At 53.7% G+C, this 69994-nt stretch overlaps 2 protein-coding genes across 3 annotated transcripts; one reads left to right on the top strand and one right to left on the bottom strand.

Moving 5' to 3' along the window:
• The first annotated feature begins 13489 nt into the window (after positions 1 to 13489).
• LOC142012283 (uncharacterized) lies at positions 13490 to 19106 on the top strand. Of its 2 annotated transcripts, none has more exons than XM_074992156.1 (4): positions 13490 to 14202; positions 16123 to 16277; positions 16547 to 16713; positions 17660 to 19106. In XM_074992156.1, exons 2-4 carry the CDS (start codon positions 16127 to 16129, stop codon positions 18983 to 18985), a joined length of 1644 nt encoding a protein of 547 aa, XP_074848257.1. In that variant the 5' UTR covers positions 13490 to 14202; positions 16123 to 16126; the 3' UTR covers positions 18986 to 19106. The 2 variants fall into 2 exon arrangements, with proteins under 2 accessions (XP_074848257.1, XP_074848256.1); XM_074992155.1 differs by having other exon boundaries at positions 16120 to 16277.
• A 140-nt stretch (positions 19107 to 19246) lies between these two features.
• Positions 19247 to 68856, bottom strand: LOC142012284 (retinol dehydrogenase 12-like). Its single transcript, XM_074992158.1, has 6 exons — positions 68497 to 68856; positions 51330 to 51569; positions 44315 to 44404; positions 42663 to 42851; positions 20172 to 20278; positions 19247 to 19670 (listed from the first exon to the last, which is right to left on the bottom strand). The coding sequence occupies exons 1-6, from the start codon at positions 68651 to 68653 to the stop codon at positions 19476 to 19478; spliced, it is 978 nt and encodes a 325-aa protein (XP_074848259.1). The 5' UTR covers positions 68654 to 68856; the 3' UTR covers positions 19247 to 19475.
• Positions 68857 to 69994: the final 1138 nt, after the last annotated feature.

Genomic DNA, 69994 nt, shown 5'->3' with positions numbered 1-69994 from the left:
ACGGTTTGCTAGGCCCCCAACACACTTTGGAAGACAGTGTCCCTGCTCCCAAGAACTTATAATCTAACTAGACAGGATAGAGACCAACCTACATGCAAAGTGACCGGGGGCTCTCTGGCATGTGGTATGTTCCCCCCAGCACTGGGTAAAATGCATTAACGTACTTTGATTTTCGGGGCGGGCTAGATGTGGGAGCACAGGAGCAGAGGGAAAGGAGGGGGAAGAAGGGAAATGGGGGAGGGAGGACTGAAAGGAGCAGGGAGTGCAAAGCTGGTAGAGGAGCCATGGAGATGAAGGGCATGGAGGGGGGTCAGAGTAAAATCTAGATGTCCAGTTGTATACAGCATCCACTAGTACCTGTGGACTATCCATGGCATCCAAAGCAGTAAGGGCCCTTGCTGTTCCCAAAGGCTGGCTGCCATTCCAGGGGTCCCTGTTCTACTTCCCCCAACCCTTTGGGGGACAGGCATTCACAGAGATCTGGCACACTCCTCCCATGCTCCAAACCTCAAACAAGCCTCTTCTTGCAGATGCTGACGCTGGTCTCTCCAAGGCGTTATGGCTATAGCATGCTTTGCACAGGGAGCAGTTGGAAATTAAAGTTCTTGCAGAGCAATGCTATCCACGTAAGCATACGTCACAGACAGCACCCATTACATGGATGCTGCTGTCATCTGCATTGGCTCCCAGTTAGCTTCTGGATGGAGCCCGGGGACACAGTATACTGCAGACATGGGGGAGGTGTAGACAAAGCTGAGTTAGCTCAGGAGCTGGAGCAGTGAGACCCCAGCAGCGTGCAGGAGAGTGCAGGTTTGCCCTGTTACCCTGGGTTCCAGTCAGGGTTGCACAGTCCACGATGAAGCTACACCAATACCTAAGCTAGCTAGAGCGGGATTCTCAAATTGCACTGCACCAGGACCCCCTTCTGACAACAAAAAACTACTACATGACCCCCGGAAGGGGGCCCTGTGTGTCTTCAGGAGCCCCACTGCCATATGGCAGGCGGGCAGGGGTTGGTACTGCAGTGCCTCACATCTCCAGGTGGTGGTAGGGGGAGGCAAAGCTGAAGCCCAAGAGCTTCAGACCCAAGTTGGTGGTGTGTAGCTAGTGTCCTGTCACCCCCAGGCTTCAGCCCGAGGTCCCAGCAAGTCTAAGTCAGCCCTGGCGACCCCATTAAAATGGGGTTACAACTCACTTTGGGGTCCCAACCCACAGTTTGAGAACCACTGAGCTAGAATAATACTAGCTCAGGTATCGCGCCACAACCATAAAATACCAGAACTGGAAGGGATGTTGAGAGGGCCTCAAGTCCAGCGCAGGCACACCCAGCAACTGCAGTCTAAGTACTCCAAAGGGCGTTTGCTTTGACCGACGGAGTCCCGAACAGCTGGATCACAAGCAGCATTCCACCTAGTTTTCTCCACCTGTGTGCAAAATAGACGGTTATGCGCACCAAGGGGAGTGTGAATGTGCACCGTCAGCAGAAATGCAGCTTCTAATCAGTCGTGAATGCTAATGTAAACCTACGGGATATCTGAATGTCTCCTAGCTGCTCAAGTGCTCAGCTTGCAGGGAACACTGATCACAACCACCTGAGTCCTCCTTGCTCCATGACTACCACAGCTGATTGAAACCAGGGCCTGCTAGCTCAAAGGCGAAGCATGCCCAAGGTGCTCTGCATGTGGCTCCAGAGCTTGCTGCACCAAGTGCTGCCCAGGGAGGGAGCTTTCCAACAGGTAGGTCTGAAAAGTCTGTTGGGCTCTACTGCCTATAGGTTCCATTCAGCAGAACTCCTAAGAGCACTTTGTTAGCCAGCGCAGATCACAAAGGTACTGACATCACGTGCTCCAGAAAAGTGCCCTGCTTAACCAGAAGCCTACTGTATACTGCACAAGCTTCAGCTCTCGGAGAGGAAGTGTCCATAAAATAATTTCTGTTTTAGGATGTGGACTACATGGTGAAAACTTTGGGAGAACCTGCTTTAAGCACTGTATATACACTATTTGCTTTGCAGATATTTATGGAAGACTTAGTATAAAATATACCAACATTTTGTACATTATGGTATATTTTTCCATGAACCTTAAGTCAAAATGTGTGTATCACATAGGTTTATATTAACATTCACAACTGAATTAGACAAACAGGACAGAACACGAGCAATGAAGTCATCTGTGCTTGACCCTGGGAGGGGTTTTCTACCATGACTTGACTTAAGCTGATCAGAAAAGAGCACTGCTACCTGACTGACAGCTTCTGCACCCTACTAGCAAAAGAGCAAGTGGCAAAAGCCACAGTTCCACCAGTGAAGGAGATATTTTCTGCCAGACCTGCTACGCATACTGAAGTCCAAACATCTTGACACAAGTCTTGAATTTTCACTCTGCATGCAAGGTTTCCCTTGAGTTAAGAAGTTAATTTATGAAGCAGGGTCTGGCCCAGTATCTTTTAATGGAGAACAAAATAGAGTAGACTAACACAGCAATAAGCATCTCTAACCAGAAAAATGCATTATAAGGAATCATCCTGCCCTGGCAAGGAAAGAGGTATGAGAGCTCCTCAGTTTGCTGGCAAGCCCTGCCAGAATTCTCCCCTTAGACGAGGAGCACACAATGGTATCACAACAGCCTTGCCTCATGGGGAGTGAGAGACAAACCAAGCCAAACACAGGCTCCAAACACAAGCAGCAAGTCACCAAGTTAGACCTATGTCAAATGGTGTTTGTACACTGTGCAATGGACGTGAGTCGTCATTACTGACCCATCACTAACCAGCTCGTGGGAGAGGAAGGCTGGTCAGGCAGTGGACATCCGAGGTCAGTCCTAGCTCTACCAACTCCCCTGGTGTTCTTGGGAAAGTTACCCATTCACCCAGTTGTTCCCCTCCAGCAGAGTGGGATGGAGGCGGATAGTCACCTGACCTCACAGAGAACTTCCAGGATAAACTCAGTAATACAGAGGTTCTGAAGCGTGTCTGTAACATGGACCACATTTTAAATGGAGAATGAGAGCCTCTCGGACACTTCCCCTGACTTTTCCAGTCATATAACATCCCCATGGCAGCAACAACAACAACTAGGTGAGGTGCCCACATGCTAGAAGACTGCTACAGCTGTCACCCTACATTTCAGCAAAGCAAAGCTTTTCCACTGAGAAAACTCTTAAAAATGTCACAGGACATGAGAAGTCCACTGGAGAGAGCAGCTGGGACATTTTAAGATCAATTTGATAATTGAGCAAAAAGTTTAACAACTTCCCAAGCATGGATATAATTTAACAAACAGCAAAATCCTGTCTGACTATGTTGCACTTAACATGATACTAGGATTCCTTGAAATAGCTTCAGCAGTTGTCTCAAACTTCCAGATGACCTCTCAGTGGCTTGGAATCTTGCAGTGAGATGCTGGTGTGAAAAAGGAGTGGGAAGGATAACTCGGTGGTTTGAGCATTGGCCAGCTAAATCCAGGGTTGTGAGCTCAATCCTTGAGGAGGCCATTTAGGGATTGGGGAAAACAGATGTCAGGGATGGTGCTTGGTCCTGCCACAAGGGCAGGGGACTGGACTAGATGACCTCTCAAGGTCCTTTCCAGTTCTAGGAGATGTGTATCTCCCATAATATTATAACCAGCCCTAAAAAGGGCGTTGAATTTCCATCTCGATTGCGTCCTTCTGACTTGAGAATAAGCAAGAAGATGGTTTTCCTAACTCCCCACCCTGCAAACTCTACTGGGAAACTGAAAGTCAAGTTGGTTTCTTGATTATTCATGCTTCAAAAAACAGCAGATTCTGCCACGCAGATTTTGCCTTCAGTTATATGTATGCAATAATTCTCTATTGTTTAAAGCCTGCCTTGAGTTATAACAAGAGAACAAGGAGGAGTCCAGTGGCACCTTAAAGATTAACAATTTTATTAGGGCATAAACTTTTGTGAGCCGCAACTCACTTTGTCAGATTCATGAAGCGAAAGAATCAGATGGCACGGAGACAGAAGTGTTACATGCTTGCTAATTCAGTCAGGGTGGATGTGGCCCACTTCCCAAAAGTGCTAAGGAGAGAACACCTAAAGGGGAAAACTGCGCTAATAAAATTGTTAATCTTGAAGGTGCCACTGTACTGCTTGGTGTTTTTGCTGAAACAGACTAACACAGCTAGCTCTCTGAAACCTGGGTTACGCCAGTGAAACCCCCTCTGAAAACTATGCATATATAACTGTGCTACCCAGCCCTGCAGTTGGGACTTAACCATACGGTTGAGGCATGAGCCACAATAAATCCTAGGTCCCATTGCTGTGTTGGCTCTTGGAAAGCTATTGGGCTTAAAATTTTGTGTCCCCCCCCCCCAGTGTGCAGGTGTGAACCGTTCCGTACAGGGAGTAGATCTGCTGAGTCAGGAAGTTTTGAGGCAGATTAAAACACCTAAAAACTTAAAACTCTTTTCCGTGATACCCTCAAAAAATAACTGACACCAGATACACATCTGCTGAGCTGAGACCCCTGCCTGTCACCATGCTGCCCAACATTTCCTTACTGGTTCTTCGTACTCTATCTGTAACCACATGCTGTCTCATGCCTTTATATTTAGCTTGTGCAAGTTCTCTGAAGCCGGGATATTCCTTTTTTCTGGGTTTCTACAGCAGCCAGCATAACTGGGTTGTGGTCTATGACGGAGGTGGTGTAGGTGCTTGCTACAATACAAATAAAGTATTTTACAGTCACTTTTCAGAATAAAATCACGAGTGAGTTATGGCTGTACAGCCTCTGGCAAAACAGGGCCCCCAGCCTGGTTAGCTTCTAAGCAATAGCACAGTCTAGGCATTGAAGAACAAATAAGTCTCACTCTACCAAGTAACAGCCCCCACAACTGACACACTCTGATGTCTTGGGATGGGGCCGGTGCCAGTGCCAGTGCCAGTGCCAGTGCCAGGGCAGGGCAGGCTCCCACGACTCTCACTCTCTGTAGTGATGGGAGGGGGTCAGGTGATGGCTGGTGCAACAAACAGCAGCTGTTAGGTAAAGGAACCTGCTGAAAGCTCAATAAACTGAGAGGCCACTGTCATCAAAACACCAGATGTCAAGTTCCTATGACCCTCTCTGCCAGTCAAGATCAGTGAAAAGGAAAGAAGTTTATTACAATATACTTAAGGCAATCACTTAACTCTGACCTGCAAATTGCCAGAACACAAGAGGTCAGGTCTCCAAGATAAACCATGTCAGGCGCTTTGCTCACTGCAGAAAACTCCAATTTCATCTTGAACTGAGATCTGAGCCACTTGGCATTAGGACCCTGCAGCTGGGGAGTGCTGCGACTGCGCTCTGAAAAACTGCACCATTTCCCAAGTTCAGCACTAGCGAGCGCAGCAGCTGTAACAAAGCCAGACGGCAAGCACTGTGGGACAATGAGAGGGGTATCGGTGTTTGGTTTCCATTCCTTACGCCATCCCATCAATACTTTTCTGTTTTGTTAAAATGGAAGCTATCAAGATCGTCATCAATCTATCAGAAGCACCTCACTGAAAAGGTAACCATAGCAACACAAAGAGGATGCTGCATCCAGCTACATCTGTTTGGTAACAGGAAGAGGTTAGTCAATTTCAGCTCAAGACCATCTCCATCAGAACATCAACTCATTTCACAGCTGACCACCTTTCCATAGTCATCAACAGCTCTGACCTTTAACCATCTATTCACCCTATGTATCATTTGACCTTCATTGTTTCTAACTGCAGCAAGGGTATGCCCATTCAAAAATATGCCTACTCTGCTCTTATCACTCACAGATTTAAAGCAGTATCAGAGAGGTAGCTGTGTTAGTCTGTATTCTAATAAAACAAACCAGCAGTCATCTAAGCACTTTGAAGACCAAAAAAAAATAATTTATTAGGTCATGAGCTTTCATGGGGCAGACCCACTTCCTCAGACCTTAATCTTAATCTTAACAGAGACAGCAATTACCTCACGCATTACAAAGACAAGTATCAGAGAGGTAGCTGAGTTAGTCTATATCTTCAAAAACAAGAAGTCCTGTGGCACCTTATAGACTAACAGATATTTTGGAGCATGAGCTTTTGCAGGCAAAGACCCACTTCTCCAGATGCTTCATCACCTAATAAATTATTTTGTTAGTCTTTTAAGTGCTATATGACTACTGGTTTGTTTTATTAGCTTTAAAGCAATCAAAGCAAGTGTTTTCATTGTTTCTTCCTGATTTGATTTAAACAATACTGCTTACAAAACAATTGCTTTTTACCTATAAGCTGCTTTTGTGTCATTTTCCCCTGCCCTCTGAATGATTAATGTGCTTTTTTTAATTCAATTCACTTCATTTGGTGCTTTGCTGGTTTCCTGACATACAACATTATTTTATCTCCCAAATGCTGCAAAACTGAAATTAAAACTCACTTATAAAGGTGCCTGGAAGAGAAGCAATACAGCTCTATAAGAAACCACCCACACTGCAGTATTAACATATACCTGCAAATCATTTAAAAACCAGAGAGATGGAGACAAGAACATTCACTGGGATGTGGGCTGGCAGATGTGGCTAATGACTAATTTTATTATTAAAATCTTCATGGATTTTCTAAATTACTCTATTCTTACTCATTTTGCCACAAGCACAAGTTAAAGAAGAATACCATTAAAAAGCTCCCAAGCCCTCAGAGGGTAAGTGCCGAAACCCCGTAATTCAGCACCCAGAGCTCCCAACGTGGATCTGAGTCTTCATGTTGCACCAAACGACATTCTCCCCTCACACATGGAGGCCCAAACCTCCATACAGCCAGCCCCAGAGACCTCCCTCTGAATAATCATTTATATTCTGTGCTGCTCAATTTTTCCTGCAGAGGCTCTTAAAGTACTTTGCATTTCATTTAGCAATTAAGCTCCTTCAAACCCGTACAAAGTGCATCAGTATTAAAGATGGCAGCTTACACAAAGCACAGAAGTAAATACAATGAAGCAGCATTAGGGTGACTGTTTGAACAAACCCCGATACGTTTACCCGATGCCCAAATATCAACACTAAATTACAGAGCTAATTAAAGATCAGACACCTACTAAGAGCGTAAGAATGTCACACTGGCTCAGACCAAGGGTCCAGCTAGCCTAGTGTCCTGTCCTCCCACAGAGGCCAAAGCAAAGTGCTTCAGATGGACTGAACAGAAGAGGAGAATTACAGAGAGCTCCAACTGCTGCCACCCGCCCTCCGTCCCCCAGCTTCTGGCAATCAGAGCACTGGGGCACTCAGAAGTCTGGGCTGCATCCCTGACCATTCGGCTAACAGCCACGGAGGGACCTGTCCTTCCACAAACTCGTCCCATTCTTTTTTGAGCACCGCTACAGTTTTGACCTTATACCATTGCCTGGCAATAATTCCACAGGTTGGTTGTGTCATATTTTGTTCCTGTGCCCATTAACAATAGCCTCTGGCACAGAGTGGATCTATTTAGAAAAATACATGGGACTCAGCAAGCAGTGCCAGTGGCTGACTAAAACACCAAACAAGAAAAGCAGTCCTGCAGCACTTTAAAGACTAACAATATAATTTATTAGGTGGTTGTTAGTCTTACAAGACTGCTTTTTTGTTTTATGACTATACAGACTAACACGGCTACCACTGTGCGACTAGTAACAGAGAGGTAGCAGCCGTGTTAGTCTTTAAAGTGCTCCATTTCTACTGGTTATTTTGTTGGAGCAGGGACTGACAAAATGATTTATTCGATAACGAGCTTTTGTGGGACAGACCCACTTCAAAGTGCTACATTTCTGCTGGTTTGTTTTCTCTGTGACTAGACCACCAAACTGTGCTTTGGGGAACATATGACTGACAGAATTCTCAGCCAGTCAGAGGAGTGAGCTGATATTACTGACTTGCACCCACAGAAGTATTTTTCAGGGACTCTGAATCAGTAGCTAATAAGCAAGCAGGGATTTACGTGAAGCGTGTCACTGAGCACGTATCCACTTGTACTGATGGTATGTTACTGGATGACTCAGATTTCTTACTGCCTCCAATATTTGACACTTTTCCCTGCAGCATACGATCAGCCCCTCATCTTCTGCCCCACAAATCACATGCTTCCCAGGAAGGCTTTCTCCATAAAAAGCATTTTTTAAAGCTTGCCCTCATCATCAATGTGCTTTCAGATGGAAATCTAGACTACACATAAAAGTTCACTTCCACTGGCAAAGATGTGGGCCAAGGGCTTGTGCTTTGCCCCATAGAAGACTTTCATACTAGGAGGAAGGCAAATCTGTAGTTTTAGAGTATTGTAATCATAAGAGAGTGCACCAAAATCACTGAAACAAAGCTTTCTAAATCAAAACCTATGTCAGGAAAAGTGTCTTATTGTGTTTCACAGATACATTTTAAACTTAAATCTGAGTGCTGCTTAAAGCATTCTGAATATAAAAGTTATTAGTATGAAAGGAGTTGAAATACATGAGAAGCTATAATCAGATTTGAGTTTCTATGGGCAAGCTACAACAATTTGCTTTTTTGTAACTTTATTATATTCTGCAGAGTTCCTCATCACCATATGCGAGATGCTTGAAAGAATACGTAACTACAGTCAGCAAAATGAAACCTGCTTCTATCCCTTAGATGCGTTGAAATTTGCGCACATCCCACTGCTCCCAAAAGGTGAATTGCGCTGAAAATTTAAAAATTTAGCAACAAACTGCCTCTGGATTAACCGGAAAAAAACATGCATTTTTAAAAGTGTCCTGTGCCAGTATCATTCTATTTAAGAACAATCCTTGTTCTGCAAGAGTCTCTGGGGTATTTTTGGCTTTTCTAGATATGCTCTCATTTGCTTTTAAGTTTGCTGATGGGAATAGCTGCACAAAAACAGAAACTTCATTTCCACAAATAAGTCATTTGCTTGTAGGGTTATCATATTTGACCTTTGAAAAAAGAGGACACCCCGAGAGGGAATGTATGTGTACCAGTATTTACCAACTCACATTGTGTTATTACAACTTAACCTTTGTACTCCACATGGGCCATAGGTCATCTATGAGTCTCCTTCACTTCGGCTTGGGACAAAACCTCTAACTGGCTCTGGGAGTATACCAGTAGTTGTCCTTCAATCTCAACAGACCTTCTCCACGTTGTCTGAGATCTTCCTCTTTTGTGTTTTCCTTGTGGGTTCCATGTGAGCGCTTGACAAACTATGCTGGATGATGGTTTTCTGGGAGTGGGGCCCAGCCACTCCCACTTTCTTCTCTTGATTTCAATGTCAATTGGTTCTTGTCCTGCTCTGTTCCAAAACTCCTCGTTTGTGACCAAGTCTTGCCATCTGATGCAAAGGATGTACATCAGGCATCTGTGTATGAATGTCTGTAGCTTGTGAGTTGAAGACTTTTTAGAACATCAGGTCTTGCATCCATACAAGAGCCCACTCTTCGCATTTGTATTGAAGATCCGCAGATTTATCTTTGCAGATATCATTTTTGAACTCCACATGGGATGGAAGGTCTTGAATGCAGCTGTTGCCATCCCTATCCTGGCACTGATATCCTTATCTGTTCCTCCATCTATGCTCATAACACTCCCCAAGTAGGTGAACTGCTCCACATCTTCCAGGTCATCCCCTCTCAGCATGACGGTGGCGGTGTTCAATTGGTTGATCCTCATTCTTGGCCTTTCCATTGTTAATGCTCAGTCCAGTCAGAGACATTTTCGTCCAGTGTTGTGACCTCTTCTTTCATGTTTTCATGTTGGTGTGAAAGGAGGGGGACATCATCAGCAAAATCAATGCCCTCTAGCTGTTTGAAAAGTGTCCACTCAATGCCCTGTTGATGGCCATCTGGTGTCCTGTTCATAATCCAGTCCACCGTGACCAAGAAAGGAAAGGTGACAACACACACGTATGCTGAAGGATTCTGTTAAGACACCATTGTGAACAACTTGGCAGGTCGAGGGTTAATATGTTGAACGAATCAAGTTAACAATTTTGCATGGGATGCCATAGTATTGCAGCAGTTTCCCACAAAGGCTGTGTCTACACTAGCCCAAAACTTCGCAATGGCCATTTCAAAGTTTACTAATGAAGCGCTGAAATACATATTCAGCACCTCATTAGAATGCCAGCAGCTGTGGCAGGTCGAAATTGACGCAGCTCGCTGCCGTGCGGCTCGTCCAGACAGGGCTCCTTTTCGAAAGGACCCCGGCCACTTCAAAATCCCCTTATTCCTATCTGCTGTTAGGAATAATGGGATTTCAAAGTTGCCAGGGTCCTTTTGAAAAGGAGCCCCATCTGGACAAGCCGGGTCAATTTCAAAGTGCTGCAGCTGCCGGTAATCTAATGAGGCACTGAACATGTATTTCAGCATTTCATTAGTAAACTTTGAAATGGCCATTTGCATGTCCATTTCAAAGTTTTGGGTGAGTGTAGACATGGCTAAAGTGTCTCTGTCAACACTGCCAAAAGCTTTTACAAAGTCTATGAAGGTTATGTAAAGGGGCAAGTTCCACCTAACCAACTGCTCTATGATCACTCTGAGAGTCGCTATTTGGTCAGTACAGGATCTGTCACTTCAGAAGCTGGCCTGCTCTTCCCTGAGCTGTCTATCGATTTCTGTCTTCATTCTCTTCAACAGAATCCTACTGAACACTTTCCCTGGAATGCACAGTAATATGATGCCCCTCCAGTTCTTGCACTTCTTCATGTTGCCTTTCTTTGGAAGCTTGCTAAGGTAGTTTTGTGTCCAGTTATGTGGGATTTCTTCAGTGTCCCATATCTTCCCAAATAGATTCATCATGTCAACTGATGTCTCACTACCTGCCCTGATTGCTTCTGTGGGGATCTTGTCTGGACCAGGTGCTTTTCCGCTTTTCTGATTTCTTCTTCTGTAGGTCTCTTGCAACTAACTACAACATGAGTTGGTAGAGAGTGGTACAGAGACACTCCCCTCAGGGGTGTCCTCTGTTTTTGACATGGTAACCTTACTGCTTGGTGAAAATTATTTCCAGAGTAACAGATTGTGGTCCTTGTTCATTCATTGACATTTGTACTCACACTTCCCTTCCTAAACCGTGAAAGAAAATACCTTTCCGCATCCTGCTCACAGTGCTGCTGTATGTATGTATGTGTATCAAAGCACCATATGGTCTGCTCTGATACCAGGGGCTTTGTAAATTAATAAATAACACAAGGGATGTTTGGGTCTCCAGAGGTGGCAGAAAGCAGACAAATTAATAAACAATGTATCTCTAGTAACATTACCCATGGGGACTCTAAAGATTAAATAAAGCAGCATTATTGTGGCCTCAGATAAGAGCTAGGAGCTTGGAATGCTAGAGCTCTAATTTCAACAATGTTGATAACCCATTGTGTGCAAATGGGAAAATTATGTTCCTTCTTTTTGCCTAAGGTTTGCAATCTATTAATGGGAACTCTGCCACCTACCTACCTCTCAGGGGGAACGCAAGGCTCTATTAACTTTTACACGGCACTCTAAAGAGCATTACCTAACTAGAGGCTAAGTACATCCCCATTAAGAAGAATGGACTTTTTTTTTTAAATTTACAGTAAAATATTTTTAAAAATTCTGGTTTCTGTGCTGCTGCCCAATCACAAGGGAATCTGCTTAACAATGAGAAAATGGACAATGTGGTGCCTTCTCCTGAAGCATTTTATGACCAGACACTTTTGCTTATTTTGAGAGAACTATTTTGGGCTCCACCACCACAGCGAGGCAAGGGGAATACCTGCCGGGTTACCGCGCCCCCTTCCTGCAGATGCGCCAGGCGAGCTGGGTACACTCGCAGGCTTTAGTTTTGTTCCTTTCCTTGGCACGTGACCGCTTTCCACTGCTCAAAACAAATCCTGAGCTCAGGAGCTCTTTGAGACAGGGGTGGGACCCCGCCACCTCCCTCGGGATGGGCAGCTGCCAGGGCCGGAGCGCAGCACTAACAGCCGCCCACCGCACCAAAGCCCAGGCCGGGCCGGGCCTCAACGGCCGCATCGGCAGCCGCCCAGGGGCGCCGGTCTGCAAAGAGACACTTCTGCACTGCCTCGCCCCGGCGCCCTCCAGCTCCAGCCCCACGTCCACCCCCCGGCGCCCTCCAGCCCCAGCGTCCTCCAGCCCCGGCCCCACCTCCACCCCCCGGCGCCCTCCAGCCCCAGCGTCCTCCAGCCCCGGCCCCACCTCCACCCCCCGGCGCCCTCCAGACCCGGCCCCACCTCCACCCCCCGGCGCCCTCCAGCCCCAGCATCCTCCACCCCTCGGCGCCCTCCAGACCCGGCCCCACCTCCACCCCCCGGCGTCCTCCAGCCCCAGCGTCCTCCAGCCCCGGCCCCACCTCCACCCCCCGGCGTCCTCCAGCCCCAGCATCCTCCAGCCCCGGCCCCACCTCCACCCCTCGGCGCCCTCCAGCCCCGGCCCCACCTCCACCCCCCGGCGCTCTCCAGCCCCGGCCCCAGCCCCGCCCCCCGGCACCCTCCAGCCCCCGCATCCTCCAGACCCGGCCCCACCTCCAGCCCCAGCGTCCTCCAGCCCCGGCCCCACCTCCACCCCTCGGCGCCCTCCAGCCCCGGCCCCAGCCCCGCCCCCGGCGCCCTCCAGCCGCAGCCGCAGCCCCGGCCCAGAGGAGCGCCCCGCCCGGGGGTCGGTACCTGCTGCCCGCCGCCCCGGCTCCGCGCGCCCCGCCCAGGCCCCGCCCGCAGCCGGCTCCTCAGTGCAGAACTTTCCGGTCAGGCAACGCCACGGGCAGCCCGCGGGGGCCTCCGGAGCCAGCCACGCAGGCGCAGTGGGGCGTGAGAGCCCCGCACGGTGGAGAGGAGGGGAAGTGCGGGGCGGGGCCTAGAGAAGGCGGGGCACGAGAGCGGCGCGAGCTGGTGACGTCTGAGAGCTGGGGAGCACGTGGGCTGCCGGCGGGACCGGCCCCGGGGCGGAGTTGGGGGCCTGATCCTTACGGCCCGGTACGGGGGGGCCTGAGCCTTGCGGGCGGGGTGCACGGCGCGGGGGGTTGGCAGCAGCAGCAGGTGTGGGGGAGGGCTGCTGCGCCGTGGGTCGGTCCGGCCCCCCTTTGGGGGCGGGGTGCACGGGGGTGATGGTTGCGGGCAGAGTGCACGGCGCGGGGGGGGGTTGGCAGCAGCAGCAGGTGTGGGGGAGGGCTGCTGCGCCGTGGGTCGGTCCGGCCCCCCTTTGGGGGCGGGGTGCACGGGGGTGATCGTTGCGGGCGGAGTGCACGGCGCGGGGGGGGTTGGCAGCAGCAGCAGGTGTGGGGCAGGGCTGCTGCGCCGTGGGTCGGTCCGGCCCCCCTTTGGGGGCGGGGTGCACGGGGGTGATCGTTGCGGGCGGGGTGCACGGCGCGGGGGGGGTTGGCAGCAGCAGCAGGTGTGGGGCAGGGCTGCTGCGCCGTGGGTCGGTCCGGCCCCCCTTTGGGGGCGGGGTGCACGGGGGTGATCGTTGCGGGCGGGGTGCACGGCGCGGGGGGTTGGCAGCAGCAGCAGGTGTGGGGCAGGGCTGCTGCGCCGTGGGTCGGTCCGGCCCCCCTTTGGGGGCGGGGTGCACGGGGGTGATCGTTGCGGGCGGAGTGCACGGCGCGGGGGGGCTTGGCAGCAGCAGCAGCAGCAGGTGTGGGGCAGGGCTGCTGCGCCGTGGGTCGGTCCGGCCCCCGTTTGGGGGCGGCCCAGTGCGCTCTCTGCTGTCTGCGCCCTGCGCGCCCGATGTCCCTGTGCTTTGCAGCGGGCTGCGCGCGTCTGGCGAGCGCTGCTCACAGGCGCCGCTCTGTCCGCCCCGTCAGGGCCGCGGGCTGCACACCTGGAGCGGCCGAGGCGGGAGCGTGCGCTCAGTCCGCGCCTGGGCACTGGCGTGCGCTTGTAGCGTGCAGGGCAACGCGTGAGGCCGCCTGTTAGTCCTGTGGGCTCCGCTCACTTGGATTAGGAGCTGGGCCGCCCATTTCCACTAAGCGATCTGCTGCGCCTCCTGGTTAACGCCCAGGGCTTTTCCCAGGGCAGGCGGAGCTCCGCGTGCCTTGGAGACTCGTCTCTCGGCCCTAGAAGTGGGTGCAATAGTCCCCCACCGTGTGCATCCGATGACACATGGTGTGACGCCTGTGCCTGGCGGCAGGAGAGGGGAGTTCCCTTCTCTCCCCTCCCTCCGGAAGGTGGGGCTAGGCAGCCACCGCCATCGAGACAGGAAGCGGGGCGCCCAGCTCTTGGCGCGGAGGAGAAAGAGTGGAGCTGCTGCTGCTGGTAAGGGGCTGTCACTTTGTCACTGGTGTCTCTGGAGGGAAGAAATCCAGCCCAGGGCTCCCCCTGTGTGGTGCTGTCCCGGGGATCCTGTGCCTGGCAGCCGCTGTTTGGCTGGGGCTGTTTCACGAGCTCTGCTGGGACGGTGGGGGCAGAGCCGTGGTGGAAAACGGTGGAGCGGGACGGGGCGGGGGCAGGAGAAGCCAGGGCACAGGGTGGGGAATGGGTTGGGATTGTTCAAACTGAGCGATGGCGAATGACACGCCAGAGAGGCACAGTAATAAAACACTGTGGGCGGCTTTGCCACCTCTCCCAGAGGTTGAGCCAGGCTCCAGTTCACCGCGGAGGCCCCTGTCCCCTCCATGGATGAAATCCAGCGCGGGGAGAGATGGTGGGGAGACGGCCCCCGAAAAATCCGGCAGGTGCGGTACTGTCTGGGCCCAGCTTCTTGCTGCTGGTGAAAGAGACGAGCTCCGGCTCCTGCCCCAGACAGCTCCAACAGCCCTGCAGACCATGTGAAAACCAGGGGCAGCGCCAGAGAAGGGCGGCCTGCTGCTGGAGCCAGGCTGGGACTGCAAGACAGCACTCCAGCAGCTCCTTACTCCGGGGCCTGCCTTCTCACCCGGCACCCTGGCTGCAGCAGGTGTCAGGCTGCTGTGGCACTGGACCAGCCAGTGGGGCTGCCCACCGTGCACGTGCTCCAGCCAGGGCAGCCTGGCCCTGTGCTTCTCTGGCCTTTCTGATGCAGCTCCTGTGGGAGGGTGGGTGCTCCCTGGGTTTCCAGACTCCTCATCGTGCCTTGCCCTGCACCCTCCTTGAGTCATCTGGACCACAGCCAGCCAGTCCCTCTCTCAGCCACAGCAGGAAACCTCTGCACAGGCGCTGCCACAGACCGTCCTCTCCCTGCGCGCCCCGCCCCGGCTGCCAAACGAGGGGCAGGGTGGTGGGCCTGTCTGTTCTGGAGCTGGGATCGTGGACACCCCGGGGTGATTCGTCACCCTGGTGCATGCCTGGGGGGGGCCGCAGACTGCAGCTTCTGATGGAGATTCCGGCTTCGCTCCTCTTCATTCACACGTGCACATCTCCCTCCAGGGCCCCACAAAGCTGTGGGCTTCCCGCTGGTGCCGGCCATTCACGACCCCGGAAACCAAGCACGGGCATGTGGGCGCTGACTTCCAACGCCTCTGAAGAGCAGTGGGCACAGACCAGTGTCCCCTCTGGGTCCCTGGGGTTTAACCTTCCACCCTCCTGCCCCGTCTGGCTTTTCATTGCTGTCCCGTGTTTCCTGGTGGCCTGGCTCCACTGAGTTCCCCCCTCCACACAGGGGCAGGCCCTTAGCTTTGGGCGGGCATAAGCTGCCATCTCCTGGGGCGTAGGCGAGAGGCCTGGCACAGTAGAGGCGCGGAGCCAGCTGTGTGCCAAGGGGGGGCCACAAAGGACAGAACAGCTGGGGGAGATGGGAGAGCACCTGGCAGAGGGAAGGCGGAAGCTGGGGGGCAGGAGGTGTGAAAACACGGGAAGCAAGTCCTGGGCAGCAGTGGAGACTCCCAGCAGACTGGCCCAGCTGCATCAGCTCTTTCCTGAGCATTAGTGCCATGCGGTGGGCTGCTCCCCGGGGTTCACTGCAGAGGGCTCAGGGCCGTGCCCGGGGGCTGCACATGCTGGCCCCCGGCAGGCTTGAACCAAGAGCCCTGAGAGCAGGCGGGATAGGCATATGGCTGGTCACAGGGGCTGGGAACTAGGACTCCTGGGTTCCACTTCTGGCTCTGCAGCTGCCTTGCTTTGTGCGCCTGTGTCCCCTCACCCCCTGAGCCTCCCGGGGAGACTGCAGTCCCCCCGTGTGCTGGTGCATTGAGCACCTGAGCTGGTGGGTGCGGCGGAGCAGGCAGAGCTGCAGGACTCTCCTTCTGCTTCTCCCAGCAGCCAGATGCCCAAGAGGAAAGCCGTAGCGTCGCTGAGCAGCTTGTGCTTGGGAAATGTGGCGCAGCACATGCAGAGCGTGTGGGTGAGGGACTACAGCGAGAACTACCTCGACGAGTACCACTTCCGCTACATCATGGGGCCCTTCAACGAGCTGGGTGAGAGGCCGACGTGGCCTCCTGTGCCACGCTGGGGGGTGGGGAGGAACCCCGCCAGCTCACCCATCCCGGGGCATCTCCTGGCCCTCGCTCTCACTAGCACCCAGGCATGCAGGGACCCCCTGGCCACAGCAGGGAGGAAACGCTCTGCAGTGCTGGCTTCCTGGCCGGCGCCCTCCTGCCCCTCCACCCTGCCTGCCCCGCACAGCCCCCCTGCCTGCACAGCCCCGCACTTAGTGAGGTTGGTTATCACTCTGTCACCCACGCAGCCAGCTGCTTAGTCCAGGACCTGCTCCGGTTACTGGGCGAGAGTCGGCGCCTGACGCGGGCCATGCTCCACCTGCTGCTCGTGCCCCACCTGACGGCGCTGAACCTGCGCACCTGCCCGGGCCTGGTCAGCAATGCCATCACCCAGCTGATCGCAGTGCGGTGCAAGGTAGGCAGGATGCCAGAGCCACCTCCTGGGGACGCAGGGCTGAGCAGGAACCACGGAGGGAAGGGCTCTGGCCCCAGGTCTAGTCAGAACGAGGCAGGGCTGGGATCTCCCACCAGCTCTGGGGGAGGAGTGGGGTCTAGTGGTCCGAGCTACGGCCTGGGCTTCCGGACTCCTGGGTTCTGCCCTTGGGTGGGAGAGGGGAATGATGTGTGGTGATTGGAGCGGGATGGGGGTGGTATGGTGGGGGGCTCAGGACTCCTGGGTTCTGCCCTTGGCTGGGAGAGGGGAATGATGTGTGGTGATTGGAGCGGGATGGGGGTGGTATGGTGGGGGGCTCAGGACTCCTGGGTTCTGCCCTTGGCTGGGAGAGGGGAATGATGTGTGGTGATTGGAGTGGGATGGGGGTGGTATGGTGGGGGGCTCAGGACTCCTGGGTTCTGCCCTTGGCTGGGAGAGGGGAATGATGAGTGGTGATTGGAGCGGGATGGGGGTGGTATGGTGGGGGGCTCAGGACTCCTGGGTTCTGCCCTTGGCTGGGAGAGGGGAATGATGAGTGGTGATTGGAGCAGGGATGGGGGTGGTATGGTGGGGGGCTCAGGACTCCTGGGTTCTGTGGTTTGGTCCCCAGCTCAGAGAGGACGGCGGGATCCAGGGGTCAGAGCTGGGCTCAGGACTCCTGGGTTCCATGGCTGCAGTAGCCATGCATGGGCTGTTGCACAGAAGGTCAGTGGCTCATGCAGCAGCCCAGGGGCCAGGAGGGGAGGGGGCGCGGACGGGCTCCCAGCAAAGAGCTGGCAGTGTAAACAGAGGTGGGGGTGGGGAAGGGAGGGGTGTGAGCACAGCCGGACAGTGGCTGCCTTGCTCCCCACCTGCCCACCCCTGCCCCAACCCCACTCAGTGTCATGCACCCCAAGGGACACCTCTGTCTGCCTGGTTCCTGCTGCAGAACCTCTCCTGCCTGGAGCTGAGTGGCTGCAGCCGGGTGCCAGCAGCCGCGCTGGTGGAGCTCGCGGAAGGCCTGCCCGGTCTGACCAAGCTGGGCCTGGCGGAGACACAAGCCAACACACAGGTGCTGGCGGCCGTGGGCGCCTGCTGCCGGCGGCTGCGGGAGCTGGACATCTCACACTGCCAGAAGGTGGCGCCGGGCTCCCTGCTGCACCTGGCCTATGATCCCACCGAGAGCGTCTGGTGCTGCCCTGCCCTGCGGGTGCTGCTGGCCCGTGGGATAGAGCCCCAGGGCCCGGGCCAGGACCTGCTCGGGGCCCTGGCCTTTCTGCTGCTGGCTCTGCCCAGCCTGGAGTTCCTGGCCAACAGCCACCTCCCGGAGGCCCTGTGTCTCATCCACACTCGGCAGATCCATGGCCCCCCGCCCGCTGTGGGCTTCCCCTCGCTGGAGGCTCTGGCCCAAAGCAGGCTGGGCCCCCATGCGGCCGGGGGCAACTCCTGGCTCACGCTGCCGCTGAGGCGGGCTGAGGAGGTGGAGGGACCCTTCCTCGCCACCTTCTGCTCCGTGTGTCCGGAGGTGGCCGAGGTGGCCGTGTTTCTCGGCGATGACCCTGCCCCTGGCTGGGGCAGCCTGGCCTGGAGCCGCCTCACCCAGCTCACCGTGAACTGCACAGGGCGCCGTGAGCGGGGGCTGGCCGAGATGCTTCCCGTGGTGCAGGGCCTGGGAGCCCGGCTGCAGTCCCTCTCCCTCCACGGCTTCTCCTTTGACAACGAGTTTTCCTTCTGCGCCCTGCTCAACTGCTGCCCCAACCTCTGTGCCTTCAGCAGCCACCTGAGCGTGCCCACCATGCCCCCGCAGCCAGCCCCTGCCGTGCCCAATGGGGAGCCAGCCGCGGAGCCGCAGGGCTGGGAGCTGGACATGCTCTGCCACCCCCTCCTCAAGCTCCGGCACTTCAGCTTGGGCCTGGCCAGCTCGCCCGCACCTCTCCCGCGCCAGCACACCGCTGTCCTGGGAGCGAGCCTGGCCTACCTGCTCAGCCGTGCCCACAGCCTGGAGACCGTGGCCCTGCTCAGCATCCCCTTCTCCCTGGACGGCGTGTTCCAGAGGGCGCTGGCCGCCCCCAGCACCACCCTCCCCAACCTGCGTGAACTGTCGCTGGCCGAGAGCCAGGTGTCCAGCCTCACAGTGCACAGCCTGCTGGCCTTGGACAATGGCCTCCGCTCCTTGAACCTGGCTGGCTGTCCGGCCATCCACCGCCGGGACTACGACCAGCTGCTGCGCGTGGTCAGGAAGGAGTGCCTGGAGCTGGACATCAGGTGGCAGTGAGGTGGGCTGCCTCGCCCATGCCGCTGTCCCTGGAGCCGGGGGCCCTGTGCCACAGGAAGGAAACCGCGCCGCAGGCAGGCGCCAGAGTTGCATTTAATAAAGCCGTGAATGCCGGGGATAAGTGCCTGCCACCGATGTCTGTCACCTCACAGCGGCTGCGCCTTCCCCTGTGCTGCCATAGGCAGGGAGGGGCGCTCGAGGGGTGGGGGGGGCAGCTGTCCTCAGCACCCCCAGGCCAGGGCTCTGCTCTGCGCCGCAGGCTGCTGGATGCTGCACCCCCCAGGTTCCTCCAAGCTGAGGCGACTGCCTCGGTTAGAGCCAGGGCTGCCCGAGGCGGCAGGCGGGTGGGGCTGGGGCTGGCAGCAGGAAGGCCAGTGGGCCTTCCCAATGGCTCATGGCGCTCCGAGGGGCAGAGCCCTGCCTCACCTCCCCTGGTGCAGGCTGCCCAGCCCTGCTCCCACGTGATGGACTGGGCGACGGGCTGCCTCGCTCACAGGCGCCTGCCTTCTGTGAGGCCCGTCAGCCGCTCGGACTCCTCCCACAGCTTGCGGGCCAGGCCTGGGTTGCGGGCAGCAGCCGCAGGCAGCACCAGGCGGCAGTCGCTGTCGAAGTACTTGCCGGTGATGCCCTCCACCTCCTCGGCGACAGCGCAGTAAATGGCGCTCATGGCTCCCTCCTCGGCAGACTGGAGAGAAGGGGGTAAGATGGGGCCTGAGCACGACCGCGTCCCCCCCACACAAACCCCGCTCAGACCCCCGTGGCACCACAGACCTGCACCGCAGCAGGGCCCTGGTGCAGAGTGGAGCCCCAGGGTGGGGAGGTGGGGCAGTTATAGGGGGTAGTGTGCGAAGCAGTGGAGGGGGGACAGGCAGTAGGGCCTGACCAGCTGGGAGGGGTGCTCTCTGGTCTGCACGCTGCCTGTCCCCTAGCAGGGGACCCCCAGGAACAGTGGGGCTCTCAAGGGCTGGGGCCAGCAGTCCTGTTAGCTGCCTGCTTGGTGCCCCGCAGAGGCTGGGTTGGGTCTAGGCATTAGGGGCCCAAAGCTGTTGGCGAGCTCAGTTTTTGTATCGCCTTCTCCTTGTCTAGCCAGAAGTGCCCCCAGCCGGCCCCTACACTCCTCTTCTGGTCCCAGGGCAGCCGGAGCCCACCCACCTCGCCCCCAGCCCTGTCCCAGCCATGCACGCACCATGAAGAAGAGGCTGGTGATGCTGAACAGCAGACGAACCAGCCAGCTGAAGTGGCGCATGATGTTGGTATAGACAAGGCCAGGGTTCAGGGAATTGGCCGTCACTCCTGCGGATGAGAAGCAGAGCAGCAAAGGCAGTCACTGACTGAGCTCTGGGGGCCTCTCTGGCTGGGCTTTAGAGTCAGAGCCCCTAGACTGGCATGAGGCTGCTTATTCCTCAAGCAGGGGCAGCCGAGACGCTCCAAGGTCGAGGAAGACACCTGCCACAGGGTGGCCTGGCCCTTTGGGGGAACTGGATAGAGCCCCACTTGTGCCAGGGGCAGGTGACCAAAACCCACAGGTAAATCATCAACATTCAATATCCTAATGAGGAATCAGCATTTGTCTGGGCCCTACCTAGGAATCTGACCCAGCCCATCGTAAAGGAAGGAGTCTCTCAGACGAGAGTGAAATGGAATGAAATGGATGTATAGATGCCCCGCCCTAGGGTGCTGTCATTCCCCCAAAGCTGGAGCATTGGAAAAAAACAGGAAAGTTTAAATGTAATTTAGGCACCGTTTGTGGTGTGCCAGCGTGTGTTTCCTGACAGCAGGGAGAGATCCCAGCCCGTGGTCATTCTTTAGCTCTGCTGCTTTTACACTGAAGCATTCCTAGGCAATAGAGCAAAGAGTAGCCAGGGAGGGGAGGAGAGAAAAGTGAAGCAGCTTTTCTCAGCGTGGCTGGGGGCAGGTGGATCTGCAGAGGGTGCTTCAGAGAAAGAGCAGAGCCAGAGATGCATAAATAAAGTATCTCGCACTCCTGCCTAGAGGGGAGGCAGGAGCTAATGTCCTACAGTAGCAGAGTTCTTGGGAGAGGGGTCTGCTGAACCCTGCCCACCCGCAAATGACACCCCAATAAATGGGGCCAAACCAAGGGTGGTGTCATGCTACTATAGACCACCTAACCAGGTGGAAAAGGTGAATGAGGCTGTCCTGGCTCCTTCCCCACTCTAGCAAGACAAATGCAGAACTGGGGCCAGCAAAAGTACATCCACAACCTCATCTACCAGGCTTTGGTATAAACTTCCCCCCCAAAATCCTAAAAAAAACCTTAGATTTTTTGGGGATAAAATTCACTGCCACCACCCAAGTAATAATAAGGAAACCAGGGAGAGACGACTTGGGAATCTCAGCCCCAAAAGTAAAAAACCAGGACACGAACATTAACCAATACCAGGTTAATAAAAAGAAAAAGAGAGAACTTTTATTATTACAACAATATTCGTGTTGCAAGGCTCATGACTAGATGGAAGAGTCAAAAAGTAAAACACATGGGGAGTCTCCACCATGGGCCTCGAACTTAGTTACCAGGAGAATAAAAGAACATTTCTAAAAAGTGCAGAGACATCAGATCTCACTTCCCAAACCATAAAACAACAAAGCCTAACGGGTTTATGTGAACTTTCCCCGACTTCCAGAAGATTGGAGGGCCTGTGGTTGGAGGGAGATATTAGCTGTGTCTACACGTGCACGCTACTTCGAAGTAGCGGCACTAACTTCGAAATAGCGCCCGTCGTGGCTACACGCGTCGGGCGCTATTTCGAAGTTAACTTCGACGTTAGGCAGCGAGACGTCGAAGTCGCTAACCTCATGAGGGGATCGGAATAGCGCCCTACTTCGACGTTCAACGTCGAAGTAGGGACCGTGTAGACGATCTGCGTTCCGCAACGTCGAAATTGCTGGGTCCTCCATGGCGGCCGTCAGCTGGGGGGTTGAGAGATGCTCTCTCTCCAGCCCCTGCAGGGCTCTATGGTCACCGTGGGCAGCAGCCCTTAGCCCAGGGCTTCTGGCTGCTGCTGCGGCAGCTGGGGATCCATGCTGCAGGCACAGGGTCTGCAACCAGTTGTCGGCTCTGTGTATCTTGTGTTGTTTAGTGCAACTGTGTCTGGGAGGGGCCCTTTAAGGGAGCGGCTGGCTGTTGAGTCCGCCCTGTGACCCTGTCTGCAGCTGTGCCTGCCACCCTTATTTCGATGTGTGCTACTTTGGCGTGTAGACGTACCCTCGCAGCGCCTATTTCGATGTGGTGCCGCGCAACGTCGAAGTTGAACATCGACGTTGCCAGCCCTGGAGGACGTGTGGACGTTCGATGTTGCTACATCGAAATAACTATTTCGATGTTGGCTTCACATGTAGACGTAGCCATACTGTGTCTGTCTCCCTCATGGTTAGAAAAAGAAGAAGGACCAGAGGACCGAAAAGGGAGGAGCCAAAAAATTCAATTCTTACCTACATTCCTATAGGCCAACCCCACCCGGCTAAGGAGGTTAACCCTTTTACTCCCAGGCTGCTGGCTAACCCTCATGATCATGACAGAGGCTCTTTTATAACAACTAACAAAATCATCTAAAGCACAGGACTTGGTGGGGATCATCATCATCATCAACAACAACCGTGGGCTCGGCGCCCGTTGGTGTCCGATGTCTCTCTCACTATTTCCTTCCATCTTTCCCTGTCCAGTGCGGAGCGGCTTCGTTTCTGTAGACTAGCTCTGCACTAATCCACTACATCATCTGTCCATTCTCTGTGGGGTCTGCCTCTCCTATTCCAACCGTCCATTACGCCGAATACCAAGGTCTTGATTTTTTGTTCGTTGTTCATTCTGCAAATATGTCCAAATAGTTGTAGCTTCTGTTTTATAACCTTCTGCAGCAGGTTCTCTTTTGGCTGTATCTTTCTATATAATTCCTCATTGGTGACCTTCTGCATCCATCCTATTCTCAGAATCTTTCTATAACAGCTCCTCTCAAACACCAATATTCTTCTATTCAAATCATTCATTATCACCCATGTCTCACATCCGTACAACATGCTGCTGAAATACACGTTTTCAAGATGCCCAGCTTCGTTCCTAAGCTAATTCCTTTGCTTTCCCAAATCTTATCCATCGCCTTCAAACTTGTGCTTGCTTTCACTGTTCTAGTCGCTATTTTCGTCCTACCATCTAGAATAGATCATACATCACATTGCTCCCCAGATACGTGAACGTCCTTACGTTCTCTGGTTCAGTCCTGTCTACATTGATGTTCCTTCCTATTTCCTTACCTCCAAATACCTTTGTCTTCCTTTTATCCATGTTCATAATCAGTCTGTACCGCTTCCCTTCCTCATTTAACACCTGCACCGGTTTGCTGGCTTCTCTTGATCTTCCTTGATGATAACTCTTATCATCTGCGAACCTCAAGTTGTTAATTCTTTTCCCGTGCACAGATATCCCTTCTACCTCTTCCTCGATCTTGTCCATCGCTCTCTCCAGATGTGTGATGAAGATACTTGGCGATATTGGATCTCCTTGTCTCGTACCGCTACTTCTTCTAAACCAACTTCCCAACTCTCTACCCGTTCTCACCACTGCCTCCGCATTGTCATTGATATCCTTCAGCAACCACATCAGTCTGCTATCCACGCTGTATGACTCCAACACCGCCCAAGTCACTTTCTGTTCTATACAGTAATGTAGGTAGTCCATCATGTCCAACAAGGACATCTTGAGCTTGCACAGGGTCATCGGTTATGGACGTGCATGTGGCTGAGGAGTCCAAGCTTTGAATGGCCTGGGCATTCACAGTGGGGGCCAAGGGAATTGTCCTGGCTCTGTTGGTGCGGCTGCTGCTGCTGTTGCTTTCTTCCTCTCACGAGCATCAATGAGGCGCACGTGCCGCTGCTCTTCAACGTTGTCATACGCATGTCATACGAGAGCACACCAGCCTGTTCGGTCTTTTGCCTGCTGCTCTAGCTGATCTGGTTTTAAACCAGCATGAGCAATGTTGGCCTTCACGCAGTCTTTATATCTCTTGCGAGGTCTACCTGGATTCCTTTTGCCCTGGGAGAGTTCACCGTAGAGGAGTTGCTTAGGGATTCTTGACTCCTCCATTCGTATGACGTGCCCTGTCCAGAGAAGCCGGGCTTTCAGAATCATGGCTTCGATACTCGTGGTTCCTGCTCTGTCCAGGACTTCCAGGTTCGTAACCCTGTCCTGCCATCGAATGTGCAGTATTGACCTCAGGCTGCATGTGTGGAAGTGCTCCAGCAGTTTTATATGTTTTCTGTACAAGGTCCAGGTTTCACAGCCATACAGGAGACTGGTCAGGACTACAGCCTTGTACACTTTCAGTTTAGTGGACTGTCAGATATTGTGCTGATTCAACGCTCGCGCTTTCAGACGTCCTAGTGCCCGGCTGGCCTGGCAGATTCTGGCCTTGATTTCTTTGTCAGGGGAGCCATTGTTGGCTGTCACACTGCCAAGGCACTTGAACTCCTCTACTGTTTTTAACTCTGTTCCTTCAATAAAGATCGAAGCAGGGAGAACGGCAGATCCTGGAGCAGGCTAAAACAGCACCTGGGTCTTTCCTAGGCTGATGGTCAAACCAAAGAGGCGAGCGGCATCAGCAAACTTGTTGACGGTGAGCTGGAGATCAGATTCCTTGTGTGCCACAAGTGCCGAGTCATCAGCAACAAGGGCTTCAGGGATGAACCTCTCAAGTGTCTTGGTTTTAGCATTCAGACAACGAAAGTCAAAAAGTGACCCCTCAAGTCTGTATTTTATGTAGACTCCCTGGTCCAGGTCCCTAACTGCGCGGCTGAGGACACACGCAGAAAAGAGGTTGAATAACACTGGGGCCAGCATGCACCCTTGCTTCACACCACTGGATATCTCAAAGGGATCTGAGGACTCACCATCTGAAAGAACAAAGCCAGTCATGTCATCCTGGAACAGGCGTATGAGGTTAACGAATCTTCTCAGGCAGCCAAGTTTTGACAGGATAATCCACAGGGATTATCTGTTGATGGTGTCAAACACCTTGGTCAGGTCTATAAAGACAGCGTACAGATCCAAGTTCTGCTCTATGCACTTTTCCTGGACCTGACGAACAGCAAACATCATGTCAGTGGTGCTGCGGCCTGGGCGAAAACCACACTGTGCCTCTGTAAGTTCTCCTCTGAGATGCTGGGGATCAGATGGTTGAGGATGACTTGAGCCAAGATCTCCCCAGCAGTACAGAGAAGGGAGATGCCCCAGTAATTTCCACAGTCAGCTTTGTTGCCCTTGTTCTTGAAGAGCGAAAGGACTGTGGCATCCTTAAAGTCTTTGGGCATGTTGTCTTCTTCTTCCCAGATGCTGATCAAGATGTTGTGAAAGGCTTCAAGTGACACTGGTCCTGCCACTTTGAAAATTTCAGCAGGGATACCGTCCATCCCAGGGGCTTTGCCAGAGCTGGTCTGGCTGATTGCCTTTTTGACCTCATCCATTGTAGCGGGCAGGTCAAGACTGTCCATTGTGGGTTTCTGAGGGATCTGGTCTAGGGCCACAGGGTTGACAATGGAGGGTCTGTTGAGAAGGTTGCTGAAGTGCTTTCCCCACCTATTGTTGATGCTGTTCTTCTCCCTCAGAAGGGTCATGCCATCTGCAGACAGGAGAGGTGCAGTACTTGACTTGGAAGGTCCATATATAGCTTTGATAGCACTGAAGAACATCTTGGAGTTCTTGGTGTCATCGTAGTGTTGGACTTCATCAGATTTACTCTCCCACCGCTCATCTTGCATTTTGCGAAGTGCTGTTTGCGCCTGGCTCTGAAGGTGTTTGAGACGATCACGTTTGGAGATTGAGGACTGATCGTTTTGCCATTGAGGACTGATCGTTTTGGCATAGCGGAAATGTGTTCTGTTTTTTCTCTAAGATCTCCTTGATGGCTTCGTCATTTTCATCAAACCAGTCTTGGTGAACTCTCTTTTTCAGTCCTAGTGTTGACTTGGCTGACTCCATCACCAGGGTTTTGAACTGGTCCCGCTTTTGTGTTGGGTCTCCAGTCAGAGGTCCATGAGACATCAGCACTTCGTCAAGGCAGGCTGCAAATTTCTCATGATGACCAGTAAGTTGCAGCTTCACAATGTTGAAGGAGGGTCTCACAACCTTGAGCCTCTTGCGGTGCAGTGGTGTGATGTGCAGCATAAGGACTGATCTGATGAGTCTATGATCAGTCCAGCACTCAGCGCCCTGCATGGCCCTGGTGATCTTAACATCTCGAATGTCCCACCTGCGACTGATGACATAGTCAATCAGGTGTCACTGTTTTGATCTCGGGTGCATCCATGTGGTCTTGTATTTATCGGCTTGCCTGAAGAGAGTGTTGGTAATCGTCAGGTCATTTTCTGCACACAAACTCAGCAGAAGGCGGCCATTGGCATTCACGGTACCAACACCGTGATGCCCCAGGACCCTACCAGCTCCTACAATCCTTGCTGACCCTGGCGTTGAAGTCACCCAACAGGAGAAGCTTGTCACTAGGAGGAGTTGCTTTCACAAGATGGTCAAGGTCCTCGTAGAAACTTTCTTTTGCTTTGTCGCTGCTAGTCAGTGTGGGGGCGTAAGCGCTGATGACTGTAACATAGCAAGAGGTGTTGAGGGGGAAGTGGAGCTTGATCAGACACTCGCTGATGCAAGGTGGTAGGTCAGGAAGCTGGTGCAGAAGTGATGTCTTAATGGCAAGTCCTACTCCGGGGATTCTGTCTTCATTTTCTGACCTGCCTTTCCAGAAGAAGGTGCAACCTCCTTTGGTTCACAGATGGATCCTTCCTCTGCCAGTCTGCTCTCGCTCAGGGTGGCTATGTCAATGTTATAACGTGCCAGTTCTCTTGCCATGAGAGCCGTTCTTCTCTCAGGCCTCACAGCATTCTCCCTGTCCACGAGGATGCAAACGTTCCATGCTGCAAATATCGTCTTTCTTTTCACTGTTTTTCGACCCCTGTGAGGGTAAAACTGCCAGCTGCGGCACACTGGCCATTTTCGTTGGGACAAGCAACTTTGGGGACACCTTTTCTATTCCCCTCCCTCATTTTGAAGGTGAGCAGCGCTGTTCCTAAAAAGGCCTGCTCAGTCGCTTGGATGCTGCCGAACTCCTCTGTCATGCTGATCAGAGTCGAGCGACCAAAGTCCACAGGCCGCCTACCTGCAAGTTTGGAGCTATGACTCCCAGTGGTCACCTCCACCTGTCGCTTTGCCCCTCTGCCATCACCGCAGGACTTTGAGGTAGACAGAAGTGATGAGAATGTGCAAAGAACCCATGCGGGAGAATGTTTCAAGTGGAAAAGCCATTGCACAGGGGCAGTTCCACTCTCTTGACCTCAGAAGCCTGGTTCCAGTGGTATGAAAAGTCGCCACGGCTGGGACTTCCTAGGCTGCAGTGGATGGCCAGGCTGTCTTTGGTGCCTTGTCATGCCCTTTGCTCTCCACAGAGTGTTGCAGAACCGCCCTCCTGGTCGTTGGATCTTGCTGTTGATCTCATCTGCCCAGTCCACCGGGGCCAACTTTTCATGCTGGGATAGGCAATTCCCTATCTCACTGCAGGTTTCAGACCTGCCGGCTACGCTCACCTGGTTTCGCCCACCTGTCGAAGCAGTTTATCGGGGTGTGGCCGCTGCAGGCTACAGCTTCTTGGAGCCACAGGTGAGAGCTGGGTGCCAGGTGGGGACCAAAGGTGCACAAACTGGCCCCGCAGAGAGACGACAAGTCCCCACACCAGAGCTGCTGCCCCTCCCTGGACACCCCATACACCTCTCTATACAGTAAAGCTTCACTTTAATGGACTGATGGGGGAAGGGCTGTCCATTAATGCCGAAAGTCTGCTAAATCCGAATGGTTGTACTGTATGACGATGTCCTGACCTTCCCAGCCCACCACTCACTCCTGTCCTCTTCTCTTCCCTTCCCGCCTCCTGCCCAATCGCCGGGAGAGCAGCTGCATGCCAGGTTGGCTGCTCCCACAGCTGCTCAAGCCCTGGCAACCCCACACACACTAGCAGCTCTGGTGAGTCACCAGCGTTTATTTGTGGGGAAGGGAGGCTGGGGACAGCATCCATTATTTCTGAGGTCTGTTAAATCGGGGTCTGTTAAATCAAGGGTTCTTCTTCGAGTGTCCCCGTGGGTGCTCCACATTAGGTGTCGGGCTCGCCCGGCGCTGCAGATCGGATCTTCCAAGCAGTTTCTGCCGGACCGCGCATGCGCCGGTGCGCGCCACTCCCCCGCGCGCTCCCAGCAACGTGCGCGATCCGGTCCCCGCCAGTTCCTCTTAACCGCCGTCGGCTGCAGACGGAATCCGAACTAGGCTAAGGCCAAGTAGCGTATTCAATGACTTTAACTGTTTTTTCTTTAAAGTTTTTCAAGTACTTAGGCTACTGCAAGTTAGCCGGTTGTTATTTTTCAAAAAACAAAAAAAAAAAACAACAAACAAACTACAAGCGGGACAGCTTCAATCCAGTCCCAGTAACAAGCACTGGAGGCCAGGAGCATAGGGCCATCAGCCCTCCTGCTGCAGCAGGCCATCAGAAGGGGAAAATAGCACAGAGAAGGTGCTAAGTACCCGTTTAACAACTGAAAGACTCACCAACAATGTCCTCTTCAGGATTTAAAAAATGTGAGTCCTGCCGAGAGGTGATGCCAGCGTCTGATGGGCACAGTCTATGCATAAGATGCCTTGGGGAGTCCCATGTTGCACAGAAATGCTCCTTCTGTGCTAAATTAACAGCCAGAGCAAGGAGAGACAGGGAGATGCAGCTTAAAATGCTGCTTTTCGACAAGGCCCTCCAGCCAGACGTGCCGGAGCGGCCGCAGCAGGAGGGACCCTCCGGGGCCCATAAAAGGAAAGCCGCCTCCCTCACCCCATCAGCACAAAAACGGAGGAAAGTCTCCCCAGCCTGATCCCTGCCGGCAGCAATAGCGAGCGGGACGGGAGGAGCGAGCAGCCCCCAGCCGCAGCAACAGCTGATCGGCGGCGGCACGGAGAGCCACGTGGAAGCGGCTCAGCCTCCAATAATCAGCCAGCCGCCCCGCACCGCAGGCAGGGCGGTGGCTAAACAAGCGCCGGTACCGGCGGCACCGCAGGCAGCGGCACCGACCCCCGGGGAACTGGCGGTGCAGAGCGCGCAGGCACGCAGCCTGCAGGCACCGGAGGACACCGCACGTGCGGCACCGCCTTTGAGCGTGCCGAGCTCGGTGCAGACGGGGCCGGGATCCCCTGTACGTCCGGGGGCGGAGTTACCTCCTCAAGGGAGGGGGAAGGCTGCACACAAGAGGAGGCATTGCAGCCCCTCTCCGCACAGGGCTGTGGAGTTGCTTTCTCACAGCCCTCCGCTTATGTTGCAGACTCCAACCAGAAGGCAGGGGTCCCCCCTAGCCTACCCGGAGCCCCCTTCTCCATTTTTTGCAACCAGCCTCACCCTGGCTGGGACCACCTTCACCCTTCCTGGGGTTTGAACCACTGGACTATTATGCAAAATCGCTCTCTCCAGTGTCTCGACGATCTCCCTCCCCCAGACGCAGAGGGTATGCACCAAGGGAGTGGTCTAGGTCACCTTCCCAAGAACAGTGCCTATACTGCCATGGTCGCCCCTACCACGCGGGGCATAGACACCATCGGCAATCTACTAGGGAAAGATCCCCACAGACGATCTCGTACCCCCGAGGGCAATTGCGACCGGGGACAGAGACTCAAGCATCTCAGGGGGGACTGGTTATGGAACCCCGAGATTTTCCCTCGCAAACCTCTAGTGAGAGGGTGTACCATCACCAGCAGGAACCAGAAGGGTCCAGAGAGACGTACCCCAGCGGTTCCTCGCTCTCCTCCCCGGATGAGGCTACAGCCCCGGGGGACGTCCATCCTCCGGACGATCTCAAACAGTTCCAAGAGCTGTTTTACGAGGGTGGCCTTCACGCAAGGCACCCAGACAGCAAAGGTGCAAGAGAAACACCATAAGCTCCTCAAAAATCTGAGACCTCCGGCCTCCTCCAAAATAGCAATACCGCTTGATGACGCAATCTTGGAGTCTGCCACTATGATATGGCAGACCCCTGCGACTATTCCGCCTGTCCACAAGAGAGCGGGGAAAAAAAAAAAAAAAATACTTCGTGCCGACAAAGGGCACGGAGTTCCTGTTCAGCCACCCACAACCAAATTCCTTGGTGGTGGAGTCGTCGCAACGTGGGGGAACAGACAAACATGCCAAAAAGCTAGAGCTGTTGGGCAGAAAGGTCTACTCCTCCTCCACTCTACTGTTGCGAATGGCAAATTACACAGCGCATCTAGCGAACCATAATTTAGACAACCACATTAGGTTAACTTCCCTCATGGACTCGCTTCCAGAGGGCAAGAAACCAGTGCTCAAGGCCATCATGCAAGAAGGCTACGCGGCCTCGAGGACGGGAGTTCAGATCGCCCTGGATGTTGCGGACACAGCAGCACGCTCCACAGCTATGGCAGTGGTGAGGCGAAGGGAGTCCTGGCTCCAGACTCTGGGTATACCGAGGGCCTGCAGACAAAGATTTAAGAGCCACACTTAGGACCCTGGGGATTTACACCCCTCCATACAGAAAGAAAAAGTACTACCCTCAACAAAGACGGTACCAGTACCAGCAACAGCGTCCCCAGTACCACAGGGGTTACGAGCAAGGGCGACATCAACAGCACCAGCAGTACAGAACTCCCAGGCGTCGTTCCCAACAGAGCCGTGCGTCCTCGGGGCGGGGCCAAAGGCCACAAGTTTGAGACACAGATCCAGGGCTGCGCCATCACTACCATTGCACAAGGTCATCCGAGGCGGTTATTCCACCATCGCCTCCAACCATTCTATAACCAGTGGCAAAGGATCACCACAGACAAATGGGTGCTGGAGATCATAGCCACGGGGTACGCCATCCCCTTCCAGTCGCTCCCACCGCCATGACCTCCACCCAGGCCCCACCTCCAGGAGGCCTCCCACGTAGCGAGGCTCAAGCAGTAGGTAGACCATCTCATGCTCATAGGGGCAGTGGAAAGAGTGCCGGAGCAACTGCAAGGGAGAGGGTTCTACTCGAGGTACTTCCTCACGGGGAAAAAGACAGGAGGCGGAAGGTCCATCTTAGATTTTCGAGGCCTCAACCGGTACCTGCGCAAGCAACGCTTTCGGATGATCACAATCGCCTCCATCCTTACGGCACTAGACGATGAAGATTGGTCCGCAGCCCTCGACTTATAAGACGCGTTTTTTCACATAACTATTCATCCGGCTCACCTACGATTCCTCTGGTTTTCATGGTAGGCAAAGAACATTTTCGATACAAGGTCCTACCGTTTGGCCTCTCCTCGGCCCCCAGAGTCTTCACCCAGACCTTGGCAGTGGTGTCAGCCTACCTGCACAGACAGGGGGTATTTATATTCCAGTATCTGGATGACTGCCTCCTCAAAGGGGCCTCGAAGGTGGAGGTACTACGCATGATATGCGTCACAGCAGGCACGTTCTCTTCGCTCGGCCTGGTTATCAATCTGACAAAATCACAGATAGACCCCACACAGGACATAGAGTTCATAGGGGCACGCATAAATTCTATTACAGCGAGGGCGTATCTACCAGAGACTCGCTTTCGGGCCATCGGCTCCCTCGTGCAAGTCTTCACCTGCAGCCCTACGGTGCCGGTTCTGACGTGCTTACAGCTGCTGGGCCACATGGCAGCAGCGACGTTCGTAGAACAGACCGCCAGGTTACACATGCGCAGCATGCAGCACTGGCTGGCGAGCGTATACAAACCGGCAGCACACACTGTTCACAGGGTGGCGTCGCCCACAACAGAGGTGCGCAAATCCCTGCAATGGTGGGTAAACCCCGAGAACCTGCTAACGGGGGTACCCTTCCACCAACCACACATATTGGTTTTTCTTACTACAGATGCCTCCCTCATAGGGTGGGGAGCACACATGGGCGAAGAGGTGACGCAAGGGCTGTGGTCCTCCACAGAGCAGTCACTGCACACAAATATACTGGAGCTCAGAGCAGTGTTCAACGGCTGCAGACACTTTCGAGACCATATAAAAGGCAAAGTAGTCGGGATCAGTATAGACAATACCTCCACCATGTTTTATATAAATCGGCAAGGAGGAGCTCGGTCCCGTGCCTTATGTGCAGAAGCAGTCCGGTTGTGGAACTGCTGCATCGCCAACAATATAACCTTAAAAGCCTCGTACTTACCAGGCGCTCACAATGTGAAGGCAGACCAGCTGAGCAGGCGTTTCGCACTCACGCACGAGTGGCAGATCCGTGCCGATCTGCTGCAACCGATTTTTCACGCATGGGGTTTTTCCCCAGATAGACCTGTTTGCTACTCAGCACAACAAGAAGTGCCCACGATTCTGCTCCAGGGCAGGACTGGGATGGGGGTCCCTGAGGGATGCCTTCGCGATCTCATGGAGGGGCCCCCTGCTTTACGTTTTCCCTCTCACAGTGCTCATCCACAAAGTGTTGCAGAAAGCCAGGAGGGAAGGAGCCTGAATGATCCCGATAGTCCCAACGTGGGATCGACAGCAATGGTTCCCCCTACTCCTGCGCATGTCAGACCGGCCACCGATGTCCCCTCCGGTGGCGCCGGATCTGCTCACGCAAGCCCAGGGGTCCATAGTGCATCCGCACCCCCAAGGCCTGCGACTACAAACGTGGTTAATCCATGGCTCAGCTCCCTAGAGAGCACATGTACGGAGGAAGTGCAGCAAGTCCTAGAAAGTAGCAGGAGGACTTCCACCAGAAAGACCTTCAAGCAGAAATGGACTCGCTTTACGGCATGGTGTTCTACCAAACAGCTAGCCCCCCGTTCGGTGCCTATGGCTGTGATATTAGAGTATTTACTGGACCTCAAGAGAGGAGGACTCTCACTATCCTCGTTTAAGGTCCACCTTGCCGCCATTTTGGCGTTCAGACACGAAGAGGAAGGGCACACGGTGTTCGCCCATCCCATGGTTACCAGGTTCCTCAAAGGGCTGGTAAACCTATACCCCCCCTCGGAAACCGCTTCCACCTTCGTGGAACTTGGACCTGGTGCTTAATGCGAAAAGGGGACCACCGTTCGAGCCTTTGGCCACGGTTTCCCTCCGCCTCCTTATGATAAAGACGACCTTTCTTCTCGCAATCACGTCAGCTCGCAGGGTGAGTGAGCTTGCGGCAGTTATGGCAACGCCACCCTGCACTGTTTTTCCAAGGAGGCGGTAACCATACGGCTGCATCCAGCCTTTGTTCCTAAAGTTTCTTTCTGAGTTTCATACTAACGAACCTATTGTTTACCCTCGTTTTATCCAAAGCCTCATAACTCTAACAAAGAGGCACGCCTACACCTCCTGGACGTGAGGAGGCGCTAGCTTTCTATATAGACAGGACCAAGTCCTTCCGGAGGACGGATAGACTCCTAGTCTCTATCGCTCCCAAATCAAAAGGAGAATGTCTCTCTTCGCAGAGAATCTCGAAGCACATCGTATCTTGCATAAAAATGTGCTACAAACTCAAAAACACTCCTTTACTGGCCATGCCCAGGGCTCATTCCACTAGGGCGGTGGCAGCATCAACAGCCTTTTTTTCAAGGGCGTTGCGCTAAAAGACATTTGCAGAGTGGCGACCTGGTCATCCTGTGACACCTTCACCAAACATTACGCCCTTCACAGGGTATTCCAAGAGGATACCCGTCTCTCGGCAGCGGTCCTCTCGGGGACAAGCTGCACATAATCCGATTACCCACCTCCTATCTTGGGTTACTGCTGGGTAGTCACCTAATGTGGAGCACCCACGGGGACACTCGAAGAAGAAAGAAAGGTTACTCACCGTAGTAACGGTGGTTCTTCGAGATGTGTCCCCGTGGGTGCTCCACTACCCGCCCATCCTCCCCGCTCCGGATCTCTGTTTAGTGTTTTGCAGGAGCATCCGCGGCGGTTGGTCAAGGAACTGGCGGGGACCGGATCGCGCACATTGCCGGGAGCGCGCGGGGGAGTGGCGCGCACCGGCGCATGCGCGGTCCGGCAGAAACTGCTTGGAAGATCCGATCTGCGGCACCGGGCGAGCCCGACACCTAATGTGGAGCACCCACGGGGACACATCTCGAAGAACCACTGTTACTACGGTGAGTAACCTTTCTTTTCCCGTACTGCCAAATGCCTTCTGAAAATTGATGAAGCAATTGCAGATGTTCTTTCTTCGAGCTGTCAATCCTAGTGCAATGTCTACTGTGTGGTACTTCTTTCTTTCCTGAATCCTGCTTGCTCACCTGCTAGATGTTCTTCTATCTGTGATCTCAGTCCTCTGTCAGCATCAGCAGCAGCACCTTGCCTGGATGACTCGTTAGGGCAATCGTTCTGTAGTTCTTGCACTCCAATGTGCTTCCTTTCTTGTGTATTCTCACTAGCACAGATCGTGTCCATTCCTTAGGTGCCTTCCCTTCTTTCAGTGCTGTATTACATAGTCGGTGTATTTCCTGAATCCTGCTTTCTCCTCCCTATTTGAACATCTCTCCCTTGACCTTATCATTTCCAGGACTCATGTTGTTCTTTTCAGTCATTTCACTCTTCTTTCTACTTCCTTCTTCAAAGCATGGGTGTTGCTCTCCAAGCTTGGGCGTGATGTCTCTTTCAGTTCTTTGATCGAGACGCTGGGGTCCAGTTGTGCTTTGTACAGATTAGTGCAATATCGCAACCATCATGGCACAACCTTCTTGTTCACGAATACCTCGTCGTTCTCGCCTTTGATTGCCATCTGCTTCAGCTGCCACTTCCTATTCATATTCCTAATCATTTTATACACCTCCCTGGCCTTACACTTGCCATAATACCTCTCTATCTTCACACTGCTCCTCTAACCATTTTGCCTTATCCATTCTGGCTGCTTTCCTTACCATGTTGCATTTCACTCTATCTTGCTGTTTTGCATCTCAGAAACATCCCTTCTGATCTTCAACACTCTCTTCTCTTGCATCATCTTCAGTGTCTCCTGTGTGATCCACTTCTTATTGATCTTCTCTTCTGCCAGAACTGTCAGCTCTATTGCCGCTTCTCTCACCGCGGCTGTCCCTGTGGCTCTCTTATCTAGGTCTTTCTCTGGGCCAACATTCCTGATCTTCTCTTTGGCCATTTCTACACATCCCACAATGAAGTACCTGCTCAGCCTGTTGTTAATAGGCTCCCTACTGCTGTCCAGGGGTCCCATCTATGGTTGCAGGAACCCAGGCTAATTGCGCATTACACAACCCCGACTGTAGTCTTGAGGTCTGGAAAGAAAGTCCCTGCCTGCAGCTTTCTGAACAGAGCAGTGTTCCTGACGATGGGTACATCACGCGCCTTTCCAGACCACCCTGTGCAGACGTCTGCGAAACCAGCACCCGCAGCACCAGCGAGTAGTGTCCCTTCCTGGTGATGTGCTCTGTGGCAAGGTGGGCAGGCGCTACACTCACACTTTGTGTGCCAGCTATGGGCTGCCCACACACACATTTGGGAAGTCCCATGGCAGCAAAGCCAGCGACTATGACATGCACATTTACTAGCCGCTGTAGCAGAATGTGATTGATTGCCTTGCAGCAGTACAGCTCCAATGGTAGATTTCCCCACTCCGACCTGACTGGCAACAGACCGGGAGCAATCCAGCGTTTCCACTTTCCGCACGCGTCTCAGCCGAGAAGGCGGTTTGCATTCTCGTGTCCTTGCGCCGCAGTGCAGGGGCCAGCTCAGCACACAGCCCCAGGAAGGTGGTGTTACACATCCTAGAGCTTTACAGCCACCATTCTTCATCCCACATCCACATGCCAGTGCGATCCCACCTCTCAGTGTTGTTTTCCCTGATCCCAGAGCACTGTTCTTTCCGATCTATGCCGGGACCCTGCTTCGGGTTTTGGGGGCGGGGGCGGGGGGGGGCACCTTTAACCATGTTTCCAGGTGCTAGTTAGACATTTGAAAACTTGGGTTTTCTGGCAGATAAATTGGCAGACAGCTAGCGGGAGCCCTGTATCCAATTCCAGTATGAAAAAAAGACAGAGCAGATCCACTCAGCTCTGACAATAAGGTGTTCTGACATCTTGTGGCAAGTCATTTAGGGGACACTGTTGGGTTTAAAACTTTAATATATATTTATTCTTACTTTGTTTCTAACTCTGCAGAGAGAGAGAGAGACTCTGTCAGAAGCCCTGGGTTCCACCTCAGCTCTGGGATAAGTGTGAGGTCTAGTGGGTTAAGCAGGGACAGATTCATCTGGGTGCTATGTCAGAACATCAGCTTGGGCACACGGGCCAGACTGGCCGAGGTATCCTATCTTTTGGCCATAGCAAATGCCAGGTACTTCCAAGGGATGAACACCACAGGCACTCACTGAGTGATTTATCCCATCACCAGTTCCCACCTTCTGGCAAACAGAGGCCAGGGACCTGCAGAATATGGGGCTGGATCTGTGTTAACAGCCACCGAGGGACTGACCCTTCATGAACTTCTCTCGTTCTCTTTTGAACCCTGGTATAGTCCGGGTCCTCACAACCTCCTCCAGCAAAGAGTTCCGCAGGTTGACTTGAGAAAAGGCTTTCTTCTGTTTGTGTTAAACCTGCTGCCTGTTAATTTCAGCGAGTGACCCCCAGAAGTGCTACTGGGAGGCATCGGGAACACCGTCTCATTCCGTTTTTTCACATCATTCATGATTTTCTCGACGTCTGCCATACCTTCCCCTTTATTGCCTCTGTCAGGAATTTCGATGATTGCCGCCGCGGCGCATGATGTCCTCACGCCAGTTCATAAGCACGTGAGAGAAGCGTGGGATCCCTTCTTTCTCGCTGCAGGTGCCAGGTTGCCCAGCAGGGAACAGCAGTTGGCCGAAAGGTCAGGAAGGTCCCAGAAGGCCACGAACAAAGCGTGCCTGACAGGAGGTTCTCCACAGTCCTGCGAAGCCCCATGCTCTGCTCCGCAGGCCCACAACACCTCGCGCCTGCTGGTGTCGCCAGGCATTGCTCCCTGCATCCCACTGTGCATTGCTGCTGCTGTGGCCAGGGGCAGCTAAAGACGTAGACGCAATCTGCCATCCGCAGGGGCCAGCAGAAACGCGCTCTGCCGGTTTTCGGGCAGCTGCTGTGCGTTCACATGAGTTTCCTCGATAGCCCCGGCCAGTGCAGCCACCTCTGTGGGATGGCAGCCGCTGGAGTACCATGGGGTGGGGAGCCAGGCTCATGGCACCTCAGGGTAGAAGGGGCCAGAGGTCTCCGCTAGTCGAGCTCCTTGCCAAGACGCCGGATTTGTTGTGTCCGACGCCGGGGTGAAAGGAACTTACATTTCCTACAGGTTCTGTCCTAGAGCAGCCCCCACCCTGGGGAGGGTTCCAGCCGGGGGCTGCCGTTCAACGGGACTGTCATGATCATGAGGGTTAGCCAGCAGCCTGGGAGTAAAAGGGTTAACCTCCTTAGCCAGGTGGGGTTGGCCTGCAGGAATGTAGGTAAGAATTTCAAACTGGGACAAAGGAATTTTTTGGCTCCTCCCTTTTCGGTCCTCTGGTCCTTCTTCTTTCCAGCCATGAGGGAGACAGACACAGAATATCTCCCTCCAACCACAGGCCCTCCAATCTTCTGGAAGTCGGGGAAAGTTCACATAAACCCGTTAGGCTTTGTTGTTTTATGGTTTGGGAAGTGAGATCTGATGTCTCTGCACTTTTTAGAAATGTTCTTTTACTCTCCTGGTAACTAAGTTCTAGGCCCATGGTGGGGACTCTCCACGTGTTTTACTTTGTGACTCTTCCATCTCGTCAGGAGCCTTGCAGCACAAATAGTGTTGTAATAATAAAAGTTCTTTCTCTTTTTCTTTTCGTTAACCTGGTATCGGTTAATGTTCGTGTCCTGGTTTTCTACTTTTGGGGCTGAGATTACCCAAGTCGTCTCTCCCTGGTTTCCTTGTTATTACTTGGGTGGTGGCAGCGAATTTTATCCCCAAAGTCTAAGGCTTTTTTAGGATTCTGAGGGGGAAGTTTATACCAAAGCCTGGTAGATGAGGTTGTGGATGTACTTTTGCTGGCCCCAGTTCTGCATTTGTCTTGCTAGAGTCGGGAAGGAGCCAGGACAGGGACCTGTAAGAAATGCAAGGGGGGGTGGAATGCAGGGGGAGCTCAGAGCAGGGGGGTGGGGTGGGGAGTGCAAGAGCCCAAGACAAGTGACTGGGACCCTGAGGGTCTTAGGGAAGGGGACGGGGGGGGCGGGAGTCAGGGCAGGGAGTTGGGGGGTATAGGGTGGAGTCAGGGGAGTGGCTCAGGGCTGGGGCAGTCTCAGTGGGTGATGCTGCCCCATGCCACTCCTGTTCCCAGACAAATGCTAGCAGTGGGGGCAGCACCCACAGGCACAGGAAAGGAACTCGGAGTGGGGAAGGGGCTGCCAGTCCCGCAAGCCCAAGGCTTTGCCCCATCCTCAACTCTGTTGGGGGAGGGGAGGGTAGAGGTAAGGGGGCTGGACCAGAACCCGGCCCCCAGCCAGCCACTTTCTTACCAGCGTGTGCCACCAGGGCACACCATCTTACTTCCCCTTTGGTCTGACCCCTCCTAGGCACAGGCTGGCCAGCCCCATTTGGGGGACCCCTGGAGAATAACTGGCCTAGGGTGGAGCCACAGCTTTCCAGTCATTGAACCTCAGTCAGGCATGCTGCAGTTTGACCTTTTGGCCTCGTGTCCTGCCTGCCTCATGCCTTTGTCACAGCCACCGTTCAAGGGCTTGCAGGACCCTGTCGAATCCCCCTTCAGTCGCCTCTTTTCCAAACTAAACACACCGAGTTCCTTCAGCCTTCACTTCTGTGGTGATCCCTACTTCTAGTCATCTCTGCCACTCGCCCTTGGAGCCTTTCCAGTTTCTCTGCAATGCCAGGGGGACCTTTTCTGGGCTGGAGGACACCGACCCACAGAAGAATTAGTCAGAGTCTGCACACGTGAGAAACCCTCATTGTCCTCTAAACAAACTCATTGGTGAAAGAGAACAGGTAAGAGCTATTTAGAAAAGCCGGACATACACAAATCCATGGATCCAGATTTAATGCTTTCCAGGGTGCTGAAGGAGTTGGCAGATGTCTTTGCAGAGCCTTTGGCTGTCATCTTTGAAAAGGTGGTGATCAGGAGACGTCCTGGATGACTGGAAAAAGGCACATGTAGTGCCCATCTTTAAAAAAGGAAAAAAGGGCAATCCAGGGAACTACAGACTGGTGAATCTTACCTCAGTCCCCAAAAAGATCATGGAGGGAATCCTCAAAGAATCCATTCTGAACCACTTGAAAGTGATCAAGAGCAGTCAACATGGATTCACCAAGGGCAAGTCCTGCCTGACCAATCTGATTAGCTTCTATTAGTTCTGTTGACATGGGGAAGTCAATGGATGTGATATACCTTGACTTTAGTGAAGCTTTGGACATGGTCTTCCACATAATTTCTGCCAGCAAGTGAAGGAAGTATGGATTGGATACAAGGACTGTAAGGGGGATAGAAAGCTGGCTAGATGGTCAGGCCCAACAGGTAGTGATCAAAGGCTCGATGTCTGGTTGGCAGTCAGTTTCAAGTGGGGTGCCCCAAGGATCAGTTCTAGGGCTGGTTTTGTTCAACATCTTCATTAATGAGTGGATTGTACCATCAGCAAGTTTACAGATGACACTAAGCTGGGGGAGAGGTAGATATGCTGGAGGCTAGGGAAAGGGTCTAGAGTGGTACTAATCTTGAGCAGTTTAGTATCATCTGCAAACTTTGCCACCTCACAGTTTACCCCTTTCTCCAGATCATTTATGAATAAGTTGAATAGGATCGGTCCTAGGAATGACCCTTTGGGAATGCTGCTAGTTACTCCTTTCAGTTCTGAAAATTTACCATTTATTCCTACCCTCTGTTTCCTGCCTTTTAACCAGTTCTCAATCCATGAAAGGACCTTCCCTCATATCCCATGGCAACTTAATTTACGTAAGCGCCTTTGGTGAAGAACCTAGTCAAAGGCTTTCGGGTAATCGAAGTACACCATATCTACTGGATCCCCTTGGCCACATGTTTGTTGACGCCTTCAAAGAACTCTACTAGATTAGTAAAAGCGTGATTTCCCTTTACAGAAACCACACTGATTTTCACCCCAGAATATGTTCTTTTACGTATCTGACAATTTTATTCTTTACTATGGTTTCAACTAGTTTGCCCAGAACCAGTGTTAGACATGCTGGTCTGTGATTGCCAGGATCACCTCTAGAGCCCTTTTTAAATATTGGCTTTATGTTGGCTATCTTCCAGTCATTTGGTGATGGACCTTGTCAGAGACTTTCTGCAAATCTAGCTGCACTACATCTATTAGATCGCCCTTGTCCACCTGCTTGATTATACCCTCAAAGAATTTGAGTAGGGTATTGAGATATGATTTCCCTCATAGAGACCATGTTGACTTTTCCCCAACAAATCATGTTCATGTATATGTCTGACAATTCTGTTCTTTACTGTCGTTTCAACCATTTTGTTTGATATGGAAGTGAGACTTACCAGTCTGTAATTGCCAGGATCACCTTTAGAACCCTTTCTAAAAACTAGCATCACATTATCTATCCTCCAGTCATTGGTACAGAAAAAGATTTAAAGGACTGTTTGCAAACCACAAGTAGAAGTACCACAACTTCATATTTGAATCCTTTCAGAACTCTTGGGTGAATGCCATCTGGTCCCAGTATCAGAGGGGTAGCTATGTTAATCTGTATCAGCAAAAACAATGAGAAATCCTGTGGCACCTTTATAGAGTAACAGGTTTTTTGGAGTATAAGCTTTTGTGGGCAAAGACCCACTTCATCAGATGCATGAGTGGCGGTTCCAGAGGCAGCTCTAATTATACAGGCTCGTGAACAGAAGGGTACACTTCAGAGACTCCTCCCTCTCCCCATCCCATGGCAGGATAGGGGTGGAGTGCGAATCAAGTGAGCGCAGCAAGAGCATGAGCATGAGCATGAGCCAGGGCAGAGCACACACAGCTGCAGTAATCGGGCCAGTGGGTGTTGTGATGGAGTGGGGGGAGTGCATGTGTGAGACAAGCAGAGCAGCTCCTAGCGGGTAAGGATGACCCTGAGGCTATAACCTAGGCTGGCAGGTAACACCTCAGCCCTGAACAAAGAGGAGGGAGGAGCCGAGCTGGGTTTTTGAATTGGGGGCGGCAGTTAGAGGCTAGGGGAAGAGGAGCTGGAAGGCAGCCAGCCTGGGGAGGGGGGAAGCTGCACCCCAGAGGGGCACCCCTCGAGCTCCTCTCCCCAGGACGGGTTGGAAGGACTGTCTCTGACTGCTGTACTGACGCTTCTGTGAGAAACTGGGCATCTGTTGCCTGATTAAGAACATAAGAATGGCCATACTGGGTCAGACCAAAGGTCCATCAAGCCCAGCATCCCATCTGCCGACGGTGGCCAATGCCAGGTGCCCCAGAGAAGGAGAACAGAAGACAAGTGATTTATCTCCTGCCATCCATCTCCTGCCCTTGTTATGAAGGCTAGGGCACCATACTTTATCCCTGGCTAATAGCCATTTATGGACCTGACCTGCAAAAATTTATCAAGCTCTTTTTTAAACCCTAATAGAGTCCTGGCCTTCACAGCCTCCTCGGGCAAGGAGTTCCACAGGTTGACTGTGCGCTGTGTGAAGAAAAATTTCCTTTTATTAGTTTTGAACCTACTACCCATCAATTTCATTTGGTGTCCCCTAGTTCTTGTATTATGGGAAAAGGTAAATAATTTTTCTATATTCACTTTCTCCACACCATTCATGATTTTATATACCTCTATCATATCGCCCCTCAATCGCCTTTTTTCCAAACTGAAAAGTCCCAGTCTCTCTAGCCTCTCCCCATATGGGACCCGTTCCAAGCCCCTAATCATCTTAGTCGCCCTTTTCTGCACCTTTTCTAATGCCAATATATCTTTTTTGAGGTGAGGAGACCACATCTGCACGCAGTACTCGAGATGTGGGCGTACCATAGTTTTATATAGGGGAAGTATGATATCTTTTGTCTTATTATCGATCCCTTTTTTAATAATTCCTAACATCCTATTTGCCTTACTAACTGCCGCTGCACACTGCGTGGATGTCTTCAGAGAACTATCCACTATAACTCCAAGATCCCTTTCCTGATCTGTCGTAGCTAAATTTGACCCCATCATGTAGTACGTGTAATTTGGGTTATTTTTTCCAACATGCATTACCTTACACTTACCCACATTAAATAAACCTCCTGTTGTACCTGCTGAGTGAGAGTCACTCCTGCCAGCGGACGGGGTGCAGTGCAGGGGGACCCCTGAACCCTATCACATGTGTTTGCAGGGCAGAGCAGCTAGGCCTGCCCATCTTTAGCTGGTGCCAGGGTGGTGCATCTCAGGTCCTGAGCACAGTGCAGGAAGTTCAGGTTTGGGCAGTGTTGGGTGGTAGTCGCTCCCCCCACCTGAAAGTTGGGCCCCCTGAGTTTCATGCGTGAGGTCTGCAGCCAGCTGGGCCCTGGGACAGCACCTCCAGACCATGGTGCCCCCTGGCCATCGCGTCCCTGTCTGCCAAGATGCGGTGCAAATCCAGGTGACGGTGAGGAACGAAGGCACCTGGGGGGCTCGGAAGGGGAGGGGTTGTGGCTGCTTGAGCAGCTGGACTGTGAGCTGGGCTGGGCTGGTGGAGGTGGAGTGGGGTCCCGCACTGACCTGTGCCCTGCAGCCTGCGGGCCAGCTCGTTGGCGAACAGGATGTTCATGAGCTTGGTGCTGTTGTAGGAGTGGTTGTAGTTGTTCGTCCGCTCCTCCCCGGTCAGGTACTTCACGTTGGCTGTGGCGCCGGCGTGTACGAAGGACGACACGTTCACAATGCGAGCGGGAGCCGACTCCTTTAAGGTGTCTGGGGGCGCAGAGCAAGCACAGCTCAGCGCTGATGGGGGGGTGGGGACTCCCACACAGGAAGGTGGGGGGCAGGGAGCTGCCCCAGCTCAGACAGGTAGGAGACGAGGGATCAGTTAAAGCCCCAGCGAGCTGCCCTGGCACAGCCCTCACCCCCGGGCAGCTCTGGGGGGCACTTAGGGGCTAGGGTGCTGCAGCCGCCTGGTTTGAAGCCCTGAATTTCATACGTGAGATCTGTTCAAAGCATGTGCCCTACCTCCAGCGCCGCCCTTAGGCACCCAGAGCGTGCCCTGCTCCCAGCTTCGCCCGCGGGACGGGCGCTTCCTTCACAAGCAGCCGGCGGGAGGGGGACGAAGACAATGTCACTCAAGGAGGCATTTGGGAGGCGGGACTGGGGGTGCCTGGCTCTGGGGAGGGGTAAGAGGAGGGGATGGGTTAGGGCTGGGGCGGGCTGGCTCCAGGGAGGGGGAGGGGAAGGGTTAGAGCTGGGAGGGCTGGGGGTACCTGGCTCCAGGGTGGGGGGGGTGGTTAGAGCTGGGGGGGTGCTGGCTCCAGTCCCTGCTGTGCTCCCAGAGCTGAGCTGCAGCCGGCAGTGCAACAGCGTCTGTCCGTCCGTCTCTCTGTCCGTCTGTCCATCCATCTCTCTGTCCGTCTGTCTGTCTGTCTGTCCGTCTCTCTGTCCGTCTGTCCATCCATCTGTCTCTCTGTCTGTCCATCTGTCCCCCACCCCCACAGCCGCAGAGCTAGCAATGAGGTGAGAGAAGTGGGGCCCGTCCTGGTGCCCCCCATGATGGCCACGAGGGAGTGCTGGCACTGCGCGGTGGGGGCAGGGTCGGGCCTTACCCCCAGGGCTCCTGCCCCCACACTGCCACATTCCCGCATGGGAGCAAGTGCATTCGGGGGCCCGAGCAGCCCAGGGCTTGGGGGCAGACAGGGTCACCCCTACACTTGCTGCTTGCCTGGTATCGACTGGGCTCAGCAACGCTGATGGAGCACCCAGAGCAGCCCCCCACAACCCAGCCAGAGCCCAGCCCCAGGGGCAGCCCCCCCCCAGCCCAGCCAGAGCCCAGCCCCCGGGGCAGGCCCCCCAACCCATCCAGCACCCAGCCCCTGGGACAGCCCCCCCCCCAGCACAGCCAGCCCCCAGCTCCTGGGGCAGCCCCCCACTCCCCCAGCCCAGCCAGCACCCAGCCCCTGGGGCAGCTCCCCCTCCCCCAGCCCAGCCCCGCCCAGCACAGCCAGCCCCCAGTCCCCGGGGCAGACACTCCCCCAGCCCCCAGGGCAGCCCCCCCCCTCCAGCACAGCCAGCCCCAGCCCCCAGGGCAGACACTCCCCGAGCCCCTGGGGCAGCCCCCCCCACTCCCCCAGCACAGCCAGCCCCCAGTCCCCGGGGCAGACACTCCCCCAGGGCAGCCCCCCCCCCCTCCAGCACAGCCAGCACCCAGCCCCCGGGGCAGCCCTTACCCAGGAGTAAATTGGTAAGAAGAAAATGGCCCAGGTAGTTGGTGGCAAATATCTGCTCCAGCCCCTCCGAGGTGATGGAGAATGGCAAACCTGAAAGAGGAGAGAGGACTGGCACAGCAGGCCCTGGCTGGGCAGCAGGGCATGGGGGCTGTGTGTGCCACTTGATCCAGGCCCTCAGGCCATACAGCCCCAGGCTGAGCTGAGACACTTGCTCTCCTGTTAAGCTCTGTCTGTTGAGTGGCGCCATCCCCTGCGTGTCTGTCCCAGCCCCAGCCCAGAGGAGTCCTCAGGCTCCCAGGCTGAGCACGCTGGTGCAGCAGCTAGCTGGGGTCCCAATCCCTGATGGAGGTTCTTCAGTGCTACTTGGAGACAGGCACTAACCACAGGGGGACTCTGCCCAGGCTGGGTATTGAACGAAACCCTCCCAGCTGCTTGGGGCCACCTGGCAGCTCCAGAGAGATGACATGGAGATCACCGTGCAAGGCCCACCATGCAGTGTGCCCAGCTAGTAATGGGGTATTGGACTGGTGCTGGGTACCTCACAGCAAAACCACGGGGCAAGGTAGGAGCGACTGTGTTTGGGGTGCTGTTGCTAGGCAGATCTACCACTCTGCATCCAGAAGCCTCTGGGTTATGGGTATGGTAGTTTGGGGGCTGCTTCAAGAGGTTCCCTGTTACTGGGAGTAAGCAGGCGAGTTACCAGGGTGCATTGCTCAGAGACAGGGCTACCTACAGCCCAAGACTGGGGATCCTCCACTCTATGGCCCCAAACCCATCACGCACAGCCCTTCTGTGCACTGGTCTGGCTGACAAGAAGCCCTGCAACCAGATGCCTCAGATGCTCCAGTTCTCTTGTGGCACCACCAGAACACCGCCTTGTACAGGTGAGAGGTTACAAAAACCAATCGCACCAAATTCAAACAGGTGCTCCCGGTCCCAAAGGACCAGCCACACTCCCCGGTCAATGTGTAACTCAGATCTTACCCCAAAATCACCCTGGTGCCAATACTCAAGCATCTAAAACAGGACGGACAGACGGAAGGGAGGAAGGAACTTGTTGAAGGAATCAAATACACACACTAATTGCCTTAATTCCGAATATTCTTCGCAAGCCATGCCTGGTGGTCTGCACACGCACCAGAGGTTTCCTCCTGCTCTGAACGGAGAGTGTAAGTTTACACTGCCTGACCCGCTCTCCAGTTTCTTCTTTTACAGCACATCCAGGTCATCGGCGGTGGAGGGGATGGAGGGCGGGTGCGGCAAACACACAAGGCCACACATCTCACAGAGCCTCCAGTTCCTCTTTGGGTGTCAGTTCCTGTGTGTAGCCCACAGGCAGTAGCTTAGTAAGCAGTGGTCACACAGGAGGTGCTGCTGTCCCCCACAGTCAGATCTGCAGGAGACGGCTGAAGCAAAGCACACCGTCTTACGAAGATGTTTGGGCTCTCCAGGTACCTGCCCTGCGTCTCTCTAGTAGGGGTAGGGGTAGGTCTCTCAGGGATGCAGTAGAGGTTGTGGCCTTCAGCCGTGCCGGGTGAGGGATGTGGGCTACTTGCTCATGCAAGGAATGTACCAGCAGGAGCTCAATACTGCTGAAGCCCTTGGGGAATGTGTCCTGCAGGGATTAGCTGCATAAAAAGGCAAAGATGGGCTTATGTAATGCCTTGCAAACAAAGCCTGAGGGAGCAGGCGAAGCAAGGGCGTTTCATCTGTTGTAAACATGTTGGTGTAAAGTCACAATTTATGCTATCACCCAGGTTAAGAATTGTGGAGTCTCACCAGTGCCTGACATTGTTGTGGGGGGTATGGGGCAGTCATCATTGCTATGTAAGCTATGAATCCCAGAATCACAGGGCTGGAAGGGACCTCAGGAGGTCATCTAGTCCAGCCCCCTGCTTCAAGCAGGATCAACCCCCCACTCAGTCATCCCAGCCAGGACCTTGCCAGCCAGGACTTAAAAACATCTAGGGATGGAGAATCCACCACCTCTCTCGGCAACGCATTCCAGTGCTTCACCACCCGCCTGGTGAAGTAGTTTTTCCCAATATCCAACCTACACCTCCCGCTCTGTAACTTGAGAGCATTGCTCCTTGTTCTGCCATCTGTCACCACTGAGAACAGTTTCTCACCCTCCTCTTTAGAGCTCCCTTCAGGAAGTTGAAGGCTGCTATTAAAATGGGCTGCTCCATCTAAGCATTGTGAGGTGAAAGGGGAGGGATAGTAGTTGAACTGGTGGGCTGGGAGCCTTTTGGTTATACAGCAGTAAGACTGGCTTGACTAGTTTTCCTGTCCACTATTCAAAGGTAGCTCTGAAGCTAGGTCTGTAGCTATTCTGTGACAACCCAACTGGGTGGGTACGGAGCTGATGTGGCGAGGCCCAGAGCTGAATGCCGCTATGAGCTGAAATCGCAGGGTGTTGCCTACAGCAAAGCCCACAAGACAGCAGATGGCCAGCAGGCACAACTGGCAGGTGGCTGGTAGGAGAGGCCGCAGGCAGCTGGCAGGTGCGACTGATGGGCAGCCGATAGGAGAAGCAGGGGGTGGCCAGCAGGAGGGACCGGCAGGTGGCTGGTAGGAGAGGCCGCAGGCAGCTGGCAGGTGCGACTGATGGGCAGCCGATAGGAGAAGCAGGGGGTGGCCAGCAGGAGGGACCGGCAGGTGGCTGGTAGGAGAGGCCGCAGGCAGCTGGCAGGTGCGACTGATGGGCAGCCGATAGGAGAAGCAGGGGGTGGCCAGCAGGAGGGACCGGCAGGGGGCTGGTAGGAGAAGCAGCAGGCAGCTGGCAGCTGGCTGGTAGGAGAGGCCGCAGGCAGCTGGCAGGTGCGACTGATGGGCAGCCGATAGGAGAAGCAGGGGGTGGCCAGCAGGAGGGACCGGCAGGGGGCTGGTAGGAGAAGCAGCAGGCAGCTGGCAGGTGCGACTGATGGGCAGCCGATAGGAGAAGCAGGGGGTGGCCAGCAGGAGGGACCGGCAGGGGGCTGGTAGGAGAAGCAGCAGGCAGCTGGCAGGTGCGACTGATGGGCAGCCGATAGGAGAAGCAGGGGCTGGCCAGCAGGAGGGACCGGCAGGGAGCTGGTAGGAGAGGCCGCAGGCAGCCAGCGGGAGCAACGAGTGGGTGGCCAGTGGGGCACGTGGCAGGGACACGTGGAACGCCGGACCAGCGCAGGGGGCATTGCCTCAGGTGCAGTGAGGGAAGGCGTCAGGTTCTGTGTCAGGGCCTGCACAGACCGGACAGAGTTGTAAGTGGAGCATTTGAAGGGGGTACAGAGAAAGTTGGGGGTGTGGGTTGACTGGTTACAGCATTGGACTGGTGAGCTTGAGAGGCCAAGGACACTGCTCAAGCCATTGGAGCCGGGACGGTTACCTGAGGGTTGGTTAGGAACTCTGGGTGTGGGATTTTCCCAAGCTTATGCCAGCTGAACCTCATGAAAAGTTTCTTTTCTACACGCAGACTGTGTGCTGGCGAGTGGGGCAGCATTGCCTCTCCGAGGCGCCCAGGGGTGTGAATTCCCCAGGCTGCTGCATGGGGGCTTGAGCTGGTTCTACGTGAGATGGATGAAAAGGAATCCCTAGATGTTGAACCTGGCCCTGGTTGCTGCTGACTCCTTCCAGCAGAAGGGTTACACTAGCAAAGAACGAGGCAGTCAGGGATGTATTTTGAGAGCCTCTGCCCAGGGAGATCTCGACCACTTGACCACTGCCATGGAAACCAATCGTTTGGGTGTCTGCCCTTTGTAGATTAAAATCAGCGCCCTTCAGATCTCCAAAGAATGCAGCCTCCTCTCTGAAACCTGGGGTAGTTTAGGGAGGAAAAAGCGGTAACTGAATCAGGCCACTGGTGCCTGCAGGGGGTGTGCATGTGAGGGGAGGGTCACCCAGAGAGTCCTGGGGGCACTCCATTTAGGAATTAAAATGTTGGCGGGAGTAGGGTGTTGCACATCCCAAATGCGCCCATGAGTCCCCGATGACTGAATGGTTTGACTCGTATGGCAGCACTTGAGGGATGAAGGTGGGCTGGGAGTGCAGTGAGAACTTTTCTCTAGACCACTGAAGCTGCTGTGAGCGCTTCCAGCTCCCTGACCTTTCTGCGGTGTTGTGACTAGAAAGGCCACGTACACAGCGAGACGGGCGCTGGAACACGCGCCTGGCGGTTCAAAGGGAGGTCTAGTGAGAGCGGAAAGAATGAAGCTGGAGGCCCCACTGAGGCACAAATGTCACCAAAGGCAGGGAGGGTCCAAGAAGCCCCTGTGACATTCTAGTTGTGTCAGGATGAAAGAAGACCCACAGGAGGGTGAAAAGTGCTGATTGCTGCTAAATGCACCACCCTGAACCAAGCAACACAGGTTTGCACTTCCAGGTTCCATTTACTGTTCACTCTCCCAGCCTGGCTCTGTAGGCTGAGTCACGCTGCCTGCAGGGTGAGTAGGAGTTTCTGGCTGTGCCACACTTTGGATAAGATTTTATTATAATTGGAGCTACACATCTCCTAGAACTGGAAGGGACCTTGGGAGGCCACCTAGTCCAGGCCCCTGCCCTTCTGGCAGGGCCAAGCACCATCCCTGGCATCTATTTGCCCCAGTCCCAGTCCCTAAATGACCTCCTCAAGGATTGAGCTCACACCCCTGGGTTTAAGCAGGCCAGGGCTCAAACCCCTGAGCTCTCCTTGCAGCTACCTGCCAGTGGGAGCAACCCCAGGGTTCCTGGCTATATTCTGACCAGATAACATTACAGCAGGGTGAGGGGATTCCCTAGTGTGATGTTACCAGATTTTTACAAACGTGAAGCCTTTTCTGTAACCACTACCCCAGGTTTGCACCAAACTTTGTGCCAGGTGAGCCGAGAAGGGTGTCTGTTGCAAGCAGGTGATTCTCTGGATCTGTTTACATTGCTTGTAGGTCTGTGCTTTGTTTGCATGTAAAGTTACAGCTGCTGACTCTATAGCAGCATTAGAAGCATTTTAAAGCCAAGGATTACAGTGGGAGGCGCGGTCTCCTCCCAACCAGGAAGATCGGCTAATCAGAGAGACAGCCCTCAAACCCTCACCTCAGGACTTCAGCTGGGACACTGCCGATGGCAGAATGCCCCAAAGACGCATGCGCAGGGTAACCTGAGCAGGTGATTCGCCAGCGCCTACGGGCCCAGGAGCCGAGAGCTGCCCTCCATGGGGCACATCTACAAAGAGGATCTAGGAAGTGGCCACCTTGTCCTTCAGTCCCCAGACCTCCACTCTGAGCCTCCATCTGAGGAGCAGTTTGCAACAACCTCTATGCTACGAACTAAGCCTGTGTGGGGTCGGGATCCGTCCCACAAGGGACGTGTTTTCAGAGACTTTCAAGAGAACAGACTGTACCATTGGCTGTACCCTGCACCAGGAGATTTCACTGTTAGATGCAATTTAGCCGGTTGAACAGCGTTTCTCTCTCACCCTGTTCTTTCTTTCTTCGTTAATAAACCTTTAGCTTTTAGGTCTGAAGGCTTGGCCCAGCGTGCTGGTTTGGGTACAATCTAAGTATATATTGGCCTGGGACTGTGGCTGGTCCCTTTGGGCCTGGAAGAACCTGTGTGGATTTGCTGAAATAGGTTTTCATAACCTCTCACCTGCGTAGGAGGGCTGCTGGTTGGGGCATTGTGACTTCTGGAGAATCTGTGGGTTTGCTTGTGCAGCTTTGGGCTGGCCAGAGGGGCTGGCAGAGGGACTTTTGTAGCTGGCTTGGTTCACCTCATGGAGAAGGGGACCCCAGTCTGGGCTGTAAGTGGCCAGGGGGTTTTAAGCAATTTGCCCTGGGTAGGTGCTCTCACCCGTGCCCAGAACCCCCTGGTATATTACACCTAGCTCAGAGTTTTCTGCCCTCTTCGGCTGCGCCCCCAGCACCAACAGTGGCCGCTCACCGCAGCAGTCATGCCCTGATGCTGGCTGAGCCAGCGCTGCAGTGCCAGCAAGCCCGGGGGAGGCTGCGGTTTGGGGCACAGAGCGCCAACGGCCCATGCCAAGCGGGGCCCTGGGCTGGGCTCAGTGGCAGCGGCCCTCAGGCAGGTTTATTTCTACAAGAGCTGAGTGGAGGTGCCCCTCCGGAGCGACAGGTGCGCTGGCACAGGCCTGCCAGGGCAACAGGAGCCGCTCCCCAGACCCATGCTCCACAACCGGTGTGCTGCGGCCAGCGCCGAGTGCGTGCCAGAGCCACACGCCGGGAGTACCGCCTGGCACGAGCGTGTGCTGGCGGCGGCAGCTCTGGGGAGTCAGCAGCATCGACTTAGTGTCAGGGCAGGGGTGCCTGGCTCTGGGGGAGGGGGATTGGTTAGAGTGGGGTCCTGGGGGTGCCTGGCTGTGGGGGAGGGGGATTGGTTAGAGTGGGGGTTACGGGTGCCTGGCTCTGGGGGAGGGGGATTGGTTACAGTGGGGGTTAGGGGTGCCTGGCTCTGGGGGAGGGGGATTGGTTAGAGTTGGGGGTTAGGGGTGCCTGGCTCTGGAGGAGGGGGATTGGTTAGAGTGGGGCGTCCTGGGGGTGCCTGGCTGTGGGGGAGGGGGATTGGTTAGAGTGGGGTTCTGGGGGTGCCAGGCTCTCAGGAGGGGAGGGTACTGGGAGAATGGGGAGCTGGGGATGCCTCGCTCTGGGGGAGTGGGAGGGCACTCAGTTAGAGCTGGTGGGGCTGGAGGTGCCTGGGGCTGGAGCAACATGGGGGAGAGCAAGCAGGGGCTGGGCAGTCATGGCTGGCGTGTGGCACTGGGAAGGTGGTTCCCCAGGCTGGGGCTGGGCGGACGTGGGTGGCCTGTGGCACTGGGAAGGTGGTTCCCCAGGCTGGGGCTGGGGCTGGGGCTGGGGCTGGGCGGACGTGGGTGGCCTGTGGCACTGGGAAGGTGGTTCCCCAGGCTGGGGCTGGGGCTGGGGCTGGGGCTGGGGCTGGGTCTGGGTCTGGGGCTGGGGCTGGGCGGACGTGGGTGGCCTGTGGCACTGGGAAGGTGGTTCCCCAGGCTGCCGTGGGGCAGACGTGTGGCACAGGGAAGTTCTCCACCAACCTGCGACTCCGGCATTGTTGACCAGGATGTGCAGCTTCTTCTCCTCCTGCCGGATCTGCTGCGTGAAGCGCCAGACGGAGGCCATGCTGCTGGTGTCCACGATCCTCACGAGCACCTGTGGGTTCCCGGTGGCCCTCTGGATTTCCTCCGCCGCCGCCTGGCCCCGCTCTTGGCTGCGGCAGGCCAGGATAGTGCGGGCGTTCCTCCGCGCCAGGTCCAGGGCAATGTATTTCCCAATCCCTGTGGGTATGGGGCAGTGACCCTGGCACCACAGGCCGATTACAGTCACCACTCCAGAATTCATCCCTAGTCTTCACAGGGCCCAGCCTCGATCTGCAGCCCCCCACCAGCTCCTCCCCGCCCCGGCAGAGGGGCAGGTCCTCGGGAGCGAGGGGATTGCAGGGAGCGGGGAAGGGTGGCTGCTTTCTCGCCAAAGACCTGGCTTTGCAGGAGGGGCTTGACCAGAGAGGCCCAGGCCACTGCGCCATGATGGCTGGAGCTCTGCAGGCCCCCAGGGTGGCGGTGAGAAAGGGGGAGCCTGGGGGCAAGCCCCACAGCGGCAGGACGCTCCCAGGCACACAGCCCGGTGGTGGGGCGCTCTGGGCGGGGCGTCCCAGGGGGGCAGGAAAGGAGATGTTGAAGGGCTTGGCCAAGGGGGTTCGCAGCAGTGCGGGAGGGAGCCAGCCCTGCACAGGGGGACAGGCGAAGGGAGCAGCCCCGGAGAGACAGCACAAGCTGGTCCAGGGCGCCCTGCAAGCCTGTCCGTAGGAGCGGCCACCTCAGGCCAGGGCTGGCTGCTAATGGGGGCCCTGCAGACTCACGCAGCCAAGCCACACGGCTGGACCCCCACTGCCCAGGACAGTCGGGCAGTGCCTGGGAGAAGGCTATGCCAAGGCGCGGAGCAGAGCGGGCCCAGGGCAGGCTCGGAGGAGCTCGGCCCAGTCAGCACGTGCTCAATGGGGCCGGAGCTCACGAGAGTTGGGGTGGGGAGAGGGCCTGAGGGGACCCCAAAGGGCAGAAGGGGACGGACGGACAGACAGACAGAGCCCTGGGGGAGAACAGAGGAAGGGGACAGACAGACAGACAGGGCCCAGGGAGCGAAGTGGGGTAGGTGGCAGACAGACAGACAGACAGGGCCTTGGGGGCGAAGGGGCAGACAGACAGAGAGAGTCCCAGGGGCAGGGACAGAGGAGGACAGACAGGGCCTTGGGGGTGAAGGGGGGAAGGGGACAGACAGACAGACAGGGCCCAGGGGCAGGGACAGAGGAGGACATGTAGGGCCCTGGGGGCAAAGGGGGGAAGGGGACAGACAGACAGACAGACAGAGTCCCAGTGGCAGGGACAGAAGAAGACAGGCAGGGCCCTGGGTGTGAAGTGGGGAAGGGGACAGACAGACAGACAGACAGTCCCAGCAGCAGGGACAGAAGAAGACAGGCAGGGCCCTGGGGGCGAAGGGGGAAGGGGACAGACAGACAGAAAGGGCCCTGGGGGCAAAGAGGGGCAAGGGGCAGACAGACAGACAGACAGTCCCGGGGCAGGGGCAGAGGAGGACAGGCAGGGCCCTGGGGGCGGAATGGGGGGAAGGGGACAGACAGACAGACAGACAGTCCCGGGGCAGGGGCAGAGGAGGACAGGCAGGGCCCTGGGGGGGAATGGGGGGAAGGGGACAGACAGACAGACAGACAGTCCCGGGGCAGGGGCAGAGGAGGACAGGCAGGGCCCTGGGGGCAGAATGGGGGGAAGGGGACAGACAGACAGACAGACAGTCCCGGGGCAGGGGCAGAGGAGGACAGGCAGGGCCCTGGGGGGGAATGGGGGGAAGGGGACAGACAGACAGACAGACAGTCCCGGGGCAGGGGCAGAGGAGGACAGGCAGGGCCCTGGGGGGGAATGGGGGGAAGGGGACAGACAGACAGACAGACAGTCCCGGGGCAGGGGCAGAGGAGGACAGGCAGGGCCCTGGGGGCGGAATGGGGGGAAGGGACAGACAGACAGACAGACAGTCCCGGGGCAGGGGCAGAGGAGGACAGGCAGGGCCCTGGGGGGGAATGGGGGGAAGGGGACAGACAGACAGACAGACAGTCCCGGGGCAGGGGCAGAGGAGGACAGGCAGGGCCCTGGGTTCGAGAGGCGACAGGGGCGGGGGGTCTCCTGTCTCCAACGTCTGGCTAAGCCTGTGCTCATCTCTGGCTCCTGTTTTGGCTTCTGACTCCAGCTCCACCCTTCAACTTGGCCCCTCAGCTTTGACACTCGCTTCACCCTGGGACGGTGCCTGAGTCCTGGATCTGCGCTTGCCATTACTCTGGGCTTCCAGCACAGGCCTCCCGGCCACGTGCTGCCCCACACCCGAGGCTGGGCGACCACATCCCCGGCTCCTGTAGCTCTTCCCCAGTGAAACGGACCAGAGCCCAGTGCCAGGACTCCACCCAGACCATGGGAGATCCAGGCATTCTGCTGCAGGTTGTCTGGCCCAGAACGTCAGCCCCCCCCGGGTCAGACAACCCCAGGAGTCAGGTCTGGCTGCAGCTGGGTCAGTACCTCACTCCAGCACACCCCAGCCACCCACTGCAATCCTGACACCCTCCACTTCAGTGCCCCTGCCTCCAGCACCCACGACGCACAGCCTCCACCGGGAAGCCGTGGTCATGTCGGGCCCACCTGGCGACTTTGTGCATAAAGTAATGCTCAGGGGTTATTGGCTTCCTCCCCTCCACAAGAACTAGCCTCCCCCTGCTCGCTGAGACCATTCAAGGGACACCCCTCTCTGTTAGGCCCATCCTTAACATAGGGGTCACGGCAGCTGTGGTCACAGGGAGTCATGCAGGGTGATTTGTGCCCTGCACTCACACCTTGGTGTGTAGCTAAGTACCTAAAATGTAGCCTTAGGCACTGAAATGTGCCTCAGTGTCCCTGGCCAACTCTCCTACCTGACTAGCCAGGTAAAGATGCAGTAATTGGGCTGTTTGTTTTTGTTGTTAATGTTAAGGCAGGAACAGACTCGAAAGGTGCAGTTGTCATCCTTTTACCCTTACGATTGTTTTCCTCTTTCATTGGAATGTAAGAAAGTTTTGTGTGTTATGGAAGAATTTGTAATAGTCATAGTTACTTTAATCTTAGAACACGCCTATCCCCTGAGGTACAAACTTTCAATTTACACATTTTTTACTTCAACAAACAACGTACATTTATGCCTATTTTTCAATTTACAAATATACTTTCCCTACAAATAAGAACGAAACTTTGTCGGAGCGTCCGCTTTGTGAGTAACAAATGTGGAGGAATACAGCAGAATGCAGTGGGAGCTGATTAATTTCCCTTCACTGTCCAGCTCTTCCCAGTTAGTTTGTGAACTTCGTTGTATTTGTATCATCTTAACGGTGAGTGATATTAATCTTCAAATATCTTTGTTATTTGTCATCATCATGGGTCTTAGACATGAAAAAGTTTATTCAGGAGCTATCACTAAAAGCCAAGAAACCAAGGAAAGCAATATCCAGGGCTACCAAACTTGAACTTATTAAAAGAACGGAGGAGAGCCAGCGATTGAAAGACATGTTTGGCAATGAACTTTCTGGCACTGGCAATGCATACGATCTTCGTGCAGTAAGAAAACATTGAAGCAATGGCAGAAATGTGTGTTGGTGGAGCTAAAAGTTGCACTGAATAACAAAGGCCAGGAATGCAATAATGGGTAAACTTGGAAGATTTTCAATAGGTTGGATGGCCAGCCATAACGAATTCAACATACCTGTGAGCTTCCTCACTGTAAGGGAGAAAGCCCTGTCTTTGTTTGTGGACCTGACAAAGAAAGGCAAGGAAGACAGGCAAGTTGCGGGCTGCCAAAGTACATTCAAAGCAAGTCATGGTTGGTTTCAGTGCTTTGCAGTCTGTTTGCATTCTCACCGTCTGCGTGTTACAGGCAAAGCGGCAGCTGCTGATAGTCAGGCAGCTAATATTTTCCCAGCCACATTGCAACGAATAATTGGTTGAAGGTGGATATTCCCCAAAACAAATCTTTGATGTTGACGAAATGGGGCTTTTCTGGGAAAGAGCGCCTTCTCGGACCTTATTTCAAGGGATGAAACAAAAGCAACAGGTTTCAAGGCCTCGAAGGATCAACTGACCTTATCTCTGGGTGGAAATTTGGAAGGAGATGTGAAATTGGAGCCTTCCCTTGTTTACCATTTGAAAAATCCAAGGGCACGTAAAGGCTTAAACAATGCATCATTTCCTGTGGTCTGGCGTTCTGATTGAAAGGCCTGGGTAACAAAGCAGGTTTTAGCTGATTACCTAACAAGCTACCTTTCATAAGAACATAAGAACATAAGGATGGCCATACTGGGTCAGACCAAAGGTCCATCGAGCCCAGCATCCCATCTGCCGACGGTGGCCAATGCCAGGTGCCCCAGAGAAGGAGAACAGAAGACAATGATCAAGTGATTTATTTCCTGCCATCCATCTCCTGCCCTTGTTATGAAGGCTAGGGCACCATACTTTATCCCTGGCTAATAGCCATTTATGGACCTAACCTGCAAAAATTTATCAAGCTCTTTTTTAAACCCTAATAGAGTCCTGGCCTTCACAGCCTCCTCGGGCAAGGAGTTCCACAGGTTGACTGTGCGCTGTGTGAAGAAAAATTTCCTTTTATTAGTTTTGAACCTACTACCCATCAATTTCATTTGGTGTCCCCTAGTTCTTGTATTATGGGAAAAGGTAAATAATTTTTCTATATTCACTTTCTCCACACCATTCATGATTTTATATACCTCTATCATATCGCCCCTCAATCGCCTTTTTTCCAAACTGAAAAGTCCCAGTCTCTCTAGCCTCTCCCCATATGGGACCCGTTCCAAGCCCCTAATCATCTTAGTCGCCCTTTTCTGAACCTTTTCTAATGCCAATATATCTTTTTTGAGGTGAGGAGACCACATCTGCACGCAGTACTCGAGATGTGGGCGTACCATAGTTTTATATAGGGGAAGTATGATATCTTTTGTCTTATTATCGATCCCTTTTTCAATAATTCCTAACATCCTATTTGCCTTACTAACTGCCGCTGCACACTGCGTGGATGTCTTCAGAGAACTATCCACTATAACTCCAAGATCCCTTTCCTGATCCGTCGTAGCTAAATTTGACCCCATCATGTAGTACGTGTAATTTGGGTTATTTTTTCCAACATGCATTACCTTACACTTACCCACATTAAATTTCATTTGCCATTTTGCTGCCCAATCACTCAGTTTGCTGAGATCTTTTTGTAGTTCTTCACAATCCCTTTTGCTTTTGACTGTCCTGAACAACTTGGTGTCATCTGCAAACTTTGCCACCTCACTGCTTACCTCATTTTCTAGATCATTGATGAACAAGTTGAACAGGATCGGTCCCTAGTTACCCTCCTCCATTGTGAAAATTTACCATTTATTCCCACCCTTTGTTTTCTGTCTTTTAACCAATTCCCGATCCATGAAAGCACCTTTCCTCCTATCCCATGACCACCTAATTTACATAAAAGCCTTTGGTGTGGGACCGTGTCATCATTCATCGCTAAATACAATGCTGAAAATAATCTGAATAAATGTCTGCTGATCCTCGATAATGCTCCCGGTTGCCCTGTCAGTTTCAAAGCCTATGGCGGTAACAACCGAGTGGGTTTTTTGCCCCCAAATACCACTTCCATCCTTCAGCCAACGGATCAAGGTGTCACTGCTACATTTAAAGCTTACTCTGCAACTGGCAATGAGGTGTCTCATATCTGCATCAGTCAGAGAAGACAAAGCAACAATTAAGCAGTTGTGGAAGAACTACAACATCAAATTGGCTACAGAAAATATCACAAACGCATGGAATAAAATTACTCAAAGTATCTTGAATGGTGCTTGGAAAAAGCTATGGCCAAAATATGTTCATGATGTACATGGTTTTGAGGGTGAAATGAAAGATATTCAAATTCTGTTGTGTAACTGGCAGGGGAAGCAGGGTTCAATGAGGGGGACACAGATGATGTTCAGGACCCTGTTCCTGAAGAATTGACTAATGGAGAATTAATTTACCTGGATACACAAAGGTTATCAGAAAAGGAGGAGGAAGAATAGGATGAACTACAAAAAATGCTGCACACTCTCAAAATTCTTCAGTGCATTGGCAGCAGCTACACAAACTGTGGGGAGGGATCTCTCAGTGGTGTGAGCGCTGGCCAGCTAAACCCAGGGTTGTGTGTTTAACCCTTGAGGGGGCCATTTAGGAGTCTGGGGCAAATAGATTAAAAAAAAATCTGTCGGGGCTGGTGCTTGGTCCTACCAAGAGGGCAGGGGACTGGACTAGATGACCTACCAAGGTCCCTTCTAGTTTTATGAGACATGTATCTCCAGATGTTATGTTATTAAATTCTCAATGACAACAACCCTTCCCCCTCTCTAGATGAGGCTATGGTCCCCGATGGTATGCAGGGCCCTGACAATCTAAAACATTTTCAAGAACTCTTCAAAAGAGTGGCCACTACACAAGAAATGAAGCTTCAGGAAGTAAAGGAGACGGATCAGTGCCTCCTTAAAAATATCCGTCCATCCATGCAGGGCAGAATAGCATTGCCCATTAATAAGGCCTTTATAGAGGTCTCCAACGATATCTGAAAGACACCTTCTTCAGTTCCACCAACTTGCAAAAGGGTGGACAAAAAGTATTTTATTCCCCCAAAACAGCTTGAATTTCTCTTCTACCACCCCAACCCAGTTCTTCAGTGGTGGATGCTGCAAATCCAAGACTCCACAGTTCAGGTCCAATATAGGGGACAAAGATCACAAGAAACTGAATCACTCTGGGGAAAAGTGTACTCTTGAGCTACTCTGCAACGTAGGATAGCAAATTATATGCCCGTATTAGCAAACCATGATTTTGATAACTACTCTAAACTTGCAGAACTCCTGGAGCACTTACCAGAGTTCAAAAGAGCTGTCCTTTGGTCACTCATTCACGAGGGCCATACTATTACCTGCACTGTGCCATTAGTGGCAATTGACAAAGCTGATGCAGCTGCGAGGGCAACAGCCATGGCAATGGTCATGAGAAGGTGTCATGGTTACAGGCTGCAGGGGTCGCCAAGGATCTTCAGAACAAAGTGGAAGACCTACCTTTCATGAGCTCAAGTTTTTTGCGGCCAACACTGAGGAGATTGTGCATGGTAGTAAGAACTCCAGTGCTACCCTGCACACCCTGGAGATGTGTATGCCACCGTGCAAGAGCAAATGCTACAGCCCATACAACAGGGCCAGAGAGTCATTCTACAATCACCTGCAGAACAAACCGTATGATTATACCAGGAACAGACGATGTGTCCAAAGGAGATGCCCTCAGCAACCGCACTCCTCAGGCTCCCAAGCTACCAAACAGCAAAAGTGAGACATTGGTTGAGGGTCTGCACAGCCTCCCAGATCTTCCAGTGAAACAACAGAAACCGAACTGCTTAGTCCATCACAGGCTTTGCCCCTATATCTGTCAGTGGGACACTATGGCATCAGACTGATGGTTTTTGGAAATCATATGTACAGGTAGCACCATCCTGCTCACTTCCACCCTACCTACCCCTGCACCGCCACAGTCCTCTTCAGGGACTCTTCACACGAGGTGCCTCTCAAGCAAGGGATTGAGCTCCTTCTTCATCTAGGAGCCATAGAGAGGGTTCCTGCTCCATCCTGGTGAAGGGGCTTTTATTCAATGTATTTCCTCACCCAAAAGCGCACAGGGGGCTGGGGGCCAATCCTGGATCTCTGGAAGCTGAACAAATTCCTGCAAAAACAGTACTTGAAAATGGTCACACTAGCCTCAATAATTCTGGCACTAGACAGAGTGAACTGGTTCTCAGCCCTCGGCCTTCAAGATGCATACATCCACATGAACATGCATCCACCACAGACACTTCCTGCGCTTTACAGCGGGAGGGGACCATTTTCAATACCTACCCTTCCACCTGTCCTCGCAGTCGTGGCCACACACCACAGACAGCAAGGGGTGACAATTTTTCCTTACCTTGATGCCTGCTCACTGAAAGGTCACTCACATGGGGAGGCAATCAACATAACAACAAGAGCCAAGGGATTGTTCAACTTACTGGGGCTCTTAATCAATGAATAAGAATCAACATGCAATCCAGGGTAGGACTTAGAATTCATAGGAGCAAGACTTGATGATGCATCCGCCACGGTGTACCTTCTGCCACACAGGCTCCACCCCACTTCGAGATCTAGTTCTCACCCTCATCGCAAACCATCCACCACAGTCCGTACTTGCTTTCAACTCGTGGGGCACATGAATGCCACCACGTCCATGGTACCGTATGCACGCCTCCACCTCCGGTCCTTATGGCATTGGCTGGCATCGGGTCTACGCACCCTTGTGTCACTCGTTGCACAAAGAGGTGCTTGTGCCCAAGCAGTTGCTCCAATGGTTGACATGTCCACGCAACCTCTTCACTGGAATCCCATTTTTACAGGAGGAACCTGACATACAAACTACCACGGATGCCTCACTATTGGCCTGGGGAGTGCACTGCCAAAGCAAAACAGTACAGGGCAAATGGTTGCCCCACAAGGCTCTGTTACACTTCAACACGCTGGAGCTCAGGGCCACCAGAAATGCCTGCCAGCATGCTGCCTCTACCGTAACCAACTGCTCAGTCTGTGTTCTGGCAGACAACACAACCACCATGTATTACGTAAACAGGCAGGGGCGAGTGCATTCCAGGTCTCTGTGCACAGAGGCAGTCTGCCTCTGGAATTGGTGTGTAATGCACGGGGTCATCCTAAAAGCCACATACTTTCTGAGGGTCAATACCACCATGGCAGATGGCCTAAGTCATGACTTTGCAATTCACCAGGAGTGGGAACTCCACCCAGCAGTCACGGACATCATCTTCTGCCAACGGGGCTATCCCCCGCAAGGGTCTCTTCACAACACTGAGCAACACCAAATGCCTCGAGCAGGACTGGGCGGGAAATCCAGGGCGACGTGCTCTTCCTCACATGGGAGGAGCTGCTGCATTACACCTTTCCTCCCTTTCAGTTGATTCCCAGGGTGTTGGGCAAAGTTAGGTTTCTCGGTGCTCCAGTTACCTTGGTAGCCCCTACTTGGTCCAGGCAGATCTGGTTTTCAGCCCTTCAGGACTTGTCTCGAGAACCAGCTTCCCGTTACCACATCAACATGAACTCCTATTCCAGCATGGGCACAAGTTGCACCACCTGAACATGCGGTCGCTATACCTCTGCGCCTGACTCCTCGATGGTTCCACGACCATGAGCTGTTGTCCTCTGAGTGGGTGAAAGACGTCCTACAGTCTGCCAGGCCGACTTACCTGCAGAAATGGAGGTGCCCCATCTCCCAGTGTCAACGGACACACGTCCGCCCCAATGAAGCTCCAATACAAACCATTCTGGACTGTTTATGCACCCTCAACACATATGAATCATATGTCTATTTGATCACGGTCCACCTGGCCACCATCTTGGCTTTCCACCAACAGATTGAGCGGCCCTCTGTATTTGTATACCCACTATCAAGGAGGTTCCTCAAAGGTCTTCAAAATCTCTGTCCACCTCATAGGGTGCCAATCCCTACATGGGACCTTCATCTCGTATTGACTGCTCTCATGAAGCCCCACTTCAAGCCAATGGCTTTGGGTACTCTGTCTCTTCTCACCATGAAAGTTCTTTCTTGTAGACATAACTTCTGTGAGGAGAGTCAGGGAAATAGGTGCGCTAATGAAGGGTCCATCCTATACAATGTTGAATGAGGATAAAGTTACTTTGAGGCTGCATCTTACGTTCCCCCCAAAGGTCGGCACAAGCTTCCATATCACTGAAGCCATTGTCCTGCCTGCATTCTTCCCAAAACCTCATGCTTCTCCCAGGGAGGCGATGCTTTGTTCGCGGGATGTACGAAAAGCTTTGGCATTTTACATTGATAGAAATCAGGGTTTTCAAAAGCCCCCAAGGCCTCTCTGTTGCTACGACTGGCCTCTCAAAGGGCAACCCCATTTCAACTCAGCGAATTTCAAAATTGATAGCAATTTGCGTTCTCCAGTGCCATTCACTATCTGGCGAACACTACTGCCTACTCAGGCTATGGAGGCAGCCACAGCATTCTTCAAAAATGTACCACTGTGAGACATTTACCAAGCAGCCACGTGGTCCTCTGATCACACATTCTCTGAACATGATGCAACCAGGCCACAACTGGCAAACCATACAGCAGTGACTACAGTGGTTCTGTCTGCAGCCATTAAGCAGTAACTCCGACTTCTACCATCCGCATGGGACACTGCTTGGTAGTTGCCAGACATGGAGCACCCACGGGGACATCACCTGAAGACGAAAAGGAACTTACTCACCTTGCGCAGTGATGACTGTTCTTCAAGGTGTGTGTGTCCCCTCACAGGGGCTCCACGACCCTCCCTTCCCCTCGCTACTCAGAGTACATTTACTCTGCAGTAGACGAGGAACTGAAAAGAGGTGGTTGAGCCACGCTCAACTGTTAAACTGCTGCAGTGTGAGATGCCTGCTGCGCATGCATGGCCCGATTAGCTACTGCTGTTCTTACGTTCTTAGGAAAAAGGCCGATGTGCCGCTCTGGGGATGTCCGGCACCACACATGGAGCCCCCATGGGGACACACACCGGGAAGAACAGTCATTACTGCACAAGGCGAGTAAGTTCCTTATCTTTAAAGTCCCTTTGCTGTGTAGTGGGGCCTCTCACTATCATGACCTGGCCACAAACTCAGCAGAGACCACTCCACGACCAGGCACCCGTGTTTGTATTACGTATGAAAGTCTCACCACTTCCCATATACAGTCAATAAGAACGGCCAGAAGGGATCAGACCAAAGGTCCACCCAGCCCAGTGTCCTGTCTGCTGACAGTGGCCAATGCCAGGTGCCCCAGAGGGCACGAACAGAACAGGGAATCATCAAGTGATCAATTCCCTGTCATCCATTTCCAGCCTCTGACAAACAGAGACTAAGGACACCCTCCCTGCCTATCCTGGCAAAGAGCCATTGATGGACCTTTCCTCCAATATATTGATCTAGTTCTTTTGTGAACCCTGTTAAAGTCTGGCTCTTCACAACACCCTCTGCTTTGTGGACAGATTTCAAACTCTCTCAGACGAAGAGTTAATGGGCACAAAACAGACATAAAAACACTCCTGATCCACAAACCGGTCAGCCGACATTTAATGGAGTGGGCCATTCTGTTAATGACCTAAGAGTCTGCGTTTTATTGAAGAAGAATTTCCAGTCTGTTTTACAAAGAGAAACTGCTGAACTCTCTTTCATATTCAAATTCGACACATTAACAAGTGGTTTGAACCGGGATGCAAATTTTCTGGGACACTATAGGGGCTCTTTGGCATACTTGGCTTAATCTAATTCTTGACTCCCCCCTTCTGCCCCTCTACTCTCTGATTTGCTCACCTTGATAATTTTTTTTCTGATTTGTCAACTTTGATTACTATTTTTGTTCTCTGTGCATTAAATATTGAGTCTGGTCTGGTATGGCTCTGGTCTGAAGAAGTGGGTCTGTCCCACGAAAGCTCATCACTTAAATTACTTTGTTAGTCTTTAAAGTGCTACTGGACTGCTTTTTTGTTATGGAACATTTTGGTTCATTTATGATTTTTACTTCATTTGATTCCACATTTCCTTTAACAGATAGCACCACTCCCCCACCAGCATGACCTGTTCTATCCTTCCAATGCATTTTGTACCCCAGTATGAGTGTGTCCCATTGATTGTCCTCATTCCACCAAGTTTCTCTGTTGCCTATTATATCAATAGCCTCCTTTAATACGAGGCACTCCAGTTCACGCATCTTATTATTTATACGTGTAGCATATGAATCATAGGGATGAAAGGAACCTCAGGCAGGATCAACCCCCAACTAAGTCATTCCAGCCAGGAGTTTGTCAAGCCAGGAATTAAAAACCTCTAGGGGTGGAGATTCCACCACTTCTGTAGGCAACGCATTCCAATGCTTCACCACGCGCCTGGTGAAGTAGTTTTTCCTAATATCCGACCTCCCCCTCCCGCTCCCCCTCTGTAACTTCAGACCATTGCTCCTTGTTCTGCCGTCTGTCACTATGGAGAACATCCTTGTCTTCTCTAGATCTGCTGGAAATGCTCATCCTAATGCACCCCAATATGCCATTAGCCTTCTTGGCTACAAGGGCACACTCTTGACTTGTACCCAGCCTCTCATGCACTGTAATCCCCAGGTCCTTTTCTGCTGTACTGCTACTTAGCCAGTCGGTCCCCAGCCTGTAACGGTGCTTGGGGTTCTTTGTGTATAAGCAGTTTAAACACTTGTCACTATTTATCTGTCTGCCATTGCCTAATGTGTTCATTCTTATTTGATAGTTTCTCATCTGATCTCACCCATATTTTATCCTCTTCAGTCCTCTCCTCTTTAGTAGAAAGTAGCAAACCCCTGTTTATAGGCTCCCCAAGAGATGTCTCCGTCCAATCCATGTGCTCCTCTGGACTCATCAGCTTTCACAGAAACTCCTCTGGTTACCCAGCTACAGGGGAGCAGAGCCTTCCACACCGCAGATGCTCCCCTTCCTGTCTCTTTCTCCCATTTCCTGCCTGCCCGGTACCTTATGTAACGTCTCTGCTCTGGGGCTCACAGCTACCAGTCTTCAGGCCTGGTATGCTCAGCTGGCTCTCTTTACCTCCCAGGGTGGAGCTGCTGTGACGGAGCTCTGGCTCTGGCTCAGGCTGCCTGGCTCGTGGAAATGTGCCCTTTTGTAGCGCGAAAGGAGCTTGCTGCCCTGGTGTGTGTACCTGCCTGGTGCTGGGAAGTGCTGTTGGGAACTCTGGGAGGGGGGTACCCCATTTTCTCTGAGTTTGCCTTGTGCAGGAGCATGCAGGGAGGCAAAGACACACTGCTGGGGGACGCCTGGGCTGGGCAGGCTGCAGGCATAGCTGTGCAAGGCTGTTGAATCACGCCTTCCTGGGGCTGCAGACTTCGTAACTGGGACGAACTCACAGGTGGGCACAGGGTGTGAGCAGAGCAGACAGGGCAGCCCCCGAGCACCGCCCTCCAGGTCTGAGCTGCGCAGAGGCCCTTTCTGGCAGCCCCTGCGATCTCTGTGCGAGCTGCAGCCAACAGGTTCTCCTGCTCATGGGAGCCCATGGGAAGAAGGTGAGCTTAAATCTGAGACCTCTTGCCACTCGCAGTCTGTGCATTCCCCTGGTGCGGCACCTGCCTGTCGTGCGGCCTGGCTGCTCTGAGCGGAGGGCCCCCAGCCTGTGCTGCTGTGCTTGGCAAGTCAGTCATTAACAGCAGGAAAAGCCTCTTCTCAGGGCAGGGAGACAAGCGAGAGCGAAGGAATTGTCGCAGGTTCCCAGGGCGAGGGGGTGTGCAAATGCCATCAGCACTCTGGAGCTGCAGCCAGGCAGGGAGCTCGAGGGCTCTGGCAGGTGGAACAGGCAGCTAAAGGACTGTGGCGAGGCCCCACAGGCCTCTCCGCACCAGCCAGTCCCTCCTCCCTCCCCGTGCTGCAGTAGGAATCAGTGTGCACCCTCCCCAGCTCAGCATGGGCCAGGTCACTGTTCCCTAGAGCGCTGGGGTCACCACCACCCCACGTTACCCTCCTCCTGTGCAAACCCATCAGAAATGCACGTATGCATATGTGCACACACACACGTACAAGCACACAACATTGTTGCCCATCAGTGAAGGAAGTACAGCAACAGAGAGGGAGCCGGGCTAGTCTATACACTAGCAGAACAAAAAAGCAGTCCAGTAGCACTTTAAAGACTAACTAAATAATTTATTAGGTGAGCTTTCGTGGGACAGACCCACTTCTTCAGACCAGAGCCAGACCAGAACAGACTCAATATTTAAGGCACAGAGAACGAAAAACAGTAATCAAGGTGGACAAATCAGAAAAAAAAATTATCAAGGTGAGCAATTTTTTTCTGATTTGTCCACCTTGATTACTGTTTTTGGTTCTCTGTGCCTTAAATATTGAGTCTGTTCTGGTCTGGCTCTGGTCTGAAGAAGTGGATCTGTCCTACAAAAGCTCACCTAATAAATTATTTTGTTTAGTCTTTAACGTGCTACTTGACTGCTTTTTTGTTAAGGAAGTATGGATTGGATACATGGACGGTAAGACGGATAGAAAGCTGGCTTGATGGTTGGGCCCAAGGGATAGTGGTCAATGGCTCAATATCTGGATGGCGGTCGGTTTCAAGCAGAGCGCCGCAAGGCTCGGTTCTGGGGCTGGTGTTGTTCAACATCTTTATTAATGACCCGGATGAGGGACTGGATTGCACCTCAGCAAATTTGCAGATGACACTAAGCTAAGGGGTCAGGTAGATACACTGGAGTTTAGGGACAGGGTCCAGAGTGACCTGGATAAATTGGAGGACTGGGCCAAAAGAAATCTGAGGAGGTTCAACAAGGAGAAGTGCAGAGTCCTGCACTTGGGACAGAAGAATCCCAAGCACTGTTACAGGCTGGGGACTGACTGGCTAAGTAGCAATACAGCGGACAGGGACCTAGGGGTTATGGTGGATGAAAGGCTGGATATGAGTAAACAGTGTGCCCTTGTAGCCAAGAAGGCTAACGGCATACTGGGGTGCATTAGGAGGAGCACTTCCCACAGATCTAGAGAAGTGGTTGTTCCCCTCTGTTCAGCACTGGTGAGACCTCATCTGGAATATTGTGTCCAGTTTTGGGCTCCCCCAGGATAAAAAGATGTGGATGTGCTGGAGCAGGTTCAGTGCAGGGCAACAAAAACCACTAGAGGACTGGAGCACATGACCCATGAGGAGAGGCTGAGGGATTTGGGCTTATTTAATAGTTTGCAGAAGAGAAGACTGAGGGGTGATTTGATAGCAGCCTTCAACTCCCTGAAGGGGAGCTCTAAAGAGAATGGTGAGAGGCTGTTCTCAGTGGTGTCAGATGGCAGAACAAGGAGCGATGGGCTGAAGTTACAGAGGGGGAGGTGCAGGTTGGATATTAGGACAAACTCTTTCCCCAGGCGGGTGGTGACGCACTGGAATGCGTTGCATAGCGAGGTGGTGGAATCTCCATCCCTGGAGGTTAAGTCCCAGCTGGACAAGGCCCTGGCCAGGAGGGTTTAGTTGGGGTTGATCCTACTTTAGGGTAGGTTTAAGCCCAGGATTCTATAAATGCACACATGCACATGTGCACACACATGCAAATGCACACACGTACACATGCAATGCACATGTGCACACATGCAAATGCACACACATACACATGCAATGCACATGTGCACACACGTGTACACACATACAAAAGCACATGTTCACATACAAATGTGCTCATGCACATGCATGTACATATGCACACATGTACACACAAATGCACACACACGTATGTACATATGCACATACTTGTACATGCAAATGCACACAGACCTCTGCCTGCACACGCACTCCCTGCACTTCTTAACTGCATTTCTCTTTTCAGCGGAGGTGGGAAAGGGACCCAAACAGTTACTTGAATAGCAGCTGTTTTCCCAGCTGGGTACTTGGATGCAGTAAACAGGTTGTAACTGTCTAACCAATATGGTTTCTCCAGCCATTTTGAGAGGCCTAGAGCTTGTCTGCAGCCAGACTAAAGAGCAGCAGCTGGTAACCGTGAAGCTACAAATCACACCCTCGCATCCCATCTACATCCCAGCACAATAGGAGCACATCAGGCTGTTAAGAAGCAGACCCCATCCTAGTGCCACCCACTGTTAAACAGATCACAAGATGGGTAAAGAAAACCTAGTTAACAGCATTTCGTCTGGCAGGCAACGACTTGTCAATGGCTAAGGTTGTGCAACCACCATTCTGATGATTGTCTTCACTTTTCTACTGTTTGCTGTATATTCTCTGACTGGTTTGTAATTGCTCCTGTCTGCTGTATAATTAATTTTGATAGGTGTAAATCAGTGAACGTGGCAGGTTACGATTGGTCAGGTAATTCTGTTTCCGTGGGCTATTATTGGTTAGCAAAATCGTACTAAAATAATTGGTCAAGGTATAGCTAAGCAGGACTACTTAAAAACTTAAAACGTAAAAAGTTTCACTCCTTAAAAACTGGGGTCCAAGAAGGGAAGGGAGGAACAGAGCATCAAAGGAGGAAAAAGAAGAACAGAACATCAAGGAGAAAAAGAACAGAACATCCAACAGGAGGGAAGAAGGAAAACCTTAAGGACTCAACCCCAAGACCCTGAGGTGCAGCAACCAGCATGTGACTTTGTCTGTCCCAACAGGGGAAGGCTGCCTGCCGGCCTTATCAGGACTGGTGAGCATGACACTGTGTGCTTAGCATGTGTTCTGCTTTCTTGGTAATTGTAAATAAATAAAGAATAAGAATATTACTGTGTAAAGCTCTTTCAGTGGCACAGACCCTGCAGACCTGCAGGGAATTCCGCCCTGAGCCATAGGAATTGGGTAAGGGTGGGAGTTTAAATGAACAGGGTCACGCCTAGAGCCCTGCGGATTGGGTAAAGGTGTGTGTGTGTCCCTGACTGTGGAAGAGATGAGAAATTTGTGCAGGTAACAAGGCGACATGCACTTTTACTCAATACTTTTCCAGAGGGCCACTGGTGACCTGTACTCCAGTAACCCCCTGCCAAGCAGCTGCACTCTCAGGATACTTTTTCCACTTCTGCTTTTAAGCAACTGCTTTCCCCTCCCCGCAAGTGGGCTCCCCGTGCTCAGCTCTCAGGTCCCTGACACATTAACGCTTCCCCTCCTAAACCTGCTGCACACCCCCACCCTCTGCAAGGCTCATTCTGCCGCTCCTGGCCAGCACCAGTCGTGGGTCGCTTACTCATGTCACGTACGAGTGAGGGCACCACGGCACACTCCTGAAGAGGGGCGAATGTCTGCCCGGCCGGCTGCTCCCCGTGGGACCAGGGGAGCCAGGGAGCCGTAAGGTGGGGAACTCACCTCCACCCTTCCCAGAAGCCAGGGGATGCTCTCTTGCCCCCTCCTGGCTGATGGCTGGACCCCTGCACCCGTCTCTCTCCCTCCTGGGGCTCAGACGGGGTGTGCTGGGGAAGGACTATCAGGGAACCCCACACCTCCAGCTGCTCCTGGGACACAGCCCAGAGCGCTAGGCCAGCCCCCCGCCCCAGGCCCACACTCACCACTGTTGGCTCCCGTGACAATGGCTGTCTTGCCTGTCAGGTCCGTGGGGGACATGCGGGGGTGCCAGGAGCCCTTCCTCCTGGCTCGGAGGAGCAGGGCCAGTGCCAGCACGCACACAGCCCAGCCCAGGTGGCTGCGAAAGCAAGAGAGCTCCATAGCAGGCTGCAAGCCGCAACTCTCCTGGGGAGATCAACAGCACAAGCTCTCAGGAGAGCTGGAGTCAGGGGCAGGGAGCTCCCTGCACCCCGCCCACCTGCCATGTGCCTCAATCCACCCTGTGTGCAGCTTGCACAAGCAAATTCCTCTGGGGCTGCCCCTCCAAGCCCCCGGACAAAGGGCAGCCTGGGAGCAGAGCTGAGGATGCAGGGGCTGGCTGCAGTGCCTGGTTCAGCCACCTTGGGGAGGCCCGCAGCCCTCCAGCCGGGTCAACACCCCACCCTCCATGGGGAGCTTTGCCACCCAGCGCGTCCCCTGAGAGTGGCTCCTAGCTGGCCCAACCCCCTTCAGGGAGCCAGAGAGCCCCCAGCCCTCCCCCTGCGGCGATTCCCCGCCAGAGCTCCTACTGCGAAGTGACAGGGCCTCCCCTCCTCCCCCCCAGGCGGCCTTGGGGCAGCCGGAGCTGGCTGAGCCCAGGGCTGGAGTGCTTCACTGCCAGCCCCTGCCACAGTGATGGGAGACGGCTGGGTACAGACCAGGCTGCTGCATCGTGAGCTTCCCATGGCTCCTGCTACTGCGGCGAGTGGGGAGTGACCCCTGCTGCTGGCCTGCGCCGGGCCACACAGGGGATCCCCCAAGCTGAGGGAAGGGGTGTGGAGGGGGCACAGTGCACAACCCAGTGGGAGTAGAGCAGAGGCAGAAGAGGCGAAGCAGGGGCATGGCCTGGGGCGTGGGGAGGGCAATGACCCAGACCCCACACTTCTCGAGAGATGACCCTGGTTCCATACAACACAGACCTGGCTCCATTACCTGCTGCCTGTGGCCCTGCCCCCCACTCGGTGCTACAGTGACCGTGTGGGTTGTGTAAGCCATCAGGAGGGGAACACCTAGGCAGCACACAGCCCGGCCCTACGGGGGCAGGGAGACTCGGTCGCACCCTGCTTCCAGTGGCCAATTCCAGACGATGCCGCCTGTCACAGGCGAGGTGGCTGTGGGGCTCAGCCAGCCCCCTGGCAGCCTCTGCCCGCCCTCCCAGGCAGAGGAAGGCCAGCTGGGGGACCAGGGCAGCCTGATCTCTGCCTGGGGCCAGGCCCTCCTCCCCAGGGCAGCGCTGTGTGTCGCACTTGCTGCAGTGCAGTTCTGGCCACTACGAGGCAGCCCACACCTCAGAGACTCCCTCAGCTACTCCTCCCAGAAGGGCTGCAGAAACTACGAGAGCAGGTGACAGAACCGCCCCCATGCCAGGCTCTCTGGGGAGAGGTTAGAATACAAATACACCTACACTGGAGCGGCTCTGGACAAAACACCTCTTGCAACCTATCAGTTTTGCTCTACTCTGCT

This window comes from Carettochelys insculpta, chromosome 4, assembly GCF_033958435.1.
Source record: "Carettochelys insculpta isolate YL-2023 chromosome 4, ASM3395843v1, whole genome shotgun sequence".
NCBI classification, from domain to species: Eukaryota; Metazoa; Chordata; order Testudines; family Carettochelyidae; genus Carettochelys; species Carettochelys insculpta.
Note: the sequence above shows the minus strand (reverse complement) of the source record. Positions and strands in the feature narration are given on the sequence as shown.

What these genes read in the sequence shown, in the direction of transcription:
- LOC142012284 (XM_074992158.1), bottom strand. Translation starts at nt 68,653, where the DNA reads ATGGAGCTCTCTTGCTTTCGCAGCCACCTGGGCTGGGCTGTGTGCGTG. An exon ending in TGTCACGGGAGCCAACAGTG is followed by an intron (nt 51,570 to 68,496) that starts GTGAGTGTGGGC and finishes CCATACCCACAG; the next exon opens with GGATTGGGAAATACATTGCC. An exon ending in TCACCAGCCTCTTCTTCATG is followed by an intron (nt 19,671 to 20,171) that starts GTGCGTGCATGG and finishes CCTTCTCTCCAG; the next exon opens with TCTGCCGAGGAGGGAGCCAT.
- LOC142012283 (XM_074992156.1), top strand. Translation starts at nt 16,127, where the DNA reads ATGCCCAAGAGGAAAGCCGTAGCGTCGCTGAGCAGCTTGTGCTTGGGA. An exon ending in GGGGCCCTTCAACGAGCTGG is followed by an intron (nt 16,278 to 16,546) that starts GTGAGAGGCCGA and finishes TCACCCACGCAG; the next exon opens with CCAGCTGCTTAGTCCAGGAC. An exon ending in TGATCGCAGTGCGGTGCAAG is followed by an intron (nt 16,714 to 17,659) that starts GTAGGCAGGATG and finishes TTCCTGCTGCAG; the next exon opens with AACCTCTCCTGCCTGGAGCT.